The 70,445-nt window shown below is 37.3% G+C and overlaps 6 protein-coding genes, 1 long non-coding RNA gene and 1 other non-coding gene across 11 annotated transcripts; 4 read left to right on the top strand and 4 right to left on the bottom strand.

Moving 5' to 3' along the window:
• Positions 1-4,018: 4,018 nt before the first annotated feature.
• On the bottom strand, positions 4,019-9,992 carry cdca5 (cell division cycle associated 5). The gene is made up of 5 exons (XM_053485685.1): positions 9,722-9,992; positions 8,171-8,250; positions 7,972-8,034; positions 7,367-7,867; positions 4,019-4,849 (listed from the first exon to the last, which is right to left on the bottom strand). Exons 1-5 carry the CDS (start codon positions 9,798-9,800, stop codon positions 4,769-4,771), a joined length of 804 nt encoding a protein of 267 aa, XP_053341660.1. The 5' UTR covers positions 9,801-9,992; the 3' UTR covers positions 4,019-4,768.
• Positions 9,993-11,279: 1,287 nt separating this feature from the next.
• Positions 11,280-17,325, top strand: zfpl1 (zinc finger protein-like 1). Its single transcript, XM_053484764.1, has 8 exons — positions 11,280-11,402; positions 11,693-11,809; positions 11,916-12,027; positions 13,290-13,483; positions 13,941-14,013; positions 14,143-14,385; positions 14,662-14,785; positions 15,714-17,325. The coding sequence occupies exons 2-8, from the start codon at positions 11,708-11,710 to the stop codon at positions 15,898-15,900; spliced, it is 1,035 nt and encodes a 344-aa protein (XP_053340739.1). The 5' UTR covers positions 11,280-11,402; positions 11,693-11,707; the 3' UTR covers positions 15,901-17,325.
• A 1,924-nt stretch (positions 17,326-19,249) lies between these two features.
• LOC128512478 (uncharacterized) lies at positions 19,250-21,030 on the bottom strand. The gene is made up of 3 exons (XR_008356296.1): positions 20,926-21,030; positions 20,337-20,382; positions 19,250-19,995 (listed from the first exon to the last, which is right to left on the bottom strand). It is a non-coding gene; the product is annotated as an uncharacterized LOC128512478 (long non-coding RNA).
• LOC128512684 (small nucleolar RNA SNORA57) lies at positions 20,490-20,626 on the bottom strand. The gene has a single exon (XR_008356308.1). It is a non-coding gene; the product is annotated as a small nucleolar RNA SNORA57 (small nucleolar RNA).
• A 280-nt stretch (positions 21,031-21,310) lies between the features above and the next one.
• ganaba (glucosidase II alpha subunit a) lies at positions 21,311-38,876 on the top strand. 2 transcript variants are annotated; one of them, XM_053485600.1, is made up of 25 exons: positions 21,311-21,330; positions 22,846-22,953; positions 23,089-23,197; positions 23,398-23,525; positions 24,109-24,288; positions 24,854-24,919; positions 26,074-26,131; positions 27,701-27,779; positions 27,940-28,036; positions 28,128-28,302; positions 28,395-28,548; positions 29,808-30,043; positions 30,612-30,738; positions 30,840-30,919; positions 31,083-31,223; positions 32,388-32,484; positions 32,603-32,704; positions 32,804-33,047; positions 33,983-34,047; positions 34,139-34,215; positions 34,468-34,542; positions 34,698-34,811; positions 35,033-35,145; positions 37,180-37,280; positions 37,706-38,876. In XM_053485600.1, exons 1-25 carry the CDS (start codon positions 21,311-21,313, stop codon positions 37,813-37,815), a joined length of 2,856 nt encoding a protein of 951 aa, XP_053341575.1. In that variant the 3' UTR covers positions 37,816-38,876. The 2 variants fall into 2 exon arrangements, with proteins under 2 accessions (XP_053341575.1, XP_053341576.1); XM_053485601.1 differs by lacking the exon at positions 24,854-24,919.
• Positions 38,877-40,650: 1,774 nt separating this feature from the next.
• On the top strand, positions 40,651-46,924 carry LOC128511787 (endothelial differentiation-related factor 1 homolog). Its single transcript, XM_053484768.1, has 5 exons — positions 40,651-40,878; positions 42,610-42,661; positions 45,501-45,661; positions 45,880-45,973; positions 46,425-46,924. The coding sequence occupies exons 1-5, from the start codon at positions 40,801-40,803 to the stop codon at positions 46,484-46,486; spliced, it is 447 nt and encodes a 148-aa protein (XP_053340743.1). The 5' UTR covers positions 40,651-40,800; the 3' UTR covers positions 46,487-46,924.
• A 255-nt stretch (positions 46,925-47,179) lies between these two features.
• On the bottom strand, positions 47,180-62,333 carry dqx1 (DEAQ box RNA-dependent ATPase 1). Of its 3 annotated transcripts, XM_053484723.1 has the most exons (13): positions 62,291-62,333; positions 62,032-62,197; positions 58,533-58,883; positions 58,113-58,306; positions 57,433-57,820; positions 53,782-54,060; positions 52,812-52,911; positions 52,554-52,712; positions 51,571-51,762; positions 49,890-50,015; positions 49,401-49,591; positions 49,121-49,311; positions 47,180-49,028 (listed from the first exon to the last, which is right to left on the bottom strand). In XM_053484723.1, exons 3-13 carry the CDS (start codon positions 58,812-58,814, stop codon positions 48,833-48,835), a joined length of 2,298 nt encoding a protein of 765 aa, XP_053340698.1. In that variant the 5' UTR covers positions 58,815-58,883; positions 62,032-62,197; positions 62,291-62,333; the 3' UTR covers positions 47,180-48,832. The 3 variants fall into 3 exon arrangements, with proteins under 3 accessions (XP_053340698.1, XP_053340699.1, XP_053340697.1); XM_053484724.1 differs by lacking the exon at positions 62,032-62,197 and having other exon boundaries at positions 62,291-62,332; XM_053484722.1 differs by having other exon boundaries at positions 62,032-62,320.
• A 4,123-nt stretch (positions 62,334-66,456) lies between these two features.
• oxt (oxytocin) lies at positions 66,457-69,159 on the top strand. Its single transcript, XM_053485881.1, has 4 exons — positions 66,457-66,510; positions 66,651-66,775; positions 67,553-67,757; positions 68,990-69,159. The coding sequence occupies exons 2-4, from the start codon at positions 66,653-66,655 to the stop codon at positions 69,115-69,117; spliced, it is 456 nt and encodes a 151-aa protein (XP_053341856.1). The 5' UTR covers positions 66,457-66,510; positions 66,651-66,652; the 3' UTR covers positions 69,118-69,159.
• Positions 69,160-70,445: the final 1,286 nt, after the last annotated feature.

Below are 70,445 nucleotides of genomic sequence, written 5' to 3'. Positions count from 1 at the left end.
TCTTAGTTGGCCTGGTTGTTCAGATGGCATTGCTTACTTTTCTAGTGCTGGTTGTAATTCAAACACTAGGTTTATATTAATGCACTATATTTCACTATATTTACTATAGTCATTTCTATAGAAACTTACTACTCCTCACTTACTTACTCATCAGCTATATTGCTTTAGGTAAGAGTGGTCCCGGAGCTTATCCTAGGAGACTTATGGCACGAGGCAGGGTACACCCTGAACGGGGTGCCAATCCATCACAGGGCACAAAAACATACACACTGCTCATTCACACACTATGGGCAATTTGTGACGACCAATTAGGACAGGAGGACACGGAGGAGACCCACCGAGCACGAGGAGAACATGCAAACTCTATGCACACAGACCCGAGTTGGGAATCAAACCCGGACCCTAGAGGTGCCAGGCGATAATGTTAATCACTAAACCATAGTGACGCTACATAGATCTATAATCAATATAACCATAGGCTTTTTTTTGCTGCATTAAAACATTTATTTAGCATTTATAAAAGAAGTCCTGATGGTGTCAGCTATTTGCAACAATCAGTAAGCAGTTTCATACATGTAAACATTTCATTTTGATGGTAACTAGATCTAGAATATCATACATTTTTGAAAACAAAGCAATAGACCTACCTTGGACATGGAATAAAGTGGTAAAAAATGAAAATGCCTATATATGAGAATGACGATTCATTCTGCCACGGTGAGCTAATCCTGACGGTGTAGCACAGTTATGAGGCTCATGACAAATGAGAAAAAATGTCTGTCTTCACAACTTTTCAATCAGCACTGATCTCGAACCCCACCCCTCCACTTTCCGGGCTGTTTTTTTTTTTTTTTTTAATATGAACCCATGCCAATGCCAATCATTCCTGCTTGACTTAACTAACTGCCCGTGGGCAAATAAAGCAGCTTCATTGAACGCTACACGGGTCACATTTTTAACCAACTGTTCTTTTTCTTAGAGTTAATTAAAATACTCTAATTAAAATACAGTATTCATGTATATTCAAAATATGTGAAATATCATCATTTGTACAAATGTAACAAGTCATATTTTTAGTTATTCTAGCTAGCTTGATATGAATATTGGATTCCACTGTAATAACGGTGTGTAGCTGGTTTGTACGAGGGCATTATCGACTCTCGGCTGTAGGCCAAGAACATCCGGAATTATACTGTACACGGAATCATCGGGAATCAATTTGAACTACAGTAATGACACAACGTGTTTTCGTAAGCACAGATTTATTCATCTGGACCCATTACAACACATTTTACTGTACGGATTCCAGGGTAATACATTTATTCAGCAAATTAAGCAGGACTTAAAAAAAATAAAATAATAAAAACTGACCTTTATGTACATGTATTTGGCAACTTATAAAATAATCACGCCCTAAATCATGCTGTACAAAAAAAAAAAATATTTTGGAACTTTCTACTTTCACTCCCATTACATAAATTAAATAGTAAAGTAAAATAATATAATAAAATAATAATATATAACAAAATAAAAAATATATAATATTAAATCATTATAAAATAAAAATAATCATTATATAATCATTATACAATTATAACAATGCAATTTAAATAATTATTAGTAATTGGATGTATGACGGGCGGCACAGTGGTGTAGTGGTTAGCACTGTCGCCTTACACCTGCAGGGTCTAGGTTCAATTCCCAGCCAGGCTCGATTCCAGTCTCTGTGTGCATTGAGTTTGCATGTTCTCCCCGTGCTTGGTGGGTTTCCTCCGGGTAGCCCGGTTTCCTCCCACAGACCAAAGACATGTAGGTTAGGTTAATTGATGTTCCCAATTTGCCCATAGAGTGTTAGTGAGTGTGTGTATATGTGTGTGTGCCCTGCGATGGATTGGCACCCTGTCCAGGGTGTACCCTGCCTCGTGCCCTAAGTAAAAAAAAAAAAAAAAACAGTACACACAAAATAAATATTATTTGCTAATATTAAAATACTTTGGAAATTTAAATTTAAATAAGATGTTAATAAGAAATTACAGTAATTTTTTCATTATTTCTTTCTTTATTATTATTTTTGGGCAGTTTAATGCTTCAGTAGCCAAGATATTCTGCGCATAAGGAAAATTTCGAAATTTTCCTTATGCTCTGAATATCTTGGCTACTGAAGCATTAAACCGGCAAAAAAAAAAAAAGGAATAAATAATTCTAATCTTAAATTACAACAGCAACCTCTCTCCCAAATGCTTCTATTACAACTGAGACGAGCTGTCCTGGTATTGGTTTATCAGCTTCTATTTCCCTTTTAGTCCCCGACAAACTAATCGATGGTCAAGCGTGTAACAGAGCGCATCCTTCCTGGATAATCGATGTCAGTAGAACAGCGATGGTAGCCTCCGGCAAAGAGAATGGAAGGACACAACCTAATCTACAGCTTGACCTGTGGATGTAGATGTAGATGTGACGAAAATAACCCGTCCATGTCGGTTCTTTCCCTATTAATCCTATTAAATACAGTAACTATAATAAAGAAATATCAAAACATTTTACAATTTACATAGAAATCTTTCTTGGATTGAGTTTTTGATATCTTTTTTAAACTCATTTTCATTTTAAAAGTTTGTCTAATTATATTAAAGTGAGTAGCAATAGTATATTGCTATTACAATTTATATTATTATTAGTTAATAACAAACCACAATAGATTATTCATTAGCGTTTTAAATGGTTGGTTCATCCAGGAAGTCTCATTGCTTTGGAACTCTCGGTTTTCTACCACAAGGATATCGACACCTTGTCCTACCTATTACCTCCAGGCGTTATTAGAAACATCTGTACACTGGCTCTTTGATCTAGTCATCTGATCAGCTGATCAAGTGGCAGCTGCAGCACCATACAACCGTGCGATGGTCTGAAAAATCAAATATCACACAGAAAACCCTTAGAGTGTTTCAAGCTGATGGAAAGAGTCTAATCATACAAACAACTCTTTGGAACCATGGCGAATAGAAAAGTATCTCAGATTAAACACCACTTTGTGGTTTGAGTGCCACTCCCATCAGCCAAAGACAGGAAGCTGAAGCAATAGTTGGCACAGGATCGCCCAAACTGGACTGTCCTGTTGTTTTAAATCTTTAAGGCTCAGGATTGCTGATGATTAAGTGTACAAGTGATCAATGAACATTGTCAGTCCTCTGCAGTTAATCCGAAGCTCCAGCTCTTTAAGAAACATCACGCTGTAACGAGCACCATTGATTTTTAAACCTTTTCTACTAATAATGTTCCGATACCGGCCCTTGAAAATCCTAGAAAACTGTAAGCACCAGCTTTTTTACTAGCTTTTTCAGTCTAAGGTCAGTTGGAAATTTCCTCCTATTTAAGTCCTCCAAGGTCAAATGATTCTCCACTATCTAAAACAGCTTGTTTCATAAACAACGGAGAAGGTGAGAATAGAAGTTTATGTAACAAATAGGGGCGGACCCTTTAACTTTGAAACATTTCTACTAAACTAAGAAGTTAACATGACTCATACTTACTTCCAGATAACCTTACCTAGATGACTAAGAATCTTTACAGATATATGTATTCACCATCTTTGCAGTTGATGACGACTTTTGAACTTTTTTTAGAAGCCATGTCTCATCACCAGTAATGATTCTCTTTATGAGACTTTTAACTTCCTTACAGTACATGTTTAAATTTTGTTTGCAATATCCGAACACTTCTATTTATGCTCTTCCATGAGTATTTTTGGCACCGCCCTGGTACACCCTCGGACCACAAAAGATTCTTTCATGCAAATCACAAATAACACGTTCACACCAGCACAACTGTGGTCATGACTGTGGCCTTGAACGGAAAGTGATGATAAGACGGTGCAGCCAACAGACATTTTATTCGAACGTTTGACTCACCCTCATCCACGAGGGTGAGTCAATTGAAAACTTGTTTTTACGCTACACATACAGTAGGTGCCCCCAAAGAGCATAACTTTTTGTAATCCAGTATTTAACCAGTCTCTAGATCCTATAAATCAAAGTTTATTTCTTTATTTTAGAAATCACACTGACTTACCCTCCTACATGGGAAAAAAAAATAGAAAAAAAGAATCTTACTAAATTCAGACCGTAGTTTTCAGCAGCTATTTATAGTGATGGATTTTCGATATGGTTTTGAAATGAGAGTCTAAGAATGCACAGTAAACTGAATACTGTATAATGGATATCAAAGACAACAATAAACAAAAATCAGTAAATAAAAGGAATTGTTCTGCTGATTGTTTTAGTTAGTATAGAGCATGATACAACAGTAGGCCTTGGGAAAATTTTTGGGGAAATCGCAAACTAAAAAATAAAATAGCAACCAAGTTTCATGACCTAATCATGCGAATGAACAGAACTAGCGCTTATACATAATCAGACAAACACAAATAAAATAAACAATGAAAGTAGACAACATAAAGCACTGCTTAAATCTATGTTGACATGAGAAGATATGCAGGAAATAAGTACTAATATAAAACCTGGTTTCAATAATCATACAGTCTGAGCTGCTCTAATAAAGTGTAAAGGAAAAAGAAAACACTACAACAAATTACAGAGCAAAAGTATTCTCGAACTTAATGGCTTATTCCATTTCTTTCCAGATCTTTAATGAACAATTTTGCTTGATCTGTCCTCCTTTACAGAAGCAATTCGTGCTAAAGCAGGACTGTGCCTCAGGCCACTCGTCCCCAGAGGTCCAAATGTCTCTATGGATGCTCAGGCGCGTCGCGTCACTCCACCACCAGCTCGAAGCACTCTGCCTCCTCGAACTCGGCGTTCATCTTTGCGGCTAGAACGTCCAGTTCTGACATCTGAAGAGAGGAAAAAGAAATGAGGTTGAATTATTGGGCTGCAAAGAAAACGACTAGGGAGGAATGTCAACGTTATTTGGCAATAAAATGAAGTCAGCTGATGACCTGAATGGACTGAATGACCAGTTTTTCACATCAGTGGAGGTTTTTTTCCTCCCTGATGTCACAGGGTGTGATTCTGGGAGCCTGATGAATACTTTTCCACACATGAACTAGCTACCACATTGCGTGCTGTAATTAAAGCTAAAGGTAACTGAATGAAATCTTAGAGTGCAAGCCTTTGTTTTATGTTGGCCAGGCAACATAGCACAGTGGAATCCTTTTTTTTTTCCCGTAACAGCAGCTCTGACTGTAATGCAAATCAGTTTGAAAATGATTTTTCTTTTACCCTAAAGCGACACCTTATACCTGGACTTTGGATGTGATGGACATTCCACATAAGCAGAATTTGTTATGTTGTTTAAATCAATAATATGATGTAGCTTTTGGTAAAAAAATATTTAGTCTCCAGGGTCAGCACATTTTTCCGAACAGTGGTAGAGTTACAAGTTTTAAAAAAATCTGAAAATCTGCAGTATAAAGGGGTTTATAGTTTACAAAGCATGCAAAGTTGCTGTGGAACTTTATTTTCTTTTCATTTTATTATTAGGATTTGAGCTGTGAATCGTAGGTAGACTGTCTGATTCGATTTAATTTGATTTTGGGCATTGCAATTTTTTTTTTTAAATACAAATGTTTGCAGAATTGTTGTATTTTTAAAGGTTTCAAAATTATTTAAAAACATTTTATCTAATATGCATTGATAAGCTGTGCATCAATGCATTAATGCTTTACGAAGTACAGTGGACCCTCGGATTACGAGTAACGTGGTTTACGAGTGTTTTGCAAGACGAGCAACAATTTTTAATAAATTTTTACTTGAAAAACGAGCATTGTCTTAGTTAACGAGCACCAAGTATCATGTTTCACGCATGCGCTTCTTGTTTTAACAACGAGCGTTACGTAATCACAAGTGAGCCAACGGTTTTTCTCTCTCTTGCAGCAGAATTGTAAGTAATCGTCTCTCCTGCTGGGTGAATACACACACGCGCTGTGTGTGTGTGTGTGTGTGTGTGAGATGTGCGTGTGCGCGCGCGCACACACACACACACACACACACATTAACGGAGAGACCGTTTTTAAAACCGTTTAAAAATTAGCAAGGAACATCGCTAGTCACACTCGCGTGAGTGCATACTAACGGGATTACTACTGTAAAGTAAAACAACAACAACAACAAAAATTAAACAGCTCCTCACCTTTGAAAACAGTTGCGACAGAGAAGAGTTTGTGTGTTTATTTGGCAACCTGAGAGAAGGGGAGCTGTAAAGCCGAGACCCATTGTCTCCCCTGCTGGGTCTTAGTGCCTGCAGTGTTTTTAAGTGTGCGTGTTTGTGTCTGTGTAAGGCAGAGAGTTTGTGTGTTTGTTTGGCAACCTGAGAGAAGGGGCCCGTAAACGCGAGCGAGCCCCCCTTCATCTCCCCTCCTCTCAGGTTGCCAAATAAACACACAAACGTCTCTCTGTCGCGATTGTTTTCAAAGGTGAGGAGCTGTTTAATTTGTTTTTTGTTGTTGTTGTTGTTTTACTTACAGCAGTGATCCTGTTAGTATGCGCTCACGTGAGTGTGACTAGGAATGTTCCTTGCTAATTGTTAAAAAGTTTTAAAAAACGGTCTATCCGTTAATGTGTGTGTGTGTGTGTGCGCGCGCGCACATTTTACACACATACACTCTGCATGCACAAACGAAAACCCTTATCTGTCGGGGTTTAATTTTAAAAAAATTTAAGGTAAAGTACAGGTTAATTTGTTTTATTTTTACTTTATATTTTGTATTAATTATATTTATGTATTTATTTTTTTGGGCTGTAGAACGAATAATTTAAGTTTCCATTATTTCCTATGGGAAAATTAAATTTGGTTTACGAGTGTTTTTGGAATACGAGCCCACTTCCTGAACGAATTAAGCTCGTAATCCGAGGTTCCACTGTACAGTAATAGTCTTCTTTTTCCTTCTTCTGTGCCGCTGTATATTAGGTGGTATAATTGAATAAACCGCTCATAAACGCAAAAGTGAAAGAATAAAAAAGACAAAAAACACTTAGTATTTGCATTAAAATGAAAGCTGTTTCCAATTTCTGCAAACACTGTGGTATATTTTTTTGAGGAGTGTTATATAATTTAATATATTTTTAGATCATTTAACGTTTTAAATTTCACCTAAATAATGATCCATCGATTCAATTAGCTGAATCAATGACTGATTAAACTGCTCAATTGTAAGAATTAGCTATAATTAATAAAAATAAAACATATAAATAAAAATTTATTTTTATAGAAATATTTCCAAATATACTATACATCCAATAAGGTGAGACTTAACTAATACAAAATTAACACTAACACCAATGACAATAACTGCTACTAAAAATACTAAATACTATCTTAAGTACTGTCTCCAACTCTGTCCTTGTATCACCTTTATCTGCTGAACTTTCTTCCTCCGTGCGTTCTTCTTCACCAGACAGACCCCAGGGATGTTGAGATCGGGTTCTGTTGTGTTATTAACGCTGTCATCAGCTGCCGAGAGGTTGAAGGATCCGACACACAGGGAGGAAGAAGTGCCTCCGGTCAGGTCTGCTTTACGGATCACCTCCGGCGTCTGGAGCCTCTCGAACCCGAAGAGAGTTTCCCTGCGCGTGGGGGACGAGGCAGACTGAGGCTTGGGGCTCTCGAACGATCGGTCACCCATGCTCAGGCGGCTGTATGAGCGTCGTACTTTGCTGGACCAAACAGGGTCCTGTTCTGGTTGTTTTCCGGGATTAGGTGAGGGAGATGCAGAGGGCTGGATGGGGGACAGGATCGTGGGTTTGGGTGCGGTGGTCTCGGCTTGGGGTGGACTCGAGATCTTGGACCTTTTTGCAGATTCACCGGAAACTCTTTTCTTTTCCACATTTTCCTTATTAGGCTCTGATGCAGCCTGTGAATAAGTTATAGAGCAAAATTTATTAATTATCAGCAGCAGCTACAAAAGCATTCCTTATATGTATGAAGTTTTTTTTTTTATATATATCCATATTTCACCTGGGTTTTCCTTGGTGCAATTTTCCTTACAGTGATCGATCGCTTGACAGGCACACTTGAAGCCTTGGAGAGAAAACAGTAACTGAGATGAGTGCCCAAAGCAAAGTGTCCACAACAGAGTTGAGAATTTTCACATAAAAAAAATAATGCAATAGAATTTACGCTCGTTTAAAACACTGATTTTTCTGCCACTTCTCACCTCAGTTTTAGGAGGTATGTTTTCATCATTGGCAGACAGCCGTGCAGATCTCCTGCGAGGTAGACTGCCTCCATCGGACTCTACAGAACCAGGGAATAGGAACACACATAAAACAAATGTACGAGCATAAAAATTAACTATTTACATTTTTACAATTAACGATTTTCATTTTTCAAGATTATCTTCAGATAACTGAAATTCTTCTTGATATCGTTTTATCGGACACTTGTCTTGTTTTAAACACCTTATTCATTTTAATATACCAATTGTTTTTATCCTCAATCCATTTCCAAATATAAAGCCAGCATACAGTTGAGTGAAAAAGAGACAAAACAGAACCTTTTTTTTTATTTATAAAAAAGCAAGGAAACACAGTACAAGGTAAAACATTAAAAACTAAACATTGAATTTTTTAGTTCTTCCTCTTTATTCATGTGAATCTTTCTGCCATTTTCTTTTATTTGGTCATGATTTCCTGCTCTAAAGATTCAGGTCAATGTTGTCTCACACTTTGGGTCGATTTTAACCTTTCATGCTGTAAATCCCAGGTTCCCAGAACTCTCTGTCCTGCAGGTTTTGGTGTTTTTGTGTTTGCCTCCAGTGCAACTCCGTCACCTAATCGACAGCTGTTTATGAGTTAAACATTGTTTGTGTAAGTGTGTTGGGGCAGGGAAAGCACCAAAATGATCAGGTCAAAGGGGTACTCCAGGTCTTGGATTAGAACTCGCACATAAAAATAAACCTGACTCGAAGTCGTCTTTTTATATATATCAGCTCTGTAAATTCAGATCATAAAATTTTTTAATGATTATTTTATGATAGGTATAAAGTTGACTTACAGTTGGGGTCAATTTTGACCTTTCATGCTGTAAATATCAGATTCCGAACCTTGACTCCGGAGAACCCTCTGTCCTGCAGGTTTTTGGTGCTCGCCCCAACGCAATTCAGTCACCTAATCAACAGCTGAATTTTTTTTTTTTTTTTTGGCGTATGCGCGTGTGTTCAAGCAGTAAAAGCACTAAAATGTTCAGGTCAAAGGGGTTCTCCAGGACTAGGATTAGAACCTGCACTTGTAAGGCTTTGGATAACTGTCCAGAAGGGTGCAAGTTCAAATCCCAACGCTGCTCATGTTAGGATCTTAAGCAAAACCTTTAACCTTCCCTTTCTCAGCTCAAGCAAGTTTCAGAGAAAAGTGATCCCAACAGAATTAGACACATAAAGAGAACCCCTGGTGGAGTTTTTAACTTGGTTCAATGACACGGGGGGAGTACAAACCTCTGCACTAAGTGAAAAACACAAGCAATATTGCTGTCAATATATAACCATAGTTTGTTTTTTTGTTTTTGTTGTCGAATAAAAACACAAAGTCATGAGTAACCTATTAAACCTGCAGTAGTTTTGCTAGCATTAGCTTAGCTTAGCTTCATGCCATGGAAATGCCAAAAATTCGACTGTTTACGAGGTAGACTTATTTAAATTGCAAACCAACTACATAAACTAGTATACATTCTGATTTTCTATCACTATCAAACTAGTAAAACTGTGCCATACTTGTGTTTTGGTTGTTGTTGTTGTTGTTGTTTTTGCCCGTCTGTCCCGTGGACGCTGCTCGCGCTGTCCTGCTGCTCATCTCGTAAAGCAAATAAATCCGTCAAACTTAGCAGTTACCTCGACATTCACAAAAAAAGCTATAATTAATATTTCCTTAGATTCGAAATATAGATAATTTTATTTTAAACCTGATTTATTCTTAGGAATTGTATTAATCGTAACCGATCAAGTCAGTAAGCGATATAAACCCGGCAGCGTTTCAAAATTACCCGCCTTTAGCCAAAATGGCGGAATAATGGGCGGGGCTACAACCATATAACTTTTGTTTTATTATATTTTATTTTATTGTATTTTATTTCATCTTATTTTAGCAACATAGCCAGGGTTAAAACGTGCACTGAATAGAAAATTAAAAAAGGAAATATTTAATTGCATAATACATAATAAATAACAATAGTAAACAACAATCCATACAGTATGACTCACATACTGTAAATGTAAAATTCTCACAGCCTTTTAAACTTAATACAAGAAAACAGGTATACTATTATTACATTTAGATTTATGAATAAAAAAACTTGAATAAAAATTATTTAAAAAAATAGGAATAAGAGGGAAAAATAAGATTAAATTTATCATATAATATTTATCCGTCTCCTTTTGAAAGAAAAACAAAACTTAGGAAAATAAGAAAATTTTAATTTACAGCATTTGGCAGACATCCTTATACAGAGCGACTTACATTTTCTCTCATTATATACCTGAGCAGTTGAGGGTGAAGGGCCTTGCTCAAGGGCCCAACAGTTGGAACCTGGTGGTAGTTGGATTTGAACCTGGGAACTTTTATCTATATATCAATCGATCCATGCATTTATTAATTTTTTTTTTCTAAAGCAGTGTCAATATAAAGAATTGTCTCCTATTTTTAAAGAAAAAAAATGTAAATGTATAAATATATATTTATTTATACATTTATTATCAATTATTTGATGTATTGATTAGATACAGCTACCTATTATTTTATACAATGCTTTAAAGTTAATTATCCAGCTGATAGAACAAATAGGGTCCTGTTGGTAATTAAATATAAAAAAAAAATGTGACTAAAATTTGTTATTATTTTAATTATAACCACAAAACATAAGCACCAAGTATTAGACTACATAACACTTATTTATTTTACATTCTTTCTTATTAATTTCCTAATATTAATAACAAGAATAAAAGTAAAACATACAAGATCATGTGCAAAAGCTTAATGCATTATTAAAATTATTAAAATATAAAGAATTAAATAATTAACTATCCACAGTTAACAAGAACAAAAAACATAACAGATAAACAGTATAGGCAAATGTAACAAAATAGGTAGACAACAACAAACAAACAAATAAACAAACAAATTGAAAAAAAAAACTAAATAAAGAGAAAAAAAATCAGTGTTTTATTAATTCAATCTGAAGGTAGAGACAATTATTTGTAGTTATTTCGTAACATTCCCGGCGGCGTGCCTCCGCTGTCACTATGTCGACGTCATTACTGTGCGACGATAGCGGAAGAGACGTGGCAAAAAAAACCTTTCCGGAAGAAAATGTTCCTCAAACATGAAGCTAAATAACTAGAGACACTTTACAGTAGACCGCAGAGAACGGAAAGACTGACTCGTGGTGACTTCTTAAATGTAAGTAAACAAATACAAGGTATTATTTTGCTGTATAATTTTTTTAATGTAAACAGTGAACATGTGTTGTTTAAATCGAGCTAGCTAGCAGCTAACAGAGATACCTAGCAGAGCTGATGAGTGTTGTGTTATACTATTTCTGTATCGCATTGGGTTGATTATAATTATCAGTACTGAACAAGCGGTAGTGATTTTCTAACCATCTGTAAGATCTAGTGTCACCTTAAATCATCACCTGATGATTTTGTGAAAGTTGTTTTTGGTGTCAACATGGGTGTGTTTCTGCGCAGTGTGACAGGCAGACCATGGGTCTGTGTAAGTGTCCGAAGAGGAAGGTGACGAACCTGTTCTGCTTCGAGCATCGTGTCAATGTGTGTGAACACTGCCTGGTGTCCAATCACAGCAAGGTGAGTCCATGGCATTTTCAGTAGATGTTTCTCTTATAGATCACGTGGAAATCACAAAACCACTCCAGTGTATTGACTCTCCCTGTTTTACTTCTGTCTTGTGCAGTGTATTGTGCAATCCTACCTGCAGTGGCTCCAGGACAGTGATTACAATCCTAACTGTACTCTGTGTAATCAGCCTCTTAATTCCCAGGACACTGTGAGATTAGTGTGCTATGGTAAGTTATTCAAGGAAAAATAAATAAATAAATGCACTTAATACATAAAATGCTAACAACCAAATCAGATGCATGATATTATGGGGACACAATATCTGTACACTGTCTTGAAATGCTGGATTGCTGTGCTGTCAGATCAGATTCGCTGGCACGACGGATGGTTTGGGTCTTACACTTTGTGTTCAGTTTGGTACATTAATCTCAGAAAAATGTGCAATGGTTTATTTACTGTGCAAAAGTCTTAGGCACCATCTTATATAATTTACCTATTTTGTTATATATGTTTATCATGTCTGCATAATTATGTACAAAATCATTCAGTATTTTCATATATAATCTAAAAAGTAATAAATAAATAAATAATATTACAGGAGAATATATGCATGGCTATAAAGAAAAATATATATAGTACAAGACACCAGTTTTCAGATTTAAACAATAAACGCTCCTTGGATTTGCATAAAAATAGAAAAGAACCGAGTGTGACAAAGTTACCAGAAGAACTCATATTCTCCAGCAAGCTCAGTAAAACCTAACAACTATTTTACTTATAGTACAGTGTTAGGGCTGGGCTATTAATCGAAAAGTAATCGAAATCGACGATTAGAACCTATAATCTGTTACATTTTCCCAGGTCGATTATTTCAATTACTTTCCCTTTAAAAATATTACTGTGTGTGGAGTCTCGTGACCCCGCTCCGTTACGTTATTTCGCCAACATGTCAAGCATGGATAGCTTAAACACTGAGACAACTGAGCAACAAGAGCAGCTTGTACCAATGAAAAATGCAGTCTCTGTTATTTGGACACATTTTGGCTTCAGTAAGGATGACACTGAAAAGTCAGATGTAGATACTGTAGAAAAACAGTTTTGACGCCCAAAGGTAACACCACCAGTTTGTTTCAACACTTAAAGCACAATCATGTGTTATGAGGGCAAAAAAATAAATAAAATAATCGTTCATTAATCGTAATCGAGTTAAAATGTTCAATTAATCGAGATTTTGATTTTAGGCCAAATCGCCCAGCTCTATACAGTGTAAAAGTCTTGGGCACATACAAAAATATGGCATAAGCAAAAGATGTTTTTAAAAACATTTCTGCATAAAAGAAACTTCTATAAAGAGCAATAAAGAGTAATAAAATACACAGTCAATATTTGGAGTAAAACCTCATTGCTTAAAATCAGGAGTTTTTGACAAAGACAGCTGTTAGGTTTTAGCTGACATGTTAGATGCCTGATCTGTTTCTTTCTTTCTCAGACCTCTTTCACTGGTCCTGCCTAAATGAACTGGCCTCACGCCTGCCCCTGTACACAGCGCCAGCGGGTTACCAGTGCCCGACATGCCAGGGACCCATTTTTCCTCCCATCAACCTTGCCAGCCCTGTGGCGGACATGCTAAGGGGGCAACTGTCCTCAGTTAACTGGGCACGAGCGGGACTGGGCCTTCCACTGGTAAGTAGCAGGGTGAGGCATGTATGGGGGAAAGTAGACTGGATTGTAACGAAGCGCTGGATTGTAGGGATGGGAATCTGAAGGGAAAACCCGATACAAAATGATTACGATACCTCGATGCTGATTCGGCTTGTATTGTGATCCTCTATGTTTCCTTATTCAGTATAATATATATATATTTTTTAGATTTGGTTACAAATAATTTTCCCATACCACACAGATGATGTGGCGAATAAGAATGTGAGAATAGTTCATAGAGCACCACCTGCAGGATCATAGAGGAACGGCAACATTTTTCCACCTCAAACATGAATTGTGATGCGTAACTGAATAAAATTTTACCCCCATCTCTACACTTGGTTTACAGAATGAACTGTAAAAGTGTGAGGTAAAATTATTCTAACAAAATGACCATTTACTTTATTATTGTTAAGTTAAACGTAATAAAAAATTTCAGGTAGAAGACCAGTCTGAGGTTGAAGAAAGCAGAACGCACGATGTGACTGATTATACAGACTGGACCTTTGACGGTGAGTCTGGATTTCTTTTTCATAAAAATCACATCCTCCAGGTTTGTGGACTATAAGGTTCAACTTGTCTTCTCCTTCACTCTCTTAGTTTCGTTCTGTATATTGACATCTTGTTCCTCTGATCCACAGCACCTTGTGCTGAATCGTCCATTTCTGCCCCGTCACTCTCTTATACCCAAGAGCCATCGGTCACTCCGGCATGTTCACACCAGGACGTGGGGCACGGGCACAGCCACGGGCACGGGCACGGGCACAGCCACGGGCACGGGCACAGCCACAGCGTACACAATAACGGAGGTTTGGGCGTACAGGAGAACTCGGTCATCGACATGATTACAGCCACTGCACCAGACACCATCGTCATCAGCAAGGGTACTGAAAAAGCTGTCTGTTTAACGTTAAGACGGGCAGCTGAAAGTTTAGGATCATTTTTCTTAAGAAGAATTAGTCTAAAAGCTGTCTGGTGACTTACAGGAGCAGTTTTTCCACATTTCTGATGCTAAACGTTCAGTTTGTGTAGCGAGTTGTATTAAATCTCCTGGCGTAATTGTGTAACGTGTCTTGCTATCCTGCTGGCCAGAGTAACAAGTTTGTGTGACTTAATTGCAATTTACTGAAATGTGTAGTTTTTTTTTTTTTTATCCTCAGCTTCTTCACCTAGAAAGGTTTATGATACACGAGAATCAGGACACACTTCAGTCACGCAGATCGACTTTGACGAAGATAAGTACCGGCGGAGGCCAGCGCTCAGCTGGTTTGCACAAATCCTTAAGTGAGTTTCCTCGGCTTTTTCTTCCCTTTAATGAGTGTGAAACCGAGTGTCTTTGCTCCCACCCACTTTCAGAATTTAATACAGGGACGGTTGGGCATGCAGTAGGGCTGTCACGGTACAGGATATTTTCAGGACTAATGCTGGGCAATTTTCTTGAATAATTCTCTATTAAAACATGACTACGTCCTAATGTTAATTTTATCAATGAAATAATGATGAAAAATACCCGTTGACGACCTTTTGTTATATGTGATGTATTTTATTTAAATTTTTATAGCTTAACCATTGCCAAACCCATTAGGCTAATAGGTTGGCAAATAAATGTGACACATAGGAGCTATCCCTACAACAGTGCATGTGTGTAAATTCGTATTTAAAAAAGAAAAAAGTTTCAAAACACTGTATTGTCCGTACTGCTCCTATGTTTTGTAATAAAAACATTTTTTTTAAGGAAGACATTGGACATGCAGCAGATGTGATGGTTAAAAATAAATATAATTAGCTGAAAACATCAGATGAAAAAAAAAATTTTTAATGTTAAGATAATCCTTATTTGAAAAACTGAAAAAAAAGGTTTTGACTGTAATTAATTATAAACTTATAATAATAATAATACTAATAATAATAATCTTATTGCTAAAATATTACGTTTCATCGACTAGACTAAAATACGAAAGGGTTAGGGTTGAGTAACTTGCCTTTAAATGAGTTTTACTGTATGCACCTTCGGGGTCCTGGGTTCGAATCTCAGCTTGGTTCTGTGTGCTTGGTGGGTTTCCTCCCACAGTCCAAAGACATGCAGATTAGGTTAATTGGCGTGTAGTGTGTGAATGAGCGTGTATACGTGTGTGTGTGTCATATGATGGATTGCTCGGTTTCTATATAAGATCTTTTGATAAATTTTTTGTTTGTTTTTTCTTCCCGGCAGGAACCGCTTGGGCCCTAAGAGAAAGACGTTCACGCTAAAGCAGAGGATCTTCATGTTCCTTCTCCTGGGAGTGATCGGCTTCTTTACCCTCATCATCATTATGGCCAAGTTGGGTCGGGCTTCTGCTGACGAAGACCCCAACCTGGACCCCATGCTTAACCCTAACATCAGAGTGGGCAACATGTGAACAGAGTGCCGCTCCTGTAGAAGAAAACAAGCAGGAAGTGCAGCGCTACTGGCCTGGGACCAACACGTAAATGCTTATCGTCGTCGTAGGAATGATGATAATCCAGTCAGTTTTCTTCCTGTTGAAAAATCCCCGCTCCATTAGTTTTCTGAAGTGTTTGTTTTTTTTTAATTAACATCTATAAGGATAGTCCTGGATCGTATCAATATATTTAACACATTGCGTTCATCGGATATGTGTCTGTCTTTGGAGCATTCTGAGAAGGCAATATTTTTAGTTTAGTTGTATTGGATACCCGAGCTGTCATTTGCAGCTCCAAATAGAAAAGAGTGAAAAGTGAAAACAAAAAGGTGTGTGTGTAAATATATACAATCATTAATATGGTTTATCCCCTGTTTTTGAATGAAGTGTGGGTTACATGGCTGAGAGCCATGTCCTGCCTAAATAACCTGGTTAAACATGTCCAATCTGTATAATCTTAAATATACTGTATTTTAATTTTAATTTAAACACAATCAACAAAATGGTTCGCTTGTTTTTTTTTTGTTTTTTTTTTTGCTGTTTGAATTTTCTTTGTTTATCAGATCACGCTTTACATTAAGGTTCTTTTAATACCGTTATTAACACAAGGAAAGCATGACTCTCGTATAGTCGATTCTTATTTTTTTCTTCTTCTTCTTTTTTTTTAAATAAATGATAAAAGCTTAATAATGCCAGCATTAACCAATGTAAATATCATCAATATGTTAAATTAAAGCCCATAATAAAGAACAATTATTAACTGAAAAAAAAAAGTACATATGACGGGTGTTCAAGTCAAACTGGGACCTTTGATTGCGCAGAATAACTCCCTTTATTTCTTTAATATAATTCCTTGTACACTAATGCACTTATCCCAGGGTTTCACTAGAGCTTGGATACCATCGAGGTAGAAAGTTTTTAGTTTAGTGCACTGGAGCCATTATGATGCTGGCCTCCCAAGAACTCCTTTAAGGTCAGGAGGTCAGGACTGGACAGCGGCTGTGGCAATAACTCAAGCCGAGTTCGTAGATTAATGTGTGTACAGGGTTCTCGCAGACTTTCCTGCAAGTTCTAAATGTTCCACAGCCGGGATAGGCATTTCTCTTTAAAACGTTTTTCACCAGTTCAATGTTTTATCACGGCTAAGAGTCTCATCACCGTACTGCGCTTGGAGTCTTATGTAAATGTTACACATTCATATATGAGACGGTTCATCGCCAGTCCCGGATTGACTTGAACACACGTAGTACTTTCAATAGTTAATCCAAGAGACTATTAGGCGTTGCACTGTAAATTTATTTATTATTTTTTTTTGCTCTTTCTGTGATTTGTAGTCTGAATTAAAAAAGGCAATGCGGGTGTATCATAATTTTGTTGTATAAGGAATAAAACAATTTAGGGTCATTATTATAGTATTAATTACATTTTAAATGTAACCCTCTATAACCAATAACACCAAGAGTTTTATTCCTCAGTTAAATTATTCCAGTTAATTATGACACATCCATCTTCATTTAAATTACATCAGCCATCCTTTTTTATTTGTCTGAATCTAAAGACAAATCAATTTACCCAGAAATCAGAAATCCTGTAAACATACTGACGTTAAATAAACATCTCCTTTTAGCAACTTCACTATACACTCGTAATCTCAATTATACCTGGGATTATTACCTTCTAAGATACTGAGGCGTAAAATAAATCAACATTCTGACCAAACAGATTCAATGATGTGGTGGTACCGTATGTTAACTACTGCGGTAAATAATTCTCATTAAAAGATCCTCAATGTAAAGCATCACCGAACATCTGATTGAAACCTGTCATATTGTCACTACATACTCTGTTGCACTTTCACTCGATTCCAAAGCGGGGTTTCTCTGTTCCTGACTCACTTTACTTTTAAAAGGATGTACATATCTGACGATAAGACACTGTACCATGAGCTTGTTAGTAGTCAGTCTTTTTGGGACAGAGGACATGTGTTTGTACAGTATTCATCTCTGATAGATAAGTCATTCTGAGCTAACAGGATTTTGCTCTGTTTGTGTCAAACTCTATTAAATTATAAAATTTATCTAAAAAAGTTTGAATGTGTATAAGGAGTAGTTCATGTTTTTAAATTCACCTCTGGTAAATTTTTTTAGGCTGATACAGGATCACTAGGAGTTTGTAACTGCAACATGGCAAGAAGACGGACATGTTCTGAACTATGAGGGGTGTTTAGGTCAAACAAGGACTTGTGATGGGCAATAGGTGAGAAACGGAAAGGATAATTAAGTCAATTCTGGTTCCAAGCGAAGATTCGAACATTTGAAGACAAGTATGACTATTTGTGAAATTGACAACCTTATGCAACATCATGCATTAAAAGCATCTCCAGCATGTGTCAAAGAATTTCAACAGGATTAAGGTCAGAACTCATGTGAAAATGATGCCCTTATGCGCCCAGACCCACTCCTACATTTTGAGTCCTGGAATATGCCCATGCCATCAGAGAAAAAAAAAACTCCATAGATATGATAACCTGGTCATTTAGGTCAAACTTCATTTTATTTCCACACAGGAAAATTTATTTCCTTCCACTAGGCTGAGTCTAGACCTGACTGAAGTAACCCCACATCAGAATACTGCCCCCCCTTGTACATAGGCATGATGGGTACATCAAGTCTGATTAATCAATCATTTCCCCCTGACACATTTCTTTCCAAGCAGCTCAGCTCAATCATTCCAAGATTTAAGCACATGAACCATTTTAAACCAACTCCCAAGTTGATTTTTCTTTACTTGATGCAGGCCACTATGACCCATCTGATATACAGAAACATCTTCACACTTTGAGAAATGAGAAGCTACTTGCTGTAGAAGTTATGGTTAAAAGAACTTAATGTTGGTTATTTGCTCATTTAAATCTTTTGCTCAAGCAGCAAGTGCATATACAGTAGTATAGAATTGTCTGAAATAGAATTGTGTAATTTAAAATTGGCAAACTTCAAAATTATTTTAAATGGCCATTATCTTGCAACTGCATTAGAAAACAGTTTAAATTATATAAAAAAATGAACAGTTATTTTCACAAGTCTACTAGTTTTATTGTTCCAGTTGTATTTATATCTACAGACCACTGGTTATCCATTTTACTGTAAAGCATTTGAAAATCCTGGATAAAACCCTAAACGGTCATGCTGATAAAAAAACAAGTTCTAGTGCTTAGATTTGCTTAAAAAAAAAACACAAAAAAACAAATTACCATGTAGTGATAAAACAGAAGTAAACTTTTAAATATTGTAGCTGCTTGACAGCAGAAAAAAAGGCAAGTTAGCCACAGTATTTCAAAATGAAGTCTTTATTGAACAGCACACATCATACTTGCCATGTCTTTTTATGCAGATCCAATAAAAATGTATATATACACAAGCATTAAAGGCCTTCTTCAAAGAGTCAAAGTGTTGTGCCATGAAATTGTTCCACTATACCCGACCCAACTAAAATCTGTAGTGTTAAACCACATGTTCAGTAAGACGTGTCCAAAGTCGGTAACCAGAGGTGGGCAAAGTACTTGAGTAAAGACTCCCCAAAGAAAACTCAAGTAAAAGTAGGACCTCAATTTACTTACATACAGGACCAAAAGTTCACTAGCATTTAAATTCATTTAATCAAAACTAGCCTTTAATAGTTAAATAAATCTCTGCCAATTGTGAACACGTGTTGCTGACTAACCAGCAATACTGGTAACATTAATGTTTAATATATGGTAACAGTATTACCACAACCAGTAATTTTAAAACTTTTTGCATCTTTTTGTAGACGCTTGAAGGAAAGACAAGTCATGCATTTACACATGATATTCAGCAGGTGGCGAAATTCCCTCTTTAAACACTACAACAGCATTGTGCTTGGGTAACACCATGCAGAAATGTAGTTAAGTAAATGTACAGATATTTGCTGCACTTCCGAGTGGAGTAAATGTAAAAAGTATACTCTAATAAAGCTATTTAAAGTACAGATACATAAAATAGGTACTTGAATTACTCAGTTACCTCCCACTTCAGTCAAGAAGAGCTCCATGTGCACCTGAAAGGAAGAAAAAGTCTGCATTAGATACAGATCGGGTGTAGCACAAAACTTTGACCACACAGCAAAACTGTCTCAATATGATAGCTGGCAAAAGAAACCACAATTCCTGATGCCAGCTATATTATGACAGGATAATGTACCTCCTTAGATTACACACACGGGCACAGGAAATACCGTGTGTGCCAATATGAGGAGGGTGGACTTTATAAAAAGGTTAAAAACAAAACTGGACAGGCCAAGTATTAATATTTACAAATTCAACTAAGAACAGATCAAGGACAGATCAGCCACACATGGCAGCACTGAATTAAAATATGGGAGGGAAAAACAGAACCTACCCTGAACACCATCTGACATCATTTCAATGTCTTCACCAGCATCAACCTGGAACAAAGGAAATACCAAAACTATCAGTTTCATGAATCTATAGAAATATTTTTGATCAGTAAATCACTCATGCTTGAGTCATTTTTGCAGATATTTCATTAAACAAATGTACCAGTGATTGAGGATAGGACCAGCCGATAGGAAAGCATGCTGGTACCGAAGACATAGCACTGGAAATCCTGTTCCTCCATACATACACACACGAGTACTGAGCAAACTACGTGCATGCCAAGAAAGGAGGTTTACAGATTTGGATTTAAATAAAATTAAAGCCCCAATATTAGTTCAAAAAACCGAATTAACGGAAATTTCAAATTAAATTATCGTATAGAAAAATAGAAAAAAAAAGTTTAACCGTTTTTTTTTTTACAATTTAGGAGACTTTTAACTGTCAAACAAAATGGCGTCCATAAGAACCAACAGAGGCTCTTTAACGCCACCTATCCTCTCACGAACAGAAATTACTTCCGTAAAAAAGTAATATACAAATAAAATGACAAACAGCATAAAAAACGGACAAAGTACACCATGTACACGTACATCATTCCGAGAGCTTTCGACGAAAGACAGCGCTCAAGTCTTCTGCGCCTGCGCACACTGGACAGGCGTCCCTACATTCGCCGCCCCACCTAACGCACAGCCCAACCGACATCCATGGCGAAAGACCGAGCACGCGCGCCCTGTTCTGTATTTATACGCGCCATGACGTCGTCAGCTTATCACGCGCACCAACCAATCCTCGAACTATTCTAGAAATAAATTATTAATACAGTCACACTTTTCATACACGGTTCATTTCAAACACATCAAAACACTTAAATAATAATAAAAAAATAATAATTATATAAACATATATACCTTTATATAAAAAAATATATCGTGCACGTGACTAACCCGGGGTCAAAGTTGAGACAGAGCAGTAACTATGGCGCCTTCCTCTGACAGGTACAGTCATTGTCAGCTCTTTAAGAGGATTATTGTTATATTTTTTCACTAGGTTAACGTTTATACTACTGATAGAATTATATATTTTTTCTTTACTAAAATTCTACGGCATTAATTTGACCACTTTGTTTCCGGATATTGGGTTTAATAAGAGATGGAAATAATAATAATAACAATGGGTACTCAAGCGAGGTAGTCGTGTTTTGTTTTTGTTTTTTTATATATATTAAAAAAGTATTAATTCTTATATCTTAGAGTCGGTTATACTATTTTGGCCGTTTTTCACTTTTGGTTAATGTTTAACCACCATAATCATCATCAAAGGCGGTGTATATCAGGGTCACAGGAGATAGTCGTTTCTAATTGGCTGGCAGGAGTGCATTGATTTCTTTTAACCCTAACATATGAGTAGCGTTCAGGTCAAACCGGGACTTCTGACAAGTGTTCCACTAGTGATGGATACCATCAACATAGAAAGTTTTTTAAATTTTTTAATCTGTGACTGGACTGCCTAATTCACATCTGAAACGCTGGCCTTCACAGTCCCTAGTTGGACTACAGAGGTTCCTAGACGCCTGGAATAAGATTAAACAGAATAAAGTGGTACAGACGATGACCGACAACAATATATAGGGTTCAGGATTGTGCGATATGGAGTGACCTATCCATCAGCACAAACTGTTTTCCAGGCAATATAAGGAACTGAAAGATTTAGCACTCATACATATGATCATGTGATTTTAGGGTTGGTCTTGTTTGTTTCTGTGATCCAAATTAATAAGAATACGAGCATTTTGTGAGTTCAATATTTATGCAATGTCATTTCTATATTCCGATAGCAGGGTAATTTACATGTTTTAAAACTAATGCTAACTCTGATTCTACCTGACATATCTAAAAACACAAATACACCGTTTGATGTCTGAAGCCTCCTCCACTGCACTATGTCTGTTTAAGCAGTTATTTTTTTTAATTGTTCATTAATTGGTGCTGTGTTGCGGGCACGGATTTTAAGGGTTTTAATGGAAAAATGGCCTGGTTTTGCAGAACAGTGCATGACCTCATACTGCCCACTGCACCACTTGCATGTTACAGAAACTCAGCTGGGAGATTTTGCTACATCTCCTTTACAGTCCTGTCCTCACTTCAAGCCGTTTCCACGTTTTGGTCATTGAGGAAGTTCTGACCTAAAGTGAAGTACTGTGAAAACTTTCTACTTAGATGGTATCAAAGTACTAGTGAAACGTGGGGATAAGTGCATTAGTGTAGCAGGGGATTATATAGAAACCCGGTATATATAGTCCCGGTTTGACTTGAACACCTTGCATGTTTTTTATTATCTTATTTATGATGGACTTATTTAATGCGTTTAAATCACAAAGGCAGTCTTGTTGAACTTGGTTACATTAAAATGGCAATTAAACCAGTACAGTAAAGTTATTCATTGTAAACATCCCTTTATTGCAAAATAAGAAATTTAACATGATGTTGTTTGGATATTTTGTCACTGTACAGGATGGGACGAGTGCTAGTGGTGCCGCTGGTGCTGCTGGTGCTTTGTTTTAGCGTCGAGGGTGTGGATCGTGGTAACTTCAAAACGTGCGAGCAGAGCGCCTTCTGCAAGTGAGTATGAGCAGGAAATATCAGCATTGAAAACGCTTTCTGGTTTCAAATTTACACAGAAACTGATGCCTGATAGTTATCTTATAATGTTGTCTGTGTGTGTGTGTGTGTGTGTGTGTGTGTGTGTGTGTGTAGGCGTCAGAGGGAACTGAAGCCAAGTCAGTCTCCATACAGGGCTCTGCTGGATACCTTGGAGCTCAGCGACTCCAGGATCACACTGCAGCTCATTAATGATAACAACAAGGTCAGTGAACTATACATTGTCACTATTACATCTGTTAATTCATATATACTCACTTATAATTTAGTAGTAATTATCCGATCAGTGATGCTTTTCTGTTCACCATGGGTGTAAAGGGTGGGTATATCAGTATATCAGTATATCACTGAAGGCTTGCTGTAAAAGAATCTGCTATGCCGTCGTGTCTTTGTGTGTGTGTGTAGGTGCGTCTGCTGTTAGAGCTGTACAGGCTGCAGGGCAACATGACACGGGTTAAAATCAACGAGCTGAAACCTCTCAGACCTCGTTACGAGGTCCGGGACGTCCTCATCGCTGATCCTCCTACCAAACCGTGAGTCAAGTGGCATGTAGATGAAGGTTTTTAATCATGAAAAATCATTAGTCAAAATTTTTTACATATACACCGCAAAAAAGGCACACATGCTAATATTTCATTGGACTGCCTTTTGCTTTAATTGCGGTTATGCCATCCTTTTGCTAAACTTATGCAATGTCACATTTATTTCCATCCATGAGTCACATTTATTTCTCTTTACGATCTTGTATTGATGATGGGAGAGTTAGACCGCTACGTAAAGCCTTTTTCAGCACATCCCAAAGATTTTCAGTGGGCTTGAGGTCTGGACTCTGTGGTGGCCAATCCATGTGTAAAAATGATGCCTCATGCTCCCTGCTTGCCCACTCTTTCACAAATTGTGTCCGATAATTCCTAGCATCATTATCTTGGAATATGCCCAAGCTATATATCAGTGAAGAAAAAAATCCATTGATAGAAAAACCTGATCATTCAGTACATTCATTACTTCAATTAGCTAACCTCATTCTTTTATAATATGGTAAAATCGCTAACTAACAGATTACAATGAAGAGTGAATGTTTGGTTGACTTCTTCTCTATACTCTGTGTGGTTTCAGTATGACAGTTGTGTCTCAGGACGAAAACGGCGTGGTGCTTTCTCTGGGCGAAAATGAACAGCGGCTGATCGTCAGCGCCCAACCCTTCCGCCTCGACATTGTGGAAGGACCCGAGGTCCTGCTGTCCCTTAATTCCCGCGGCCTGCTGGCCTTCGAGCACCTGCGTCTACGCAAAGACACGTGAGGTTCACCGTAATCTGTCACTCTGAATAATTACAACTGGATTAATCGAAGCTTCTCGGCCTTACAGAATAAACCGGGATCATAACTGCAAGAGAGAAAAAGTTCAAAGTGTTTCTTAATTATTTAGCACCGATCTTTGTGCTGGAATTGATATGTGTTGGAAACTCAGCCCATGTGCATGCTTACTCTATTTTAAAGGACGTGACAATAATAAATCTAGGCATAAATCACATTCCTAATACAAAATTACTGGTTTGAACCTTAGTGTATAAGGTTCAGTAACAATGTTAATGTTAAAAAACTTTTAGTTTTAAGAAAGCTATTTTCATGCTTTTCTTTGAGAGTTCAGAAAGGTTTAATTTCCTCAGAAGAACACTGTCTATTACCTTTGTTCTCCTCTTGTTTACTTGACATTTTCCTGAAATGTGTACATTGTTATAAAGCCTCCTCAAACTTCTCAATTTTTCCCTTTATTTCTTTCCCTCTATTATTTTTTTCCTTTTCTCCCTTTCTCTCTCTCTTGCTCTCTCTCTCTCTCTCTTTCTCTCTCCTTTTCCTCCAGCATCTCTCAAAAAATAACAAGCACTTTCGGTAGCATGTGGGACTCAATCAAGAGCGTGTTCTCTAGGTAATGCCTTCGATGTGTTGTGTTATTATGTGTGCGTGAAAAAATGGAGTACTGTGCAAAAGTCTTCAGTCTCCCCTGGCTTCTTCATATTTTGATCCAATAGAATTTTCTTTTTGTATTTTTGTTTAATGCAGTCTTAGGGAATAGTTCTTTAGCCTTCCTGAAGGACTTTTTCAGTCCAGTCCCTGTATCTGTGCAGTTTCAGAGGAATGTTTTTTTGTTTGTTAAGCCACACAGTGACGTGTAAATCATTCAAGCATAACTTAATTCATGAACCAGTAAGAAACAGATACAGATGATGACAGATGATTAGGCTGGTGAATCTACATCATGTGATTTTATTTAAATGAATAAATGATGGAGAGAAGATTAATAAACACATGTCTCCTTAAACAGAACAAGCATTGACTACGAGTAAGTCCCTGACTTACGAACATTAAAGTTCCACAGATACAAACGGACCGCGGATCTAAAAACATTCGTAGATGGGAACAAATCGCAGAAATAGCTCACATGTATTGTAAAATGGCTGTCCTGTAAAGCTGTCCTGTTGGTGAATATCCTGTTGGAAAATTCTCAAAGAGACAGAGTTCATAGTCTAGTACAGCTCTGAGACAAAATGGCATCCATTCAAGCATGCATTAAACACCATGTAGCATGGTTTCCCCCAGACGTCTTCACCATTCTGTTTAAACAAGATTAGCTGACCCCGCTGCGCCAGCAGGATTCCCGTCACAATTTGGAGGTCTCGTGAGAGTATACTGTGAAAACAAAACACCAAACCTGTGTGTGTTTTTTTTTATGCTTTAAGTTGTATATTTGTGTCAAACGACTGACTTTGTCAGACTTATGAACGAATCCGACTTACGAACGTGCTTCCAGTACAGAACTCATTTGTAAGTCGGGGACACATTGTATATGATTATTATCCAGTATATTTGGCACATTTTACATGCCAATAAAACCAGTTTATTTTATAGCATTGGTTGCATGTGTGACAGTTATTTTAGTTAGAATATTTACATGAGAAGTACTGTAAGACTTATTTTGCACGTCTGCTTCTTTTTTTATTGGAAGAAATATTTTATTTATATGAGATCTGCTCTGTTTCATTGTGTAATTGTATTAAAGGTGTGTGAACATGTGTGTTTCAGTAAAGGAGACATAGAGGGAGCTGGAGGATCAGACAATGCTAAGAATGAAGGTGATAAGGTATGAAAATGGAATAAAAATAGAGGGTTAAAGATCAAGATCTCAATTTACATTTTTATCTGATTCTAAATTTTTTCATCTTTAGCTTATGTAGTGTTGATACTTATAGTTTGATAAAATGGTAGACAGAATTTAATAGTTTAATCTTTCTCTCCCAGTCTGCCAGTCTGTTTGCCCAATTATCTGTCTGTCTATCTGTGTCCAATGGTCAGTCTATCTTTCTATCTGTCTGTTTATCTGCCTGTTTGTGTCCAATGGTCAGTACTTATCTATCTATTTATTCATTTATCTATTTATCTTTCAATCTATCTCCTGATACAGTTGCAGTCAGAATTACCGAACCCCGACGGCAAATTAAGTTTGTTGGCAAAATGTACAAACTTTCTGCTGTTTGCAAGAAAACACAGATTATTCAAGCGCGCATTAAGAACAATTAAAATTTCTCAACTAACTTTACAAGTGGTTTCTCCTAATTTAAAAGTCCAAAGTTAATGGAACAGTAGATACACTACCTGGACATGGCGGGAAAAAAGAATTTATCAATGTCTGTAACAAGATTTTTGAGGAGACAGGTGGAGAAAAATTGTCAGGTGACTATAAAAGACCTGCAGAAAGATTAAGTTGCATTAAGCACGGAGGTTTCAGTGTCCGCGGTAAGGCACATACTAAATGCCGAAAGCTTCCGCGTCAGAACTCCAAGAAGTATACCGCCAAAGGCACAAAAAAGTAGGCTCCAATATGCTTAGATTCTAATATACCACAGATGTTTTGGGATTCTGTTCTGTGAAGCGATGAAACGAAACTTAAAGTTTTTCTGTCCTATAGGTCAGCAGTATATCATATGCTGAAAAGAATACCCTGTCCACAGTGAAGCATAGCGGTGTCTCTGTCATGCTCTGGGGCGGCTTTGCTTCCCTTTGGCCATGGAAACCTGAAACCTTGTGGAACAAAAGATGGATTCACTCAAGTATCAGGAAATCTTAAAGCTGAAGCTTAGGCATCATTAGATCTTTTAATAGGACAATGATTAAAAATCATATTTTAAATTCCAACAAGATTTGGTTGCAGAAGGAAACCTGGAAGATTCTAAAGTGGTTTTTGTGGTCTTAGTCACCAGGCTTGAACCTCATAAAACAGGGGTGTCAAACTGGATCCAAAAAATTGGTTTTGAGGAATGGGCTAAGAAGCTGGTGTCACGTTAGCACTGGGTCATAGAAGCACATAGTTGCTCGCTAAGTGTTAAAGATGCTTGTAATGATGGGGTTTAAATACTGCAGCACTCATTAAAATTTGCATTTTGAGTTGAATTTGGAGAAACCACCTGTAATGTTAGTTGTGTCGTGGTATATTATTTACATTGTTCTTGTTTGATTTGTTCATTGTGAACAGCGGGCAGTTGGGACATTTTTGCCAGTAAACTAAAATTTTTTGTCTTTGTGTCTGTCTTTCAGTTTATCCTTCTATTTGTATGTCTATGTATGTATAAATGTTTCCCTCTCTGTCAACCTGTCTGACTGTCTCTCCGCTAATCCGTCTGCCATCTGTTTCTAATCTGTTTCTTTATTTCAGGTTGAAGAGGGAGAAGAAGAAGAGAAGCCTGGCATGTGGGAGGAGACATTTAAAACCCATAGTGACTCAAAACCCAATGGTGCTCACTCTAAAACCAGCATCACTGTACACATTCAGTCATTTATTATCTTACACATTTATGTGATTACGAACAACCCAGTTAACCGAAAGTTAACTGATCCGAACACACGTTTTGTTATAAACACTAACTTCTGCCTTTTCATCCTCTGCTCCTCCAGGTCCGACATCTATTAGTCTAGACTTCTCTTTTCCAGGAGTGAAACATGTTTACGGCATTCCGGAGCACGCAGAAACTCTCAGATTGAAGAACACACAGTAAGTGTCCTGCTGATTTACAATATTTTAAACCGAAAAGAACAAAGCATGTCCGGGTTCATTAACTGTGCGCTGTTGTTTGCGCCCTCAGTGGGACTGACCCGTATCGGCTTTACAACCTGGACGTGTTCCAGTACGAGCTGCACAACCCCATGGCCCTGTACGGCTCTGTACCCGTGATCATATCCCACAATGCTCAGCGCACCATGGGTGTCTTCTGGTTAAATGCAGCCGAGACTTGGGTGGACATCACCTCCAGTACTTTGGTGAGATTCCAGGGCTGGGTGCTTACTTACAGTCAGGAAATTCACAGTGACATTTAATACTCTTTACTTTGTATGTGTGGACATGTTTGCAGACAACGTTTGGTAAGATGCTGGAGTTCGTCCAGGGTTCTAGCGAAGTTCCACAGACGGATGTTCGCTGGATCTCTGAGAGCGGCATCATCGACGTCTTCATTATGCTCGGACCAACACCCAGCGACGTTTTTACACAATACGCCTCACTAACAGGTGCACATGCAAATGAGCACAAGCACACAAATAATCGCATAAAAGTGTACGTTACATTAAGAGCTACAGTTCAGTTCAAGATTTTACACGCTCCTTAATTAAGTTTCATTTATGCAGCGCTTTTAACAATGGTTATTGTCACAAAGGCTCAAGTACAAAACTGGGGGAATTTCAGTACTGAACTATTAAGTGACTGCAGGTACAAATCATCAAAGAACAAGATCTCTAACCAGAAACCAGGCACCAGGATGAGTGAGATAGGTCTGGAGGGGAGAGGGAATTGCACATGAAGTCGTCACATTTTGTAATTACTGCGTTAAGTATGACACATGCCAAGTCCGAGAGGAAAGAAGATGTAAATGAGTTTTTTCTTTTTTTTATTTACCCTGATTAAATCCTGGTTAACCTGAAAAGTTCCAATATTAAGTAGACTCTCAGAAGAGTGTATACCTTAAGTCACTTATTACACTAAACAAGTTAGAGAGCCAAGTTTAAAATGATATGAATAAAAGAGTGTGCATTTTGATATCTAGGTCAATTAAAAACCTTTTCAGATGCTCTGTTTAATGTGCAAACTTTCAGTAAAGTATACTTTTGTCTTCAACTAGTTTAAACAGCACTATGCAAATCTAAAACATCCCCTCTGGATGTATTAATTTGCATACTTAGTAACTGTTCCTAAAATGACTTTTTGGCTATAAATGTCATTACAAGTGGTCGATTAATCTAATTGCAATCGACATGCTGTCTATTTTTATATTAATTTCAGTTTTAAGTGGAAATACACAAAATTGCAAATTCCTTGTGGCATACGAACAAGACGGACAGGTCCTGAAGATCATAGAGCAAATAAAGACCACATTTATTGGTGTGAAAACAAACTATGCATTTATAGTGAAGCATTTAATGCTGTCCTTCATTCATCCTTAGTAATTGCTTGGTCGGGATTGTGGTGGTTAAAATTTGGCAACTAGTTTGTTTATATTTAGGGAAATAGAGCCAACTTTAAATTTGTTAAAAATGTTGCGCGTTGGTACAAAAAGAAATACTTCCTTGAGCTATCTATAATAAAAAAAGAAAGGAAAAAAAACTTCTAATGCTTTTAACTTGTAAAAATCCTATTACATATGTTAACATGAGATAAGATACAGTTTATTAACAAGTACACGCAAAAGTAGACATGTGTATAACTTTGTCTTTGTATGTGCAACTTTTATAGAAACACACATTAATCTATTTTTTGCTCGTGGCTGTTTTAGGCACACAGGCCTTTCCTCCTCTTTCCACACTTGGATACCATCAGTCTCGCTGGAACTACAACGATCAGGAAGATGTAAAGGCTGTCGATCAGGGTTTTGATGAGCATGACATCCCCTACGACTTCATCTGGTTGGACATTGAGCACACGGATGGCAAGCGCTACTTCACCTGGGACCCTCAGAAGTTCCCGCAGCCCAAAGAAATGCTTCAGAAACTCATGGAAAAAAGACGCAAGGTGTTTGCTATGTGTTTTGCATCACGAAGATATATCCTTCTGCAACTGGCAGAACTAGCATTGAGCTATTAACCGAAAGTTAGTGTAGTTCCTGTAGCATGGGTGAAAGTAGTTTTAAATTCCTACAAGTACTTTGTAGCCAAACTGTGAGGAGGATAAACTATGGAGATGGTGTTTATATTTCTATTTATTCTTTTTTACAAAAGGCTACTGGGGTATATCCCAAATAGCATAAAATGTAAAGCTAATGCAGTATGTAGGGTGTACAATCTCTTGTTCTCCACACCAAGTAGTGCCCATGGTCAGGGGTTAGAGTGTTAGTAGCTTGATAGCTTTGTACCTCGTGTTAGCTGTGAACAAAATAACACATATGGTTCAGACGCAATTCGGAATTTTTTTTCTCTTTTTATTATTGTAATTAACGATTAATAAAACACTTGTAATGCAGAGTAAAACATATAGTTATGCTCTATTATTTAAACTCCTGATATGCCTCGGGTTACTCAGTCGGAACTAGCTGCTTTATATAAAATATAATAATGTGCAATATATATATTTTTTTTCTCAGATGGTAACCATTGTAGATCCTCACATTAAAGTGGACAGTGGTTACAAAATTCACAGTGAAATCGGTTCCAAGAACTTTTATGCCAAAAACAAAGACGGAGCAGACTATGAAGGCTGGTGTTGGCCAGGTTTGTTAGATCACTTACATTTGTATAGTACTGTTACATAAAATCAGTTACAGTTTTTGATGAAATACAGCACCAAACCAGGTTCTACTTTTCTCTTGAAGGAAGTGCTGGATATCCTGACTTCACCAACCCAGAGATGAGGGCCTGGTGGGCTAGCCAGTTTGCGTATGACCAGTATAAGGTAAAAAGCTCTCATTCAGTTTTTACTACTGAGGGTAGTAAAATATGAGTAGGGTCCTTTTCTAAGGACCTGGTCCTTAGAAAAATTCATTGTAATGCACGTAATTTTATGCAATTAAAAATGATTCGAAACAGAAATTTTTGTTCCTTGTTGCTCTGGCCAGGGTTCCATGGAGAACTTGTATACGTGGAACGATATGAACGAGCCATCTGTGTTTAACGGGCCAGAGGTGACTATGCACAAAGATGCACTGTTTGGCAGCTGGGAGAACAGAGATGTGCACAATCTTTATGGGTTGTATGTGGTAAGAGATAAATCACTTAACTCATCAATTCAAAAATTATGCAGAATTAAATAGTTCAGGGGCTAAGAAGAGCAGAAGGAATTATAAGAGGAGATGAGGTGCCCTCTAAGAGCTCTTTAATCTAAGAGAAGTAAAGAGAGGTTAGAGTTTTTATAGCATCTATTGCTTATAAGCACATCTTTAGTTGTGTTTAAAATGTAAACACGTGTTGAGGAAGAAAACTGAATTTATTTATTTTTATGTATGTCTGCACATATGGTGGAATTGACAAAAAAAAAAACTTAACCCTTAAACCCTGAATTTTGAAGTAACTGACTAACTTCTACTTTACTCCTTCTAGTAAAAAAAAGTCAGAATTCTGAGAATAAACTCGGATTTCTGAGGAAAAGTCAGAATTCTAGATTTCTAAGATAAAAAAATCTGAGATTAAAGTCAGATTTCTAAAAAAATAAAAAGTCAGATTTCTGAATCGAATTCTCACAGAATTCTGAGATTAAAGTCAAATTTTTTTACGGTAGTTCTAATCTTTTTCCGTACATAAGCATGATGCTGATACTGTGGCTAATTAACTGACTATTTAATGCTAATTAACTGACAAATACTGTATTAGCAACAGCAAAATAGTATGCTAGCCTGATTTTTTTTTTGTCTTTGCTATATATATTTTGTTGAATTAAAAGCTTTTTATTCCTTAGATAACTGTGCTAGTTATACTGATGCTGAAACAGAAAATTAGCCATTCATGTTAGCTGTACTAATTATTTATTTCCACTGCAATTCCTGTTCCAAAATTAAGATTTAATTGATCTTAACTGCTTAAAACCTTTATCATTCACCTTACAGCAATAAATAGATTTATATTAATGAACTGTTTAAAGTGAACACTTTGCGGTCACAGTATCTGTGAAAATAAGCTACAGAAATACATAACAGTCTGAGGTAATTATGAGGTAAATTAGCCGACGGCCATTCTACACATGACTGTCAAAATAATGTGACAAAATTATAAGTCTCACATATTAAGTACAACTATGTGGAATATTATATAACATAAGTGTGTACTAGTCCGGTTTAAACTGTGCAGAATAAAATTTAATATATATATATTTGTATACATTTTTTTAGGACCAGTTAGCTTTCCGTTGACATTCTTTAATCTTTTAGCACATGGCGACTGCTGAAGGCTTGATCCAGCGCTCTGGTGGCACAGAAAGACCGTTTGTACTTTCCAGAGCCTTTTTCGCAGGATCCCAGCGCTATGGTGAGTTTTAGTAAGCTTATTTTTTTCTAGTAAAAACAATGGTGCTAGTGGTGCTTTACTATTTACTATTTTTCTTTGTACTTTTTTTCCCCTATTCTCTGTATTTCTTATTCTTTAGGTGCGATATGGACAGGAGACAATGCAGCTGAATGGGGCCATCTGAAAATATCCATCCCCATGTGTTTAAGTCTTGGACTGGTTGGCATTTCCTTCTGTGGAGGTATAAACTAGATATATATTTGCCGTATTACACTTTATTACAGTTCTTTGTATGTTTTTTACCTGTAAATGAGAACCATTTTTTTATCACTTTTTCTAGCTGATGTTGGTGGTTTCTTTAAGCATCCGAGCGCTGAGTTGTTGGTGCGTTGGTACCAGGCTGGTGCATACCAGCCCTTTTTCCGTAGTCATGCCCACCTGGATACCCCGCGTCGTGAACCTTGGCTGTTTGGGCCAGAAAACACAGCTCTGATCAGAGAAGCGATACGGCAGAGATATGCCCTACTGCCCTACTGGTACCAGCTCTTCTACAATGCCTATCGCACCGGACAGCCAGTCATGAGGTGGATCTTGCTGTTAGACATGGAGATTTTTTTGTTGTTGTTGTTTTTTGGAAATATTGATTCCATCTGTATAAAAACATAAACACACAAGCATGGCATACATTGACAATTAATTTTATTAAGGTAAAAATATACTATATACTATAATAATACTTTTAACTTTATTACAATGTTGAACAAATGTGTTATTTCTACTTCAACTTATTTCTGCACAATGGTTTGTAGCGTTGCAAGCAGCAATATTGCCACCTGCTGACTTATACGTACTGTACATGCGTGATTTGCCTTCCCTCCTTGAAACACTCAGCCATGTAGGAGGTGTTTGAAATGAGAAGCGGAGATGTCAGTGAAAGAGCACTTTTACAGTTCACAGACCGAGAGACAGAGACTCTTACTATGACGTCAAGTCTATAGTGAGCTAATACAAGCTCAGTACTTAAGTATCAACAGTACTGAGCTAATACATACTCAGTTCTTTTGATACTTAAGCAAGTTTGAAGGTGAATACTTTTGTACTTTTTCTTATGTAGAAAGGGGAAACGATGACTTTTACTTAAGTAATATTTCACCTGGGATTTGTCTACTTTTAATCATTGGCAAGCTATAATGAGATAGCTCGAGACATTGAGGTACAGTATTTATAAATGTTCATTGTTGGTACAGTAGTATACTAGTTTTAAGTAGCCATGGTTGCTGTGGTGAGATTGGAACACATCCTTTACATGGTAATCTATTCAAAATACTGCTTTTTCTCTTATTTTAATCTACACCATCTTTTCTATACATTTTCATTCAGATATTCTTGTACATTAAAACAGGTGGCTGTCACTACTACAGACATCTTATCTGAGATTCTCTATGATATGATGCATTCTAGCTTTTATACCTTACTCTTTTCTTTTTGTTTCTGTTTGGCCCGCTTCGATCACACCCAGGCCTTTGTGGGTGGAATTTCCTGAGGAACCAGCCACATTCGCCATTGATAATGAGTATTTAATTGGTGAGTATAAATAAACTGCACCAGATTTATATTAAAGGATAGAATTTCTCAGTCATTTCTTAATAAACATCTTACTTGTCGTGTTTAACAGGTAAACATCTGCTTGTCCATCCTGTTACTGATGAGGGTGCAAAGAGTATCACAGCCCACCTGCCTGGAAAAGGAGAGGTGCAGACTAGCTTCAAATTAACCTTATCTGTTTATACCCAAGTCTCAAACTTGCTTCACCTTTTATTCCTACACATTTTCTGCTTGTACTAGGATACTTAGCACTGTTTGATGATACCCTTCTACACGTGGATGATGTACTAGTTTATAATCTCACTCTTCAGTGTCACCAGGAACATAATAGTTATAAAGATTATGCAAAAAAATTTTGATTATAGTAAAATAAACCATATTGCTTGGTTTATTTTGCAGGTTTGGTATGATGTTCACACATTCCAAAAACACAAGGGGACTCAGAATCTCCACATTCCAGTCACCATGAGCTCAGTAAGTTCAGTATCAAGTTGTCCTTCTTAAGTTACACTACATATTACTGATGTTAATGTCAGAACATAATACTACATCCAGTAACACCTCATTACCGCATAAAACACGCATAAGATACGCATAAAATGCTCACGCTCCTTTCACTTTTTTTATAGATTCCAGTATTTCAACGTGGTGGCTCTATCATCAGCAGGAAGGACCGCATCAGGAGATCCTCCTCCTGTATGGAGAACGACCCCTACACTCTCTACGTGGCACTGAGTGCTCAGGTACACTCGTCACAGAGGACGCTCGAGCTTTGGTTCAGTTTTGTTTAAGGCAAAATGCTTCAATATTGTTCTTACATCACCCAAGTCTTAATAAGCCTGCTTAAATGTAATTACATTTAATTAAAATGAATGACTTGTACAGCACAGATGCAACCCAAAATGGCATTAAAAACCTTGATTACCTATGATTATCACTGTATGTCTTGTGTTTTTTTTCCTAGGGCACCGCTGAAGGAGAGCTCTACATTGATGATTTCCACACCTTCAACTTTGAAAAAGAAAAGCAGTTTATCCACAGGCGACTGTACTTCTCTAATAATGTGCTTACATCAAGGTGTGTGTGATTATATTTTTCCACCTATATATATATAAAAAAAACATCCCTGACTATAGATCCCTGACTATATAGGTTATTAAAGAGTGAAATATATTGTCTTGCATTCTGATATACTACACAGTGCTTCATGGCTTCTTCCGCTATATAATTTGCAGCAAAGAGATCAGTCCTGTGTAGTCTTAATGAATGTATTAATTCATGCCAACTGTTCCTTGCATTATAAGCTGATCTTAGCTGGTTACATCATTTGTAGTTATGACTCTCTCGTCCATTACATACTGTTCTTCAGGAGGCAACAAAAAATGATGACATTATCCCATCACTACTGTATATTGTAGTTTCAGTCAGTATTTCTATTACTTGGTTTTTTTTTTTTCATTTTATTTTACTTCTACTTTACTACTTTACCTTTAGTTTTTTTTATTGTTTTATAGTTCTTTTATTGTAGACTAATTCAAATCAAATAAAAATTTTATTTGTCACATACACAGTCATACACAGTACGATATGCAGTGAAATGATTATACGACCGATCGTAACCTTAAAGTAAAAGTATAGATAAGATAAATTATGGAATAAAATAAGAAATAGAATATAGAGAAACTTAGCTATAGAAAAACATAACTATTGAGAATAGAATGAAAATATAATATATATATATATATATATATATATATATATATATATATATATATATATATATAAACTTAGCTATACAATGTAGTAAATATTGAAATATAGACAACTATAGAAAAAAATCTTAGCTGTAAACTTTTGTCCTTCAGTTATAAGCTGTTCTTTGGTCATTTAATTGTTGATGCTTTTATGTTCTTTCCAATATAAGCCTCATTAATTTCTTTGTTGAAGTTAGAGTTTGTAGTTTGTAGTTCTTTATGTTTCTTGTAGTTTTTTGTTTCGATTGTTTTGGGGTTTCCATTCTTTATTTGTTTCATCCCTAATGGGCAGTTTGTCCTTAATACATTTCGACCCAAACGAGACCATTTACTTTTTCTCATATTGTAGTTTCACCTTTTCTTTAAGGACTTTTCGGTTCCCTATGTGCTGCTCACATTGTTGTCGTTTGAACTATTCCAACTTTTGTGAGCTCTACACACGTTTTTTTTTCTTTTTATTCCAAGTTATTCCCTTTATACATGTTGGCTGATCATGTTGTCATTTGAACTATTTCCTCTCGTATGGACTGATCATGTTGTGGCGTTTGTAAATCAAATTCAAATTTTATTTGTCACATACACAGTCATACACAGTACGATATGCAGTGAAATGCTTAGGCAACTGCTGATGACCTAAAGTAAATATGAGAATTAAAATATAGGGTGAATAAAACTAGAAAAGAATAAAATAAAATATAAAAACTAAAGTAAAATTAACTAAAACTAAAATAAATAAATAACTGTATGACAAAAATACACAATATAGAAAATATTTGAAGAATGTATAATGAAATATAAAACAATAAGAGCAGCTGAACGGGCAGGTATATTTATGTAATTTTTCTATGGAATGGTAGTTGTAATGGTAATGTAATGTCCACTGTTTGTGCAATAAACAGTAGTAGTGTTTTTATTTATAAGCTTTTCTTATTGGTATATTTTGAACTATTCCACCCCTCATAAGCTATTCTTTATTCTTCTCTTTTTTTTTTCTTTTTTTTTTCATTCTAAGTTTTTCTGTGTGTCATGTACACTATTCCCACCTGTATGGGCTGTTTAGATTGTTATTGTTTAAACCATTATGTAATATATGGACTATTCATGTTCTTGTAGTTTCAACTTTTCTATCCTGTCCCTTATAGGCTGTTCACAATACTGTAGTCAAACTATTTCAGTCCTTTAACATTTTCATTCGAGGTGTTCCATCCTTTACTGGAAATTGGCTTTATGATACTTAAATTGGTCCATACCTTATAGGCTGTTCATGTTGCTGTAGTTTGAACTTCTAGGCTGTTTTAATCGTTGTAGTTTTTTTTATTCTTTGTTTCTTTCATTGATTTATTTGTTTGTTCCTCAGTAATCTGGCTCCAGATTCAAAGTTCACCACAGCAGCATGGATAGAGAAGATCATAATAATTGGAGCCACTCGCCCATCTTCTGTCTCCACGAAGGCTAAAGGTCAGTGTGTGTGTGTTTTTTTTTTTCTCTTCATTTGTTTCACTCTCTTTAGCTTGTTTGCGCTGTATTCTGATCCTTGTCACAAGAGCTCTGTCAAAATGTGCTTTAGCAAATGTGGTCACATATTTTCCATTGTACATCTGAAGCATGAAGCAGAACACTTTTCATGGATTTATTCTCAACATTAAAGTACTGCTTTGAGAAATTTTATGGGTACTTTAGTGGTTGAGAGATGATGATGATGATGATGATAATAATAATATGATGGGTTTCCAAAGGCCCCAGCTGTTTATGATTTTGTGATCAAGTAGTCACAACCCTGACTTTGCATTTATCTGTCCTGTTTCAAAACATGCACTGATTGCTTTACTAATGAAAAAAAAAAAGTGGTAATGTTATCTGCATTATTGTCCATGATTTTCTAGATGGTGCCGCATCTGCTGTGGAGTTTGATTTTGATTCTACAGCGTCAGTGGTAACATTGCATAAACCTGACCTCAATGCAGGGACCGACTGGACTGTGACACTGCAGTAGCATGCACACACACATACAGTACACACACACACACCCACACACACAGTATTCTAGAATTTAAGAGACAAAATTCTCCACACACAATCATCTTACCAGAGGAAGCAACATTTGGGGGAGGGGGGAGAGATTTAATTCTTTCACACATGCACTGGGAAATATTTGGGACACTTTTAAGATGAGAAGGAAAACAAAAATCGGACAATAGAGAAAACTGATGAAAAATCTGTTTAATCTTTTTTGATTGGGTCACCATATATGACCACTAAATTAAAAACTTTCTCGTCACGTTTGAATTAAGGAGACACAGAGATTCTTTAGATGATGTTGGTAATGAAATTTAAATTTCTTTCCAATTATTTTTTCCCCCTCACTGGATGGAATATGATTTATGATAGCAGGAATGTGGAAACTTTTGCACTGACAATAAGTATTTACCAGTTTTCCACCCACAGAGCGAGGAATGTTTTTCAGATCTCTTTGCTAGACTTTTTAAATCTACACTGTGAATTGGCCTGAAAAGAGAATAAATAGTAATAATAATTTAAACTACGCCATACAGTATTTTACTATATTTACCATTATGTACCTGATTTACCTGACTGTAATTTGTGAAATATGTCTTTCCTAAACAACCACCATGATAACCTGAAATTAAACAAATGCAAACACTTGTTTACACCGATTAATAAGTTTTATATACAACATTTTTTATATTAATTGGCTTCTGATTTGTGTTTAAATGCTCTCACTGTTTTATTTGAACATTCATAACTAAAAAAAAATGGCTGTTTAAACCACAAAGTATCAATGGATGGGTTAATAATGTATTTAAACTGTATTAATTAAAAGAAGTTGACTTTAGCCCTAATCAAAGTCAAAATTCATTCCAAAGCCTTTAATTAAAAAAAAAAAAAAAACTGTATTAGATTGTTGGGTTTTAATACACCTTGCAATACTGATGAACGTTTAGGTAATGTTCTTTTGCTTAGGATAATATAGGCCACATGTAAAATGTTTTATGTCATAAAGAGATGGATGGATGAAATAAAGATGATGTTAGAGATCTCTCGTTCTGTCTTGCTGTCTTTCTCCAAGAAAACCAGCATTGTTTGAGGTCATGCAGATGTAAAATCTGTTTATTTATTTGTATGTGAGAAAAGCAAATGTATTGCAGAAATTTTCCACTGTATAGATTTTCTGGTAAAACACAAAATTCATGGTTTCATGAATTATGGTAAGTCGAAGCTAAAGCCTGAAGCTAACCCAGACCATCAAACTACCACCACCATGTTCGACTGTTGGTGTGATTTTCTTTAGATCGCTGTGTTCATTTTACACCAGATAAAATGGGACACGCATATCTTCCAAAAATTTAAACTTTTGTCAACTTTTTTACAGCACTGTGTGTATATACAGTATGTTTATTCACCAATTAACAGCACCTCTGTAAAGCCTTCAAAACAGCTCTAATTTGAGGTGCTGTTTGTTTGTTAATTGGTGATTTCTGAGGGTTTTTTTTTTTCTTCAAAATTGAATTATACAATTAACTCACCACAGTTAAATAGAAGATATACAGTATAACAAAAACTTAACAAAATATTGGGGGGGGGGGGGGTATTAAACTAACTACTAGCAGAAAAAACATCACAGTGTTCCACTGATTAAATCAGAATGTCGAGACAATCGCAGAGAAGATTTGTGTGTGTTTTTTTTTTATTAGATTTAAAGATTTTAAAAGGTTTTGAGAAAAGGTGATTTTAGGAAGTGATTTAGAAAATTTACATTTATAAACGTAGTACTTGGCCATTAAAAGATAGAAGTTGACAAAGTATTCAAATGATTTGTTACTATGGTGGAATTGTAAATTGTAAGATTCATGAATAGAAATTTTAAAAATAATTTCCTAATTGCTGCCAAAAAGCTTGAACCACTTCACAAGTAAAAAAATTTAAATAAAGAAGAGGAGGAATACATTGTTCTTTAATCTTTCTTAGAAATAAGATATTTGTATGAAAGTGTCGTCATACTGGGTTGTTGTTATTTATTGTTAAAAAAAAAAAAAAAACTTTATTGACTTTGGCTTTCCACAACCAAGGCTATCGATTAAATCTTGTAATCAAGATTAAGTATAAACAATTAATTTCAACATTAAATTATAACATGATACTGATTGTAAAAACAATATAAGAAGACGTTAAATGAAGTAAAAAAAATATACAGATATATAAATATATAAAAGCGTACATATTCAGGTATTCATCATATCATTATACAAATTTGCCACTTTTTTGTTTTAATATTGTAATTAGGAAGTTAAAATCGCAAATAAAATGATGTTATTCGGGGGATTTTAAAGAAAATTTATTAATATAATATTTCCCCCAAAAAATAAATACATTTCCTATATATTCCATGTTATGTTTACAGTGAGAAAAATAACAAAATATATCGCACATAGCTAAATTAATATCTACATTAGACCTTGATTAAAAGAATTTTGATAAGTCAGACCCCAATTTTTTTAACAAATGGGCATTCAAAAAAAAGATGATCAATAGATTTAAAAATTCCAAACAAATTTTCCCCTCGGAGTAATTTTAGTTCATAAATAAAATTATCAACCAAAAAAAAAAAAGGCGCCTTTTTTACAATCACTTCAAACGATAAATGACATTTCATGAAGTAAACAAGACGATTTGGAATAGCTTTAACAATCTTAAGAAATTCCTTATGCGTTCGTGCTACTGGGGTCGCGCACAGAATGCTGATTGGTCGCGTCATGTGCGACGTCATCTGTCACGTCACTCCGAGGGAACCGACCCAGGGCATCGAACGGAGCGAGGTTTTATTTGGAACCCCGCCCATTCTGCTCGGTACAAACTGCGGAGCATCAGAGTCACGCGTAACAATACCACTGCTAAGTGGCTGTCTGCTTCTGTAATATCGAAATTTATTCTCTCTGTGAGCGACCTCCATTTGAAAATTATGGCGGAGAGCGACTGGGACACGGTGACTGTGTTGAGGAAGAAAGGGCCGTCTTCAGCGCAGGCCAAATCCAAACAGGTTAGCGGAGCGGAGCCATGTTTATAGTTAACGCGTGTTAGCTTAGAGAGAGAGAGAACCAGAGCGTGCTGCTCCTCGCGACGCTTTAGCACGCGCTCGACGTGAACGTGCACTCGTCTCGCGCTTCGACGTGACCGAATTTACGCTAAAGAAATTCTAGTAGTTCTGATTGTGCGCGCGTGTGAGTGAGAGAGAATTTAATTGTAGTTTAATGAACTATAACGGACAGTGACGTCATTTGTTTAAAAGTTCAGAGAATGTAACAAACGGACCTAATTGTAAAAAAATTAAAATACAGGATGTATCGAGATTTACAATAAAGCTGGAACAAAATAAAAGTTTACTTTAACCTCTTGTTACTTAGTGCTGAGAAAAGCAATACATTTTAACTCAATGATAAACACTTTAAATATGTGTGATTTCTCAGAAAAGTGCCTTTTAAAAACAAAGCAAATATCATGCACCACATGTTTACTTTACCTTATGGATCAATACCTAGGAATTTATAAGTGAACTTATACAATTTTCTTTAAAATAAGGAAAAGCCATGTAACTGGTGAGGATGATTGACTGAACCACAAGGAGCTCTGTTACAGCACCTGAGCTGTTGTTTTCACCATAAAAAGAGCTCCAACGTCAGTTAAAATGCCTTTTTCTTTTCCCATCTCAGTCAGTGGCACTGATCTGGAATGATCTGCTCTGAATCAGCTGAAAGCTTGTCAGGATCTCATGTTAATAAATATAACACGGCTCTGCAAACATACGATACAGTATAATGTGTTTGTTGTGATTCGTAGCTATCGGCCACTCATCCCCCAGTGCAGATGAGTTTCAGTAATCACGTAGACCAGACATCACTAAATGGCGGACCGTGGTCCGGATCTGGCCGCAGTGACCGTTCTATCCGGACCCTGATGATTTTCTTATAAATGAAATGAATTCATGTAATACTCTTAAGTTTTATCCCCCTGGAGTTAGCCGATCAAAGCGATTGTTTACAGTGTAGAGACAGAAAGTGTGGAAAAAACAGAAGCGGAACTTGCATGTTTTACTTGGAAAAAAAGGAAAGTAGACTATGAAAACTGAACCCATAAAGATGAACGGACAGACCAATATACAAAATGTTTATTCTTCCTGCAGGAAGTTTAAAAACCGATTTGTTTCATGTTCTGAAACCGTGACGCTAATAAAACGTAGTAATATGAAGCATCACTACGAAATAAAACACTAAAAAGATTCACTAAGGTTTGATTAAAGATTGTTGTCTTTATTCCATATAGATACAAGAAAATATACAAGGCCATCAAATTGTCCACATGCTTCATGTAGTTACTGAAAACTGTTAATAAATATTATTGGAATGCTATGAAAATTTTTTATTGCTTTTTTTTTTTATAGAATACATAAAGTAACTGCATATACTCTATAGAGATTTAAATCCTAACACAAACATAAGTTTTAATTCAGGACCTCTAATGTAGGCTCTGGACTGTAGACTGTGGTCATGTGACCAACATGCCTTTTTGTGTTCTGTATATTGTAACTCTATGGGTTGTACAGATCCAAACAGTGCTGTTGTACTAGATAATTAATAGACTGATAATTAGGTCTTTTTTTTTTTAACCGCAATGCATTATTCTTACTTTTAAGAAGTTTAAGCTGCAGCTAGATTGTTGTGCTTTCTGAGCCTTTTACTGGGTTAACAGCACTAATGGAGTATTACATATTCAGGCTATTGCGGCTGCCCAGAGACGTGGAGAGGAGGTGGAGACTACCAAGAAATGTAAGTGTGTCTTGACTAAAAATATGTCGTTATCCTGATGGATGACAAAGAATATGCTGGCTCTGTTAAAGGGATAGTTTGGATTTTTTTAAAGTCTTAGTCATTATAAATTTTCCTGCTCTGCACACTGACCGTGAAGTTTGTCACCCGGGACGCGAGTACAATGTAAGTGATTAAAGCCAAATTCCACAATCCTTCGTTCTATACGAACAAAACAAGGTTTAGCTGAGACTCATGAAGCGTCTACAGCCCCACTGAGCTAAATTTTTCATTTGTTTTCTTTCCCTGGAAAAGCTGTATGACTAGTTCTGGTTAACGATACACCTACTTCTGCGCAAAGAACAACATTAAAATCAAAACACTAGTGCTGTTGGAAAAACTCAAGTAAAGTTACAGAGACTTTTATGTGTATATTTGTCTTTGACTTTGTGACCTCTCTGTGTTGTGGCCGTTCCAAGCCATGAGTGATTGTTGTCAAAGTACACAGTCTTTGAATCTATGGTCTTACGATACAACACTACTTTTGTCGACTTCCTGTAAAACTGTTGAATAAAGAAATGACGCAGTAGTTTATTATACAGGGTGGGCCATTTATATGGATACACCTTAATAAAATGGGAATGGTTGGTGATATTAACTTCCTGTTTGTGGCACATTAGTATATGTGAGGGGGGAAAACTTTTCAAGATGGGTGGTGACCATGGTGACCATTTTGGATCCAACTTTTGTTTTTTTTCAATAGGAAGAGGGTCATGTGACACATCAAACTTATTGGGAATTTCACAAGAAAAACAACGGTGTGCTTGGTTTTTTTATTGTAACTTTATTCTTTCATTAGTTATTTACAAGTTTCTCTTTGTTTACAGCCATAGACATTTCGCAGAGGTTAACACGTGAGGAGCGGATAGAAATTCTGTTGATGTCTGGTGAATCCAGTAACCGGGTCATTGCAGCAGATTTCAATGCAAGACACCCTACGAGACCACCCATCTCCCATGCTACAGTTAGCAAACTGCTTGCTAAGTTTCGTGAAACTGGTTCAGTGTTGGATTTGCCCAAATGTGGACGCATGAAAACTCACTAATGAAGAAACATCAGTGGCTGTCCTAGCTTTATTCAGCAAGAACCCACAGCGTAGCACTAACCGCATGTCACTGGAGAGTGGCATTAGTCGAACATCCCTTCGGCGGATATTAGCTACTCACAAATGGCACCCTTACAAACTCCAGCTACTGCAGCATCTTAACGAGGATGACCCAGATCGGCGCACTGAATTTGCAGAATGGGCAAAACAAAAATTGGAACAGGACCCTCAGTTTATTCAGAAGATTTTGTTCAGTGATAAGGCAAACTTTTATGTGAATGGTGAAGTTAACAAACAAAACCACCGCTATTGGTCTGACACCAACCCACATTGGATAGATCCCTCCTACTGAAGACTATTGAAACAAAAAAATTGATGGTATGGTGTGGTATATGGGGTACAAAGATAGTGGGGCCGTTTTTCATCAATGGAAACCTAAAGGCAACTGGATATGCGAAATTGCTACATGATGATGTGTTTCCCTCTTTATGCACTGAAACTGGCATGTTCCCTGAGTTTTTCCAGCAAGATGGTGCCACCATCACATTATGGGTGTCAGGTCCGAGCATTCCTAGATGAACAGTTTCCTGGAAAGTGGATTGGTCGTCGTGGGCCAGTTGAATGGCCCCCAAGGTCTCCCGATCTGACCCTCTTAGACTTTTATCTTTGGGGTCATCTGAAGGCAATTGTCTATCCTGTGAAGATACGAGATGTGCATACTGGAAGCCTGTGCTAGCATTTCTCCTGCGGTGTTGCTCTCAGGGTGTGAAGAGTGGGAGAAGAGGGTTGCATTGACAATCCAACACAAGTGGTCAGAAACTTGTAAATAACTAATGAAAGAATAAAGTTACGTTAAAACCAAGCACACCGTTGTTGTTCTTGTGAAATTCCTAATAAGTTTGATGTGTCACGTGACCCTCTTCCTATTGAAAAAAAAAAAAAAAAAAGTTGGATCCAAAATGGCCACCATGGTCACCACCCATCTTGAAAAGTTTCCCCCCTCACATATACTAATGTGTCATAAACAGGAAGTTAATATCACCAACCATTCCCATTTTATTAAGGTGTATCCATATAAATGGCCCACCCTGTAAAATTTAATTATGGCTAATCAGTTTTGTTTGAAATTATTATTTTTTTTTTTTAAGTGACTGCAAACGCTTGTTTTTTTTAAACCTTTAGACACAATAACTTGACCCTAAAATAAAATAATTATAGTAATAAACACTGTACTTTGACGCCTCTAAAATGTGACAGTTGTTTTTTAATATATGCTTTCCATTACACCAACAAATATAATAACAAATGTAATGGTAGGTAAGTTAGAAGAGCAAACATGAACAGCAGTGCTAGATTGTGTGTGAATCATAAATGGTATCATAGAAAGAGAAACGTCTCACTTTATTTTCCTGGTTTTTGTTTGTTTGTTTAGCTTGATTTCTTCATCAAGAGCAACAAAAAAATTCAAAGCAAAACAAACACATGTGAGACATTTCCTCTTCTATGATATTATTTATGTGATACACACACACAATGTATCGCATAAATGCAAAATTAAAAATAAATTGTATTTTGGGATTAAGCCTAATCCTTATAAAACATGGTTCTTGTATGAAGATTAGGCTTAATCCCAAAATAATCACTATTAATATGAAAACTTTTTCATCGGTTCAAGATCAATTTAAATACATGTTTTAAAAAAAAAGGTTTGTTGGTTAAGATCTCTTATAAAGCCTGTATTTTTTTTAAACTCAGGGGCAGCAGGACAGAATAAACAGCATCTGGTGACTAAGAACACGGCTAAACTGGACCGCGAGACAGAAGAATTACACCATGACCGAGTGCCACTGGAGGTGGGAAAGGTCATCCAGAAAGGCCGCCAAGATAAAGGAATGACTCAGAAAGACCTGGCTACTGTACGTAATCATTAGTTACATCCTGTATATGAAGATAGAAGGTTTTTTTTTTTTTTTTTTTTTGCATGTTTTTGAATATTTGATTCGTGGACCTGATTCGTGCATGGAACAAATGTCTAAGGAGTAAAACAGGCTGAGCTGATAAAGGAAATGAAACTAAAATGATGTCTGTTGTTCAGTTGCATTTAAGGAGATACTTTTCTGTTTCTGCTCAACAGAAGATCAATGAGAAGCCGCAGATCATCGCTGATTATGAATGTGGAAAAGCGATCCCCAGCAACCAGATTATGGGCAAGATCGAGAGAACACTTGGTAAGGACCCAGATGTGTGTAGAAAGCTGCTTGTTAAAATGCAAAGAACAAGTTTTCTTGAAAATCTCCTCGCATGAAGTACACTCACCGGCCACTTCATTAGGCACACCTTGCTAGTACTGGGTCGAATCCACTTTTGCCCTCAGAGCTGCCTTAATTCTCTCCGTTCAGAGATGCTCTTTGGTGCACCTTGGTTGTAATGAGGTATTATCAGTAATAATACGAGATAATACATCAGATGCCACGTTGTTTCAACATCTCTGTTTTATTGCTTTTTTTCCCTCCACATTAATTCGTACTCTGTGTTTATTTAATAGATTCTTGCACTTGAGTGTGTTTTAAGTGCCGTACAACTTTTTCGTATTATTATTACTCAGCACACGGTGCCTTAGGACTGACAAATAATTTAAAAGCACCTTCAGTTAATAAGCAAATCTTTTCTTTTTTATAGGATTGAAGTTGCGTGGGAAAGATATTGGACAGCCCTTGGAGCCTAAAACCAAGAAGAAATGAGGACAAAGCCTCGAAATCAGCCCCTCCCTAACCCCCCCTCCCTCCCGCCTCATTCTTCATACCCCTGCACCACACTAAAAATAGTTGCGTCTTTCATGCAAGCTTAGATATTCAGAGTGCCGCGTCTACAACGGCCGATTTGCAATATTAAACAAGTACACTGCCACCTAGTATGTTTCCAAGAGACTATAATAGTGTGAGAGACATAATTCAGCTTTAACTGCCTAGATCTTTAATCCTTCTGACCACCCTGTGCTCTTCCTCATCCCCCACCCTCCCCCTCCCATGGGCTGATCTCACTGACGTCCTGCTGTTGGGCTCGGTGCTTCACTGCATGCACAAGCTGCATTACAATACCAACACCTTTACAATAACAAAGGACAACTATGTTGCAAGACTTAATAAATCCTAAGTGCTGTGATAATTTTGATAAATGAATGCTTTGGCATGAAACCCTTTTCTTTTTTTCCCTTTAAATGAAAATGTGAAATTTCATTAAATTGCCAAATTGATGCAGAAACACAAATAGTAATGACTGCAGTTTAAAATGTCGTGTCAACACAATCATCTTCGAGTGAGTAATGTTTAGTCAAGTAAATAGATTAATTTCTCTGCGATTACAAAGTGAGGCAGAGACTCACAAAGTTGAACAAAGTTGTTTTATTGAAATTTTATTTTATTTAAATCCGAATATACAGATTGTGTTTTGCTATATTTCCTAGAGTATTACGGGAGAAATGAAACATTTACAGCTTCAATAATTTACAGACAAAATCTTTTTATATTAACAAAACTAGCCATAGGATTGCTCAGACAAAAAGATAAAAACAGACTACAAAGAGTGTCGTAGAAAAATAGCCTTTGCCAACAAAATGGAAGCAACATTCAACAAAAGGGGTTTTTGTAAACGACCCTGAGAAAAGAATCCTGAGATCGAGCTCAAGTTCGTTCTCAAGGCTCAGGTCTCCCTGATTTATTCTTCTACTTCAAATACCTTATACAGCCACGAAAAGACGAGGGCAAGGGAAAAACTCGAGACTATTCACAAAAGACAATTACGTACAATCTGAATTAAAAATATCATTCCAATAAAACGTAGCGTTAGAAGAATGTGGTTTTTCTATCCGTAAGAAAAAGAAAAATATTACTAGTTTTATTTGTTTGAAGTCTTGATACCAGGCTCGTTATTGCTTGATCCGTTTGCAGTCTTTAAATATATACGAGGGTGGGTCAAAATGATCCGCACTCGGATGTATTTGTCTTTCCTAAAAATTCATGGTGAATTTATTTAAATTAACTTTTAGAAAAAACAAATACAATATTTTTCAATATAATCCCCTCGCTTTTCAATACACTGTCAATAAGCTTCCGTATTCAGTCATTAAAAATGTTTAAGCCGAAGGCACCGCTGTCTTCGCTCCATTAAAAGTGGATCTCCATCCTCGTAGGGCTGCTTTCAGGGGACCAAAGTCCGATGGAACAAAATCAGGACTATAGGAAGGATGCTTTAACACCTCAAAACAAAGTTTTTGCAGAGTGTCGACAGTGAGAATAGAAGTATGCGGATGTGCATCGTCATCTAAAACCTCGGGTATCACTCTTCTGCCTTTAACCTGAAGTTTAGGCTTCACTGTAACGAGGACTGTTGATTGTTGAACCTTTTTTCTGATAATGTTCCAATGCTAGCCCTTGAGAATCCCCAAAAATTGTAAGCATTTTAATTTTTCCAGTTGACTGATTGAGGATGTTTCATATACTCTGTTGTTTACTCTCAGGCTTGTAGTGATTCTTAAAGCTCCGAAGTTTGTTCGCTGATATCCAAACGCTTCTGTTTATGCTCTTTCGTGAGTTGTTTAGGTACCGGGTTTACCCTCAAATGAGGCATCCATTTTTGCTCGCGGAAACAACTAAGGTACTAAAGTAACACGTTCATACCTGCACAGCAGTGACCAGGGAGACAGTAGGCTTGAACGGAGCGCTTTTTAAGACATCAGACGTTTTTAATCAAATTTTTGACTCACCCTCATATCTCTGTGTAATTTGCCTGCATAGTCAGGATCTACATTACATCAAATGGGTCGTGCCTGTACTAAAGCAAGCACTTCATAGCAAAAATGAAGGAAAAAAAAAAAACTACTGAAATTGTCTAGATTCTGTGTTGTGTACCTATAAATCTAAATTTGCACAGGGCACATCACAGTCTGATTTTGCTCACCACTTGCTTTTACGTGCTACACCAAGCCCTAAAGAGTAAAACTACGTCCACGTATGTAATATATTAGGCTCAGGAAATCCCAAAGTGCAACATGGGGGAGGGGGGGTCTGCCACCTGCACCCTCGAGCAGATCACTGGAGCACACACATCTCTGTTCTGAACTGATCTCTATGCTCCCCTGATCGTTCTCCGTGCGCGTCGTGTTCAGCCTCTCTGTTCTCTTGTTCTTCAGGGGGGAAAAGACTCTGTCTGATATCCATTAACAAGTCTCTGCCTTCGCTGGGAGGAAGGTTCTCCAAGTAGTACTGCGGAGATAATTCCACCAACCTGTTCGGGGAAACAGTTGTTAGTTTTGGGGAAAAGCATTACACTCTGCAGGTTCACTGTTGACCCTTAGAAACGAGAGACGCATTACTCACATGTGTGGATGAACTTCGGAGACGGTGCGGATGCAGTTGTCGTGAGAGATAGTGAAGTCGTGATAGAGGACCCAGCTGGGAGGATTGGGACGCGGCCGGCGGCTCAGGTACGAGGAGAAAGGGTGCAGGTGAGCCACGTGCCGGTGCGTGAGCAGTAAGTAATTTCCTGAGCCGTCTACGTCATGAGCAACCTGAGGAAGGAAGGTTTAATTACTAACGGCGTTACTATTAACAGGTAACGGCACTTAAACGTGTTCGGGTAATGTTTAATTCACGCCACCTTGAGGAAGAACCCGGAGATGAGCGCTCGCTTTATATTAGTAGTGTTGTCCTGGCAGCCGAACGCAGGCGGTGAAACCGGCAGTTCGATCCGCTGCATCACTTCATGCAGCTCCTCTCTTATCGTCACGGCCAGACGCAAAGCAGAGGCGTTCAGGAAGTTTGTGTTGCACCAGGCTTCGTCCTCATTGTCTAGACAAGATAAGATAAACGACCTTTTCATTACACAGTCTACAATTTACCTATAAATATTGACCAAATGAACATTTTTACGCTTATGTAATTACACTTGGCGTGTACACTGAATCCTGTTTAACTACAGAACATGCTGTATTTTGAGTAGCAACATATATACACGTGTACGTGGATTAATATTTAACATCAAGGACGTTTAGCTAGTAGTACAATGAATACGAGTGTAATAACTCTTTAGTGCAAGAGTTATAATTGATTCATTAGATACAGTCAGTTGTGTTTTGCCAGGACTCACGCTGCAGGTAGGCGTTGTAGATGTTAATGAGGGTCAGATGGTCTCCGTCTGAGTGCAGAAGGGGGCGTCTATGAGTTAACGCTGCTTCCTCTTTATTAGGTGGAGGAGTCGCAAAGCATGAAGGAGCTGTGAGAAGAGAGTGTCAGCATCCAAGAAAAAAAATACAACAAAGTTTGAAGGAGATCAGGATCAAGTTATAAATGCACAGAAGATGTGTATATGGACTATATTTATGCATCTACACTACCAGCCAGAAATTTGGACACAGTGCTTTGTAAAGTCTTTATAACCGCTCTAATCTGAGGTGCTGTTTGTTAATTGGTGATTTCTGAGGCTGGTAACTCTAAATGAACTTCTCCCCTGCAGCCGAGGTACGTTTTGGTCTTGCTTTCCTGGAACGATCTTCGTGAGAAACATCAGTTTCACCACTTTCTTTCAAGAACGGTTCCTTGAAATAACAGCTGATTACAACTTGGAGGAATCCTGGAGGGGGCTTGGGAATATGCCCATCCAGTCTACATTTGTTTTGTGTATTTGGAGAAGGCATATGATCGGGTCCCTCTGGATTTTCAGTGAGGGGGTTACTTCTCTGGGCCATCCAATCTCTTTACGCCCAAAGTGAGACCTGTGTTCGGATTCTTGGCAGTAAGTCAGAGTTGTTTCCAGTGTATGTTGGTCGCTGCTTTTTGCAGATGATGTGGGCCTAATGTCATCATCAGTCTGTGACCTGCAGCACTTGCAGCACTTCATTTGCAGCTGAGTGTGAAACAGCAAGGATGAGGATCAGCACCTTTAAATATGTGGCCATGGTCCTCAGCAGGAAACCAATGGATTGTCTACTCCAGGTAGGGAGCGAGTTGTTACCCCTAGTGAAGGAGTTTAAGTATCTCGGGGTCTTGTTTACGAGTGATAGAACATTGGAATGCGAGGTTGGCCCGGAGAATCGGATCAGCAGAGGCGGTATTGCAGTCGCTTTACCCCACTGTTGTGACGAAAAGAGAGTTGAGTCAAAAGGCAAAGCTCTCAATCTACCGGTCGATCTTCGTTCCAACCCTCAATGACTATATGAGTCATGAGCGTTGGGTCATGACCATAAGGACAAGCGCAAATACAAGCGCCCGAAATGAGTTATCTCATAAGGGTAGCTGGCTTTTTCCTTAGAGATAGGATGAGAGCCTGGCTTTTCCCTTAGAGATAGGATGAGAGCCTCTGTCATCCATGAGAAACTCAGTAGAGCCGCTACTCCTTTACGTGAAAAGGAGTCAGTTGAGGTGGTTCGGATCTAGTAAGGATGTCACCAGGGCGCCTTCCTAGGGAGGTTGTTCTTGGCACGTCCAGCTGGAAGGGGGCCACAGGGCAGACCAAGGACTAGATGGAGAGATTATATCTCCACACTGGCCTGGGAACGGCTCGGGATTCCCCAGTCAGAGTTAGCTGAGGTGGCTGGGGAAAGGGAAGTTTGGGGCTCCCTGCTGAAACTGCTACCCCCGCGACCCGACTTTGGATAAGCGGTTGAAGATGGATGTTGTTGTTATTTAAATACCCAATGCCATATGTGTTGTTTCATAATTTTGAAATCTCCAGTATTGTGAAGCTAAATCGCTAATCAAAAAACCCTGAATTAGGAGGTGTGTCCAAACTTCTTACTGGTACACTGTATGTGAGTGAACATTGTACTCACCGGTAAGCATTGCAGCGATGGTCAGAAGTTCACTGACGCAGTCAAACTCGCAGGCTGCGATGAGGGCTCTGGCCAGCGGTGGGTCCAGAGGGAGCTCGGACATGATGATGCCTACCTCCGACAGGTTGCCGTCATCATCTAGCGCAGCCAGGTAATCCAAATCCTCGAGAGCCTGCATCAGCGCCTCTGGGGCTGCAGAGACAAATCAATCATGGATGCGCTGATTTGTTGACAAAACGTAATATTATAATTCAAAGTAATGGACAAGGTAATTTATTTTTTTTTTAAACATGCTTTAGTGATCGGTTAAATATAAAATGATAAAGAGGAGCATAATGGATGCTGTTTATCCGTTCATCTTTAGTTAATGATTTATGATTACATTTTTTTCAATCCAGTGACAGTATCTTCTTCAAAAACAATTCGGCTTTGTTGTCAGGAGTTTAAACGTTTGTGTTCCCATCTGACTGTTAAAAACAAGTGCATGAAAGTGTGTACACTGAAGTGCACTTATCCGATAAATATCGATTATGATGCTGTCTTAACCAGATCTCACCCAGGCTGCAAACTTGAGGTAAAAATGTTGTCCATCATCAATCGAAACACTGGGGGAACGATGGCTTTCACATTTCCAGTATAATGCCAAAAGAATGTAAATCATACAATAATGCGTCACCTATCTGTACGTTCTAACAGGCTGTGAATGGAGACTCTAATTGAAGCCAAAGGTTAATAAACGATCAGTGATTCCAGTCAGACTTGAAAAGACACTGATTACTACACCCCTTGGCTCTATTACCATTCTTATTGCGGATTTATTAAAAATAATAGCTGCATCAACTTGCTTAAACACAAATAGCACCAGAGTGTCACAGTTTGATGTAGATTTTTTTTTATGTAGTTGTAAAAAAGCTACATTAACTGATTAGATCTAATTACATCTTAACTAATCAATTATACAGTGAACAGTTTAGTGGGCTGACCTGGCCGGTCCAGGAACTTGCACTGGCCCATGTCGGCAATGTCCAGTCTTTTAAGGAAAAGGACCAGGTGGCTGAGGTTAGCCTCGGCTACTCCGGGACACCGAGCTTCAGGCATCCCTTCATCATACAGTGATTGGGGGTACAGACGAAAACACACTCCTAAAACAGAGAATAAGCTGCACTTAAAATAAATCTTAACCTTATTGACACTTTTGTCATATATGTTACACTAAGTTGCAAAGTATGGGAAAGCCTCACCAGGCAGCGTGCTGTTCACTTTCTGAGAGCGGGCATCTGCCTGGTGTTTGCTGATCGGCCGCTGAACCTGGGAGTTAGCTCGGATCTGTGGATTGTACACCTGAATTTGCAACAAGAAAAAAAATGTTTAACCAATATATTTAACCACTGCCATGTTTTTTTTTTCCATTCGCTAAAGATATTTCAAAGATTGACACAGACAATACATGGTTCTCAAAATTCATATTACATGTGTAAGAACCAGAGAAAAAATAAAATAAAGTCACTATAGCCCTATAAAAACACTAAAATAGCTGAAAAGAGACAAGGCTGATTCTGTGTATATGCCCATCTTTGGCAGACGCTTATAAATATTAATAAGTATGTAAATCTGACAGTCACGTGACAAGGTGTCGATATAAACAAGCTGTCGGAAACCCAAACAAACGAATATTTTTCTTGCCAGATTTCGTAAAATAATTGCGTTTTTTTTAGCGAGTTGGCTCTGTGTCTGCCATGATGGTTGTTTTTGAAGAAGGTCTTCGGTCATGTGATCTTAGTGCCAAGGAAAGAGGTTGGGCCCAATTAGCATATTAAAATTTGAATTAAGAAAAGTGTGTATAAGAATACCTAAATCGCAGTTTTTCATCAAGTATGTTAATTCAGGTATCCAGTGTGTCCTAGAGTTTTAGAAATATTGTGCAATTGTTCATTTCAGTGCATCAGTGTTAATTTATTGTTTGTTAATATTAGGTGGAAAATTTCAATCAATGTATGTTTATTTGCTATAATCCTTTTTGTTCATCTTCTTAGGGGGTGCCAATAATTATGGATCTGAGGGCATACCACTGTATGTCTGCTCCAACTGCAAAATGTTGAATAGAACTTATAAGTTCTATAAAACATGAATGGAAAATGTAAGAAAATTCTTTCAACATCCTTTCTGTATCTTTAAATTTTCACATTTGTGTGCACATTATTTAAAACTCACAGTTTTGAGTTCGAGTCCTGTATCGATGACATAACGAATGTTGGGCAACGAGAACGAGGCTTCTCCCAGAGCATCTGACATGATCACCCTGCGTCTTATACACGGCCCAGCCTTCGCATTTTCTTTTATTTCAGCTTGGCTGTCATCCCCGTCTGCTGAGTAAACGTGCTGAGTGGATGCACCGAGGTCCGTGTGGAGGGGAAGAACACGCAACGCACCCAGCTGTGGGCTCAGGGCTACACACTCCTTCTCCAACAGAGCTGCGCAATCACCAATCTCCTGCAAATATTGGAATAACGAAGAAATTAATGTATTACATTAGCAATAATGTGATATCAAATAAATGTTCACTCAATTTGTGTAAACCGACATTGTGGGAAGTGCTGACAATTGGCAGTCTTGGAGCTGGAATCAGAAAAAAAACAGTGTTTGTCCTAACTTTTGAACGTACAGTCTCAGGGAGGCAACCAAGTGATTTAATTCACGTTCACATTGTGTCTGATAGATTCATGATGGCATATACGATTTGTACAAAACACAATGACTTTAATTTAAAAATATAGTTGCAAGCAACGATAAGCGGGCCCAAGCACCTTGCGCCATCGCCCAAAGACAGTAGGCACAGTGCATTTAAAGGGGACATGCCAATACTATTATCACATACCCTTAGAAAGGGGTGGGGGGTGGGTTATGTTAAGTCTTTCAAAAAGCCCTAGTTGCTAGAAAAAAAGCATGACATGTGATGTCACTTAAAATCACATAGATGTCACACAAAAAGGTATAAACCACTTTTCGGTAATCGTTTAGCAAAAATCCCTACGCATTTTGCATCCTCAATGTATTAAGATCACGTAGAACCCGGTTAAGTGGAGAGTGTAGAAATCCCCTAGGAGGAGTACATCAAATTCCATTGGATGCATATTGCAATCGACCCAAATTGAGTAGAGCCCATGACATGCAAGGCGAAAGTTGTTCAGCTCACTGAGCTCTTAATGTGTACTGGGTTTCACATGCATATGTGCAAGTGTGTATGAGCTACGTAGCAAAATCTTTTGTGACTTTCAGGCATCCCAATGGCAGCAGATTCAAACCTGTGTGCTGAGTTTTTGAGCATGTTAAAGCCCCTTTAAAAAAACCTGGCTGCGGGGAAAAAAAATCCTTAGAAGAACAAAAGGTGACGTCATGACTATGAAAGTGCTGAAGTCATAGTGCTTGGGCTCTAAAAATGTCCGTAATATGCTTGTGATATACAATCTTAAGTGACACAGAGATTTTGAACATTCTTCTCCATCACCAGAGGGCTATTAAAGTCACCCAGAAGGATCTCCTTAAGATTTTGTTCTACACACTATTCTGCAAAAAATCCAGATTTATCGAGTCCATGTTGTATTTTCCCATTCCTGTTTCAGGTCCAGTCCACATGAATTCTCAGTAAGTGTTTGTCCTGATGCGTGCATGTTCTTACTCCTAATCAGAAGTGTAAACATGAGTATTTGCTTATACAGTTACACCACAGTTACAACATATTCATCTTCTCTACAGAGTTCATTATAATAATAGAAAAGACCTCATTATGTGCTCCAGATCAATTAAAACAGACTGAAAGGCTGCCTGTATTTACAACAGCTCGCTGCTAGGATGAGAAAAACGGGCCGTGCTGTGATAATATTGACAAAAGGAGTAGCCATACAGACTTGTTTGTGTGTGTATGTGATAGTCACATGCACTGGTGCTGTAAATGATTTCTTAAGCATGCAGTACAAACATTACTCAGATAAAAACATCTTACACCCACAGAAATCCATCTACACCCACAGAGACTTAACCAAACGTTTCCATTAAAATAAGTGACCGACACCTGATCTATTCAGCAGACACACTGCTGCTGGAAAAGAAAGAGCGTACACTGGTGTACAAGTGATAGACATGTGGACTGCAATAAATAAATAATAACAACAATGTCTGTCTGAGGAACTGACCCAAAGATGTCATCCGGCCCACACCAGAACACACTGTGTTTTTTTGTATATTTATATTTTGGCCACTCCTTTTAACCTGCGGGAATTATGAATACAATACTGGGCTGGTTATTAAATTCCCCAAACCTTTATTTACCTCTTGTCATCGGAGACAATAAAAGTACAGGAGTAAAATGTAATTTAATCCACTATAACTGAGATCCATTTCAGGACTGAGATAAAAAAGAAGGGCAGATAATAAAAAGAGAGTTCGTTTACTCCCCACGACACACATCTCTATGTGCTCTGATGCCTGCTTCCTAAAAGCAGTGTAAAGTTAAACTCTTGATAACTGGCAGAGAGATCAGATCTTCTCGGATTTTCCCACAAACCAGTCCTAAGCGTTTATACAAGATGGTGTGGGAAAACAAACAACATCCGGTGAGGGATGGGACAGGACGGTTTTGTGGAGATCAGAGTAGAAAGGGCTGGATCGAGCTTACAGAACAGCTGTAACAATTCAAATAACCACTATTTACATCTATGGTGAGCAGAAAAGCAGGTCAGGACACACAACACTTCTTGCAGGTGGACAGGCAGAACAGCAGAATAATCACCTGATCTCCTGTCAGGTAAGAACAGGAATGTTAAGCTAAAGCAAGCAAAGGCTTGACAGCAACTGTCTTAACTCAACTCTCAACTTTATCTGCATAGCATTTTAACAACAAATGCTTCACATAAATAATAAAAAAAATATATAAAAAGACATAAATTAAAAAAATCACATTACACACATCTCTAATCCGAGCAGTTCATATAGAATCAACGTCTCGTGTTGGTTTAATTGCCAAACAAAACATTTTGAGATTTGAACACACTCACTTAGTAATGTGGCCTCACAAATAGTAAAGGGTACGTCATTGCATGATTTGGGTGCAGGTACAGAGAAAGCCCGACCACCCCTGAGCTTGCATTTGGTTTTGGGTACACGCAGAAGGGATCTGTCTAATGATCTAAGAGATCGGGTGGGGCTCAGGACTGAAGCAGGTCTGAGAAGTGGGGCAGGGCAAAACCATGTCAACATTTAAACCTAGCCAAAATAATTTACTGTAATGGGAGCCGATGAAGGGAAGCCAGGACTGAAGAGATATGTTCTCTTGTATGTGTAGAAGGTAGAATTTTGGACCAGCTATAGATTTGATTTGATTTGATTTGAATTAAACCAGTAGTTAGACATTACAATTTTCTGACTCTTAGGTAACCAAAACACTAAATAATTTAATAAACATTAAAACACTGTGTAACTTTTTTCCCTGCTGATGGTCTGCTCCACACTGCTGTCTGGTAGATGGCAGCATTACACTGACAATCAATCAATCAATTAATCAATCAATAAATAAATAAATAAGAAATAATTTTGAAAGCAATAATCTCACAAAACAAGAGCATTTTGCAAGTACTGTCTGCAAGATTCAAACTGTTTGTATTTTGTATTTCCCCGGAAAAGCTCTGATATATTATGAATATGAATCTTTACAAATAAAAAAACGGATCCATCGATTCCATTACTCGATTCAACATTAGATCGAATATAATGCATAAACGATTTAGTCCCACGGCTCTAGTTCCTAATAAAGATCGGTGTTCCTATTAAAGTGGCTGGAGAAGTATGTGTAAGTCCATATATTATTACCTGCGCACTGGGCAGGAAGACTAGTATATCTCCTTCCTCTCCTCGACGGTGCAGATCCAACACCATGTGGCATGCAGCTGTGGCAGAATCTCTGCCAGCTGGCGGATCTCTGTACAACGTTTCCACCACGGTCCGGTCCGGTGCAGGGGGGACTTTAACGTGTGGCACTTCTTCGCCCAGAAAGTCTGCGATTGTATTGGCTACAGGGGGTGTAGCGAGTACCACCACTCGAAGCTCTGTGCGCTGCCGGCAAACGTCGCGCAGGAGGCCCAGGAGCACGTCGCTGGCCACGGTGCGTTCCTGCGACTCGTCCACTACCAGCACGCCGTAGCGCCGCAGCAGGGGGTCCGACATCATCTCCTCCAGGAGAAGTGCATCTGTGACGAAGCTGAGGGATGAAAAAAAGTTTAAAAATTCACTGTCAAACAGCAGGAAGACATATTTAAATGTAAAACAATGGAAAAAAAATGGTAATTTAAAAAAAGAGAACTAATTGAACAGTACTGATTTTTTCCTCAATATGGTGCTTCAACAAAATAAAAACTTCATTTAACAAATATACCTAAGCGGCTCATGTCTGTCAGTAATTTAACATAGATACAACTACAAATACATGCAATCTGTACATGCAATCTGTGCCTGTATCGATACATGTGTGTGTCTGTGTGTGTGTGCATTACCGCAGTAAAGTGTCTGGCGTGCAGCCATCATCGTGAGGGACCCTGTATCCGACCTCGAGCCCCAGACTCAGGTCCATCTCATCTGCAACACGGATGGCCAGGCTGCAAGCTGCTGCTGAGTACGGCTGGCAACAGCACACCAGACCCTGAGTAAACTGCAGAGAGAGCGCGTACTCCACACACCACTGAGACACCTACACACAAATACACCCAAAAACACATTTGTGACAGTCAACATGGTCTAAAAAAGTAAAAGGTTTCATATATGTTAAAGTTAGAGTTAGATTCGGTGTCACTGTTAAAAGAGACAAGCAAATAGAAAAGAATTACAAAACTGTTAACGTCCATCTTCTCCTTAGCATATTTTTTTATTCTATTTAAAAAAAAAAAAAAAAACTGAGTTTTGTCAGCGCTCTTTACTTGTGTGCTCTTGCCAATGCCAGCCTCTCCACTCAGCACCACCATGCTATTAGTCTCCAGCAGCTCCAGCAGGTTGTACTTCAGTCCCCAGATGGGCAGAGTCCGCCGTTCTTCCAGTAGGGCGTAATAACGTGACGAGAAGGGCAAACCGTCATAAGGGTTCACTTCCAGGTCACCCAGCTCATCACCGCCCTCTCCTTCTTTTCCATCCTCCAGCTCTCCAGACAGCAGCGAGGACACAGAGAAGTCGTCGAGTGCTGGAGCGGCTGCGGTAGACGACATCACGGTAGATGGAAACGGTAGAACGCGGACGAAGATCGACACCTGAGGGACTCAGGAAGATGAGATTACCTGTAGAATGGAAGAAAATAATTCTAGTCATTTAAATGTACTTATTACACTTCATGAAGATTTGTTTATTCTTGCTCTGATTTACTGACAGCAGGAGTGAACTTCAACATCACTTTAATATATGTTAGTTGTTAAAAGTTAACAGTTACGACTGTCTATACAATACCTGCACAGACATGTTGATCAAAGTATATGCCCAGTAAAAGAAACGTTTTTTTTACCTGAATGCTACCTGAATCCTACGTTCCTACCTAAATGCCAGGTTATTCACTGTTTTTGGATTTGCAATACCTAAACTAAAAAAAAAAAACATTTAAACTGAAATACATGGACTTATCCTATATATAGAGCTATAAAGAATTATTCCATGTAGTTCAGCTTAAATAAGGTTGTTTTTTCGGTGCATTCTGTAAACCTGAAACTGTTCTCAGCAGCTGTGCCACTCTGCTATTCTGCACATTTTAAGAATGTCAGCATATGCCTTGTGGCTACTTGCTCAAGCGTATTTCACTTGGTCGCACTCTCCCTACCCTAAGTTTTGCATGCACATACAAATACACCAGACGCAGGGCTTGAGAGCAAAATGAGCTATCAGCTGTGCACAGGCATTAGCCGTGCAAACTTCCATTTGGCCCTGTCATTCTGTCGAGCACATGTTGACCAAACTATTATAGATATGACCAAATTATATAACATATGACCAAATTATTACAGATTTATAATACTGTAAAAAAAAAAAACATGATCTATCATGACCTACCTACATGTGGAACAGGTACAGCTACATAAAGGATGCATTGTAAAAAAAAAAAAAATGTAAAAATTGCACAACTCTACAAAAATGAAAAGAATGCAGGATGTTTCTATGCAATGCATTTACTTCATGACCCATATCAGTAAAAACTCAAGGGACAAGTCAAGTTAATAATAGCATGGCCAAAATGAGGCCAATACACAACACTGCGATTAGAAATTAAAAGATTATACCCATCACAAACGATGAGCTGGAATCAAATCTATTAGCCAGCTTAAATGATTGTTTAGCTACACAGCTTGAAGAAAACACACTAATGACAGTAAAAGGGTCATGTCATGGAAACTGCAGCCCTACTGTAACATGAGGGTTAAAAATTCACAAGTGCAGAAGAGAGAATGAGAGAAGTGATCAAGATTTGATGGTCACTTGTGCTAAACGGAAAAGCTGGAGGCGAGCTTTCACGCAATGTGAGCTTCACACTCGGAGAAGCAAAAATCCATTAGACAAAAATCAATTTGCCAATTAGGCAAAATTTGTACCACCGATTGCTCTCCCCTCCATATTCGCCCGATGGCCAGCGTCATGTTATTTTTGCTTTACAGTCTCCAATACTTGGTTTGTAAACACAAGGAAAGAAAAAATGAGGAAGTTAATCTTGCCTAATAATAATAATAATATTTCAGAAAAAAATTCAAAATTAATGCCCTCGCATGCCTTCCTACTACTTCATCCGCTATGGTTTAGTAGGCCAGAAAACAAGATGGGTGTGTGGAGACAGACAGCACTGATAACGTCACATCTAAACAGCGATCTACCTCTGTTATTAGGTACGGCTGGCTTCCATATCTGATTCAATCCGTGGCCGAGTATGCTGTATTTTTCTCAAAATCACCTTTTCCGTCTGACCTGTGTGTGGCTCCCAAGCGTGGAAGGATTGTGTGGAAGGACTGATCGTAATGAACCAGACTTTGGAGTCAAGTGTCCTCGTAAATAATTCCAGGACCCTAATTGTGGGTGTGTTCATTGCTAAATTATTTGTTTTGAAATTTTACATTTATGTCACGGTTTCATGGTAAGAACCATCACCGAAGTTAAGATTAAAATTAAGAAGTTCTTACACCACACAGACAGACCCGAGGTGAGAATCAAACCCTCAAGTCATATGGCTTTTCACTGTTGTTTCAACTGTAAACATATTAAAATGTAACATAGGTGTCAAATGGCTGCAGTTTTCATGATATTTTGGTCCGTCCAGGCGGTTTCTTAAAGGAGCAGATTGCCGGCTTGACATCCAATTGACATTACACACTACGGGCAATCTGGGATTGTCAATTAGCAATTAACCTGCCTGTCTTATACAGGAATACATAGAGGAACCCATCAAGCATAGGAAGAACTTGCAAACTTCATGCACACACACCCATGGAGTGAAGTAAAAAAATATAATAAATGACAAAAATGAAATTTGTTAATATGTGTGATCGACACCCTACAACAGGACTATTAAATTATTACTAAATAAATTGTCTGGGTGTTAATTAAACACTAAGGATTTTACTGTACCTGTAATATATTTACAATGAACCTCTATCACAGTACAGTTTTAGTGCGAAGTCGTCGAGCAAAAGTTTTGAGAATGACACAAATATTAATGTTCACAAAGACTTCATTGTGTTTTAGATCTGTGTGTCATCTTTTAGTTTTCTTGGATGGTTGGGAGAAGTTGCTCTCAGAAGATGTTTTTGTACCATTCTTTATTCATGGCTGTGTTCTTAGGCAAAATTGTGAGTAAGCCCGTACATGATCGATCTCAGGATGCTTTGTTGCTGGCATGACACAGGACTGATGGCTTTGCCCAAGAACACAGCAACCTCTCCCAACCATCTAAAAACAGTTTGGTGACGAACGATCCCGTTTCCAGGATGATGGAGCACTTTACCATACGCCAAAAGCGATAACTAAGTGGCACAGGAAAAAATATATTTAAAAAATTGGGTTCGTCGCCTCAAGCCTCAATCATATTGCGAACTTTTGTCAAGAGAAAACAAAAACATAGGAAGTTGTTTGACAATGAATTGCAAAAGAAAAGAAGCAAATATTGACTCTTTGCATAAACTAAACTTAATGTAGTTGTCAATAGAAGCACTTGTGAAATGCTTGTAATTATACGTCAGTGTATGATATATTCAGTAACATCTGACAAAAAGATACAAAGATGTAAAAACACTGCAGACTTTAATACTGAAAACTGATATTTGTGTCATTCTCTACACCACAGCAGAAGCAAAGCCTACGTGTCAGCCGGGTGTCACGAGCAGCGCTGGAGAAGCACAATGACACTCCGTGTAACAGAACATTTCATCTTTATAAACACTAAAATAACGAATGTACCTGAAACACATTGCTGTAACCCGTGCGAACACTGAAATCTCCTCTCCTGCGGCTCTGCGGCTCCTCGGCTGTGCGGTTAGTTCTATTATTATTATTGCTCTGTCATTACCAGTCTAACTCCACAGCGGAAAAACACTGCGTTACAAACAGCTACACTTTAAGACCTCTAAAGATACACACATATAACATTAATTGGACAACAACCTGAACAGTAAAGTGTGTTTTATATGATATAAATCTGCGTGTTAAAGCTGCTCACCCGCCGCCCCGCGTTACACAAACACCGCCATCTTTGCTTCCGCTCACCGTGTACAGGTGGAGGCGGGGCTTTGACACGAGGGGCGGAGCTAATGCGCTAGTGACCTATGTTTATTAAAGAACCACACTACTGTATATGTATAATCATTTTAATGGATGAATGTATACATACATACATACATATATATCATATCAATCATATGTGTGTGTGTGTGTATGTATACATTCATCCATTAAAATGATTATACATATACAGTACACATTCATCCATTAAAATAATTCTATAAATATATAGTTATATGTATAACTTAACCCAGCACAGTGGCGTAGAGGTTAGCACTGTCGCCTTGCACCTCCTGGAACAATTCCCGTCTCAGGTCTGTGTCTGGTGGGTTTCCGCCGGGTATTCTGGTTTCCTACCATAATCTCAAAAACATGCAGATTAGGCAAATTGGTATTCCTAAATTGCCTGTAGTGTGTAAAAGCAAGTGTGATAGATTGGCACCCCGTCCAGGATGTCCCCCTCCTTGCACCCTTGTATAAACGACAGCCCCCCACCCCACCCCAATAGCCCCCCAACCCTGTATACATGTTAAGCGTTATATAAGATGAATTAATAAATTCAAGAACATGTATAACATAAGGCAGCGCTGTGACATAGTGGTTAGCAATGTGGCATCCCACTTTCAGGATCCGGGTTCGATTCCCGCCTTGGGTCTGCGTGCATGTTTTTCCCACGCCTGGTGGGTTTCCTCCAGGTACTCTGCCTTCCTACCACAGTCAGACAGCAGATTAGGCTCATTGGCGTTTAATTGCCCGTAGTGTGTGAGTGAGTGTGTGTGTGTGTGTGTGCTCTACGATGGATTGGCACCCTCTCCAGGGTGTACCCCATCTCATGCCCTAAGTCTCCTGGGAAAGGCTCCATATCCCACTCAACCCTAAATACAGGATAAAGCGGTATAAAATGAGTGAGTGAATAAATTCATAAACCTGTATACCATAAGGCAGCACTGTGGCATAGTGGGTAGCACTTCGATTCGATTCCCGCCTTAGGAATGCGTGCATGTTCTCTCAGTGCTTGGTGGGTTTCCTCCGGGTATTCTGGTTTCCTCTCACAATCCCAACAACATACAGATTAAGCTAATTGTCATTCCTGAATTGCCTGTAGTGTGACATAGATTGGCACCTCCTCCAGAGTGAACCCCAGCCTTGATTCCTGGGATAGCCCCCACAGTGACCCTTTAAACAGGATGAAGCGGTATAGGCAATGAGTGAGTAAGTCAGCGATATAACATGACAAATCCGCACAAAAAAAAATGCAATAAAAAGTAATTTAAATGTGCAAATTGTTTCACACACCTTTCCAATTGTTTCAGAAAGTCGTACTTAGTCACCGGATTACATCTTATCCAGAGTGACTTACAAAAGTGCTTTGTAGTTTCCGTCATTGGATTGATCCTTACACGGGTTACTAGGTTACTAACTTAGTGCCATCAGTCAAACACTGTTGGGAAGGTTTTTTTTTGTTTTTGTTTTTTTCCTTTTTGGGTGGAGTTCATTCCACCACCTATTGTAGGTGCCAGAACAGAAAACAGTCTAGAGAGATGGTGGAACCTGATTAGGACTCCTTGTAACATGTGAGGTAGAAACGAGCCTGAAAGAGCTAAAAAGAAAGATAGTGAAGAGATACAGTTTCTACAAAGAAGAGACATAAACCCTTTTTTAATAGAATTAGATTTATCCTATATAGGGTCGTCTGGAAAGTTAGAGCCTATAATAATAATAATAATAATAATCATAATAATCATAATAATCATAATAATAATAATAATAAATAGACAAATAACTTAAAAAGCACTGGATAACCAAATTCTCTGTAATAATTTTAATGTTTGAGATGTATTCACTATTACACCTTAATTAGTGATAAATTATTAAAAAGCAGAGGAGGATGACACTCATTGACCTAAAGACAATCTGTTCTGAAAATGTATTAGCCAATTTGCATTCATGTTCTGATTTAATTTATTACTATCATGTATTTTGGGACCGTTTTAATCTGCGTATGAGACATGAATAAGTTTAACACTTAATGATCCTAACGATTTTGGCCAAGAGGGACTGTCATATAGCTCGCTGGTCTTAAAATGTCTAAGCAGACGTTTGTGTAAAAAGTGGAAGCGTGTTTTTCAGAAATTGCTGACACTTTCACACTGTTCGAGTTGGAGGTTATTCACAGTTAACATGGTGTCATCAGTAAACAGTAAAGACATTGTTTCTTTAGTGTGTGATATTCTTCTGGTAGGTATGTATGAGTTATACAGAAATAAAATCCAGACGCCAGTATAATGTATGAAAGAGAGCAATAAAATCAATATCTTTATGATTTATTGACTTTGGAATGTTGTATTTTAGGCTTTGCTACAAATTTGTGTTTTTTAAGCTATTAAGATGTACAGTACTCTGCAAAAGTCTTAGGCACATGCAAATAAATTCTGTAGAGTAAGGATGTCTTCAAAAAAGTTTCTACATTAAAAACAGCAAACAGTATTAAGTGGAATGAAGTAAATAATTTTGTCCTTTCGCCTAAAATATAGACTCAGGTAAAATTTGTGCTGATTTATAAGGACATTATCTGCTTGGTTTTACTAAACATCCTGCAGGACCAGCCGCGGTCCTTCTTAGGATTTTGTTGCAACTGCTTCTTTTTTATGCATTTTTTGGTCAGAAAAGCGGTGCTTTACATAATATACTTTATTTTCTGGCCTACAAATATTTTCATGTTAGACTATTATTATTATTATTATTGTTGTTGTTGTTGTTGTTGTTGTTATTGTTGTTTCTTTTTGCTGAAGTCATGAAATAAACATGTAAAACAAAGTTTGTACCAAAATAATAAAACTTTTGCACAATACAGTACTTTTTTTCAAATTTTATGATAAATTAGTGTCTTAATATGGGCCTATATATATTTTATCATCTTTAATGCATATTGGCAGAAAATTTACAAGTATCTGGAAATGTTCTGGAGTGATGAATACTATTTCTTTTAAAAAGATATTCCTTTACTTGTTGATTCGATACTAAAACATTGCCTGATATATCTAAATGTTTAAACCAGACAAATGGATCAATTTCAAAAATCATTTAATTGATAAAATTTCATTATTTACTATAATTAGATTGTTATATTACATAAAAGCCACACCTCAGCAAAAACCTTAAACATAAAGATATGCAAGCTGGAATAAATAAAAATGACAAAACCATCATGTTTTTATTGGAAGCTAAATTTAAATAAACCCACTGATGTTATTTCCACTTTAAAGTATTTTGCCTCAAATCAATTCTTCAATTTTTATTAAAACTGCGAATATTGTAATTACTGTGGAATTATCATAAACAAGTTCTAAAAGTTACAAAGATATGATGGGGTGGATCCTAATCCATGGATCATATAAGAAAAAACATATTAGTTATAATAAAGCTTGAACTGGACCAATGTGTTTCTGTGTTAGGGAGCGAACCCTCCTTCCGTTCCAAAGTTATATAAAATGAAATTGTAAGCTGTATACCTCAGAGAAAATGTGTAAAAATGAGAGGTAAATCCTATTATACTAAGCTATAGGGCAGTGGTGGCTCAATCTGCTAAGGCTATGGGTTATTGGTTTACCGATTAGAAAGTCAGGGGTCTGAACCCCAACACCGCCCGTCTTCCACTGTTGATCTCTTGAGCAAGACTCTTAACCCTATCTGCTCCAGGGGTGCTGTATCCTGGGGGACCCTTCACTCTGACCCTAAGCTTCCTAACTGGGATATGTAAAAAAAAAAAACATAAAAAAAAAAACATTTTATCGTGTTATGAGGAAGATGTGACAATTTTTTTTCTATGCAATACCACAAAAAAAAAAAAAAGTAATCTTTGCCAAGTTGATGCTGAAAATCTTATTCTGTAATCTTATGCATCATCACAACCTCAGCACTATGACTCACATCCTTGTTACTGGATCACTAAATGACCAGTGTTTTGTCCTAATTAGGTCACATGATTAATATGTGGCCAATTAAGATTATTTGAACGTAATAGATAATAATGTGATAATATCACGTTCTAAAAGAAAATTAAAGGTATATAAGGGAAGATTTTAAGGCTTACAGAGAGACATCAGCTACTGAAGCTATTGAATCACACGGTGTTTTCTTACCATCAGCCTTGACAAAGTAAGTATGTGAATTCGTTTTCGCTTTTCGTCTCTTTGTGCGTTTTATCCCCGTTTGAGAAACAATATCTGTGATTTGTTGCTTGTTACATTCAACCTTTAATCATATCAATTTGTATACTTTGATTCTTTGTCTCGCAGGAATGTCCGGAACACCTCTTTCAATCTTCTGCATGCTGTGTCTGCTGTCCGTCTGCACAGCCTGCTACATCTCCAACTGCCCCATCGGTGGCAAAAGAGCACTACAGGACAGCCCCAATAGACAGGTTTTTTGCTTTTTTTTATTCTTTTTATAGCTAAATTTAAATCATAACATTGCTACAAAGTACTGTTTATTCCAAAAAGTGATCAGTCAGGAATAAAGCATGATGGTGTGTGCTGTTATAGAAAAATAATAAATAATGAAATAGTGTGATGCATTTCAAGTGGTATATCACAGTAAGCTTAAAATAAGTAATTTGTTTTTGTTCCTTTTATATTTTTTATATATATATTCTTACATTTTTTATATTGTAAAATATCCAAGAGATTATTTATTGTACACTTATAAATTGTGTATTGTACAATTATATTGTGACTGTCGCTGAAACTGGAGACTCCTTCCAAAAATTCTAACTTAAGTCTACTTACAGAAATCCTATTGCAAAGAATTCTTGGGAAGATACGGAGTTGTAAAATAGAGGGTAACTTATAGAACTTATTAAAAAATAAATAAATAAAAGTTGAATTTGCTGGAAAAATAAATATAGTTATTGTTGAGATATTAATTTCTCAGGTAAAGAAAATTTTTTGAATTAATATTTAGAAATGTTTAAAAAATAAATTAAAATCTAAAAATATTTAGGAAGTGTTTCTTGCAACTATCACCTCTGGCTTACCAAATCAGATTTTTACCGACTTTGTGACAATGTCTATAGTTAAAAAAAAAAATCAATCCTAGCTAAAAGAAATGTGTAATAACCAACAGAAAAAAACATGACTGGTTCTTTGGTATAGATAATTTTTTGACAGTTACTTTAACACATGATGTTGTTGGTGCTCAGTGCATGACGTGCGGTCCTGGAGATAAGGGCAGATGCTTTGGTCCCAATATCTGCTGCGGAGAGGAAATAGGCTGCATGGTGGGCACTCCGGAGGCCATTCACTGCTTGGAGGAAGACTACGTGCCCTTTCCGTGTGAGACTGGAGGAAAACCCTGCGGCTCTGTGGCTGGACGCTGCGCTGCACCAGGAGTCTGCTGTGACTCAGGTCAGCTACTGTTATCTGGCTAAAAGAAATGAATGACCTGTACCTGGAAAATCTAACATTTTAACACAGATTCAGATTAAATGCTTAAAAATAGGTGCATTAATCTTAGCATTGTTGTCACAAAAAGTGATTTGTTTAAGATTGTTAGATTTTACATTTGCCTATTTAATAAGTTAAATATATGTTAAACTAGCTCAACAGTAACTACAACTGAATAGCTAAAAAATTATGTATTAAATGAAATTTTAATTATCATTATTATTTTAAAGATATGAATCAAATTAGCTACAAAAATTTGAACTAAAGTCTACTTACAGCAATCATATTGCAAAGAATTCTTGGGAAAATAGAGGGTAACTAATAGAACTTATAATAAAAAAATTAAAACTTCTAAGTTGAATTTGCTGGAAAAACAAACATAGGTATTGTTCAGATATTTATTTCTCAGGTAAAGAAAACTTTTTGCATAATATTTAGAAATATTTCAAAAAAAAAATTAAAATGTAAAAAATATTTAGGGAGTGTTTCGTGCAACTATCACCTCTGGCTTACCAAATCAGATTTTTACCAACTTTGTGACAATGTCTATAGTAAAAAAAAAAAAAATTCTAGCTAAAAGAAATGTGTAATAACCAACCGAACAAAACACGAATGGTTATATGGTATAGATCATTTACCTGTACCGGGGAATTCTAACATTAAAACTTAAAAATAGGTATATTAATGTTATAATTATTGTCACAAAAAGTATTAGATATTAAGATTGTTAGATATTATATTTGCCTGTTTAATAATTCAAATATATGTTAAACTACGTCAACAGTAACTAAAAATGAATAGCTAAAAATGTATGTATTCAACCAAATTTTAATTATAATAATTATTATTTTAAAGATATGAATGAAATTAGCTACAAAGTAACCAATCTTACTTACTTTTCTTTAAAAATCTAACAGAAGTTAGCTACACGTTCTTAAAAATTTACAAAAAAATTACCTTACAAGCAAAAATTTGTTTATTTTCTAAACATTCCTTTTATTTGACTAAATGTTTTCTGGGGACGTTTAAGGCTGAGAACTTTTTCATTTACAGAACTATTTCCTGAAAAAGCAGAATATTTTTTATATTGTTACTGCCTATTCTTTTTCCAACTAAATATATTATTAAACTTTTTTTTTTAACTGGTTAAATCTGTCTTATGAAAATCTATGTCTCTCACGTTGCTTTAACAGAAAGCTGCACCACTGATCCCTCATGTCTGGAAGGAGAAGACGACGCTCCCGCTCACAATCTACCTTCCAGGGGCAAGGACTTCCTCCTGAAGCTTCTTCATTTGACAAACTTCAAGCCTTACCAATGAGATGTCCATACAGGGATCACATCGCCGTAGGAGCAGAACACCAGCCGATGCCCTTTGTACACAGTTTGTAAAGTCAGATGCCGATGTAGAATGTTATAAGATATGAATGTTGGTCTTGTATTTTAACAAGTGTTATTGATTATGCATTTCTGCAGCAATTAAAGTCACTTTATGTGGTGCTTTAATACTTTAACATGACTATGTGTTAATTTGCTTCATAAGCTGATGGAAATACACTGTTTCGGCAGATCAAAGTTGTAAACCATTGTGGAAACACAAAGTTGAAAATCAGCAAGCCTGCAGCTTCATTTCATGATAATACTGCCATCATACTGTGGTCCTATCTGAGTCCAAAAGGTCAAACACATTACACAGGGCCTATAAACATGTAATGATTAGGACACACACACACACACACACACACACACATTTAAAAAAAGGCACTAGGACGAATGAAAGTTTTAGGTACATGATGTAAATATGTAATTAATACTTAATTCAGAAACAAATATAAAAGCCAAACATATAGAAGATATAAACTGCAGGGCCAAAAAATTAAAACAAGTCGCCTTTTCAAAAAAGTCAAATTATTGGAAAGAAAACAACTAAGGAAATTTTACTTACTGGAACTGGTTTCAACACATTATCATAATGTGGAAGCATAGTGCTGAACCGTCAAATTTATAGACAACTTTGTGGTCTGAAAAAAAATATCATGACCTGATGTCACTTGAACACTTGGTGAAGTTGCATGGTAAAAAAAAAAATCAACAGTTAAAGTGAGTGTTTTTATACTCGCACAATGTGATGAGAACTCACGGGATTGGGACTAAACAGCAGTATGGCCATAAGAAAACCACATACAGTGGGGGGAAAAAGTATTTAGTCAGCCACTAATTGTGCAAGTTCTCCCACTTAAAAAAGATGAGAGAGGCCTGTAATTTAAATTGGCCTGTAATTTTAAATTTAAAGGCCTGTAAATCATGGGTATACCTCAACTATGAGAGACAAAATAATAAGAAAACAAATCCAGAAAATCACATTGTAGAGTTTTTCAAATATTTTTTTTGCAAATTATGATGGAAAATAAGTATTTGGTCAATAAGAAAATTTTATCTCAATATTTTGTTATATACCCTTTGTTGGCAGGGACAAACGCAAGGTTTTCACACACTGTTGCTGGTATTTTGTCTCATTCCTCCATGCAGATCTCCTCTAGAGCAGTGATGTTTTGGGGCTGTCGCTGGGCAACACGGACTTTTAACTGCCTCCAAAGATGGGGTTTCTATGGGGTTGAGATCTGGAGACTGGCTAGGCCACTCCAGGAC

Source organism: Clarias gariepinus, chromosome 24 (assembly GCF_024256425.1).
Source record: "Clarias gariepinus isolate MV-2021 ecotype Netherlands chromosome 24, CGAR_prim_01v2, whole genome shotgun sequence".
NCBI lineage: Eukaryota > Metazoa > Chordata > Actinopteri > Siluriformes > Clariidae > Clarias > Clarias gariepinus.
This window is presented reverse-complemented; position numbering and strand designations above follow the sequence as displayed.

Bases quoted from the DNA above. Each gene is read 5' to 3' on its own strand.
- cdca5 (XM_053485685.1), bottom strand. From the start codon at position 9,800: ATGAGCAGCAGGACAGCGCGAGCAGCGTCCACGGGACAGACGGGCAAA. The intron at 8,251-9,721 runs GTATGGCACAGT...CTGGTTCTGTAG, and splicing joins CAACAACAACCAAAACACAA to AGTCCGATGGAGGCAGTCTA. The intron at 8,035-8,170 runs GTGAGAAGTGGC...TTTCTCTCCAAG, and splicing joins ACATACCTCCTAAAACTGAG to GCTTCAAGTGTGCCTGTCAA.
- zfpl1 (XM_053484764.1), top strand. From the start codon at position 11,708: ATGGGTCTGTGTAAGTGTCCGAAGAGGAAGGTGACGAACCTGTTCTGC. The intron at 14,014-14,142 runs GTGAGTCTGGAT...TCTGATCCACAG, and splicing joins TACAGACTGGACCTTTGACG to CACCTTGTGCTGAATCGTCC. The intron at 14,786-15,713 runs GTGAGTTTCCTC...TCTTCCCGGCAG, and splicing joins TGGTTTGCACAAATCCTTAA to GAACCGCTTGGGCCCTAAGA.
- ganaba (XM_053485600.1), top strand. From the start codon at position 21,311: ATGGCGCCTTCCTCTGACAG. The intron at 32,705-32,803 runs GTATAAACTAGA...CACTTTTTCTAG, and splicing joins TGGCATTTCCTTCTGTGGAG to CTGATGTTGGTGGTTTCTTT. The intron at 34,543-34,697 runs GTAAGTTCAGTA...CTTTTTTTATAG, and splicing joins TTCCAGTCACCATGAGCTCA to ATTCCAGTATTTCAACGTGG.
- LOC128511787 (XM_053484768.1), top strand. From the start codon at position 40,801: ATGGCGGAGAGCGACTGGGACACGGTGACTGTGTTGAGGAAGAAAGGG. The intron at 45,662-45,879 runs GTACGTAATCAT...TCTGCTCAACAG, and splicing joins CTCAGAAAGACCTGGCTACT to AAGATCAATGAGAAGCCGCA. The intron at 45,974-46,424 runs GTAAGGACCCAG...TCTTTTTTATAG, and splicing joins CAAGATCGAGAGAACACTTG to GATTGAAGTTGCGTGGGAAA.
- dqx1 (XM_053484723.1), bottom strand. From the start codon at position 58,814: ATGTCGTCTACCGCAGCCGCTCCAGCACTCGACGACTTCTCTGTGTCC. The intron at 52,912-53,781 runs GTGAGTTTTAAA...TTGCAAATTCAG, and splicing joins CAGGACTCGAACTCAAAACT to GTGTACAATCCACAGATCCG. The intron at 49,029-49,120 runs GTGAGTAATGCG...TTCCCCGAACAG, and splicing joins TCCGAAGTTCATCCACACAT to GTTGGTGGAATTATCTCCGC.
- oxt (XM_053485881.1), top strand. From the start codon at position 66,653: ATGTCCGGAACACCTCTTTCAATCTTCTGCATGCTGTGTCTGCTGTCC. The intron at 66,776-67,552 runs GTTTTTTGCTTT...GTTGGTGCTCAG, and splicing joins AGGACAGCCCCAATAGACAG to TGCATGACGTGCGGTCCTGG. The intron at 67,758-68,989 runs GTCAGCTACTGT...TTGCTTTAACAG, and splicing joins AGGAGTCTGCTGTGACTCAG to AAAGCTGCACCACTGATCCC.